This window comes from Diadema antillarum, unplaced genomic scaffold (genome assembly GCF_040938485.1).
Source record: "Diadema antillarum isolate AM-2024a unplaced genomic scaffold, OU_Dant_1.0 scf00000091, whole genome shotgun sequence".
Taxonomy (NCBI): Eukaryota; Metazoa; Echinodermata; class Echinoidea; order Diadematoida; family Diadematidae; genus Diadema; species Diadema antillarum.
Window position 1 is genome coordinate 988,428 of NW_027270980.1, and position 72,089 is coordinate 1,060,516.

The 72,089-nt window shown below is 38.9% G+C and overlaps 2 protein-coding genes across 2 annotated transcripts; one reads left to right on the forward strand and one right to left on the reverse strand.

Moving 5' to 3' along the window:
* Positions 1 to 731: 731 nt before the first annotated feature.
* LOC139718177 (ras-related protein Rab-4B) lies at positions 732 to 10,929 on the reverse strand. The gene is made up of 7 exons (XM_071629657.1): positions 10,860 to 10,929; positions 7,359 to 7,439; positions 6,485 to 6,599; positions 5,463 to 5,525; positions 4,508 to 4,662; positions 3,643 to 3,738; positions 732 to 964 (listed from the first exon to the last, which is right to left on the reverse strand). Exons 1-7 carry the CDS (start codon positions 10,873 to 10,875, stop codon positions 858 to 860), a joined length of 633 nt encoding a protein of 210 aa, XP_071485758.1. The 5' UTR covers positions 10,876 to 10,929; the 3' UTR covers positions 732 to 857.
* A 6,822-nt stretch (positions 10,930 to 17,751) lies between these two features.
* LOC139718213 (uncharacterized) lies at positions 17,752 to 30,434 on the forward strand. Its single transcript, XM_071629691.1, has 4 exons — positions 17,752 to 17,931; positions 22,560 to 22,736; positions 28,355 to 28,492; positions 30,235 to 30,434. The coding sequence occupies exons 1-4, from the start codon at positions 17,841 to 17,843 to the stop codon at positions 30,432 to 30,434; spliced, it is 606 nt and encodes a 201-aa protein (XP_071485792.1). The 5' UTR covers positions 17,752 to 17,840.
* The last annotated feature ends 41,655 nt before the right edge of the window (positions 30,435 to 72,089 follow it).

Genomic DNA, 72,089 nt, shown 5'->3' on the forward strand with positions numbered 1-72,089 from the left:
GAAGGGGGGGGGGGTGCGTTTGCACCAATGCCCCCCCCCCCCCTCCCCCCCCCGGAGAAAGCCCATGATATATCACTTTTTTTTTTTTTAACTGTAAAACATTTATGCAACATATCTATTGATGCTACAGGGGAATGCTCGAATCATGTTGCACATTACATGGAGAATACATGTATCAGTTGAAGTTGTGAGCCAAAGGTAATACAATTACTTAGCTGTTCATGAGCAGTGTTTTGATGGATGAGGCTGTTGTGGGTGAAGATGACCTAAAAACTTCATGCACTCATACATGCACAGGAAGCCACTAGGCTGGTTTATTGTGGAGTGCATGAGGTAGTGAATACCTCTAGTACTAGTTCAGCAGGAGTTTGTTGCTGAATTCACACAGATATTTTACAAATGCACTCCCTGCCTAAAAGAATACAGATGCAGCGGATCCTGTGACATGCACTCCTGTGCCGTTGACTGGTTACTCAGAGTGAATATCACCAATTTCATTTACAGGCCGTGAGAATAACTGCTGTATGCGCCATATATTTCACACATTTGGGGCTGTAAGACAATTTTGAGAGTGGTTAAATCTTGCTCACATGAATTACTGTGACAGAATGAGAAATGAGAATCACCTCTTTTCAAGAAGCAAAGTTTCAGTGAATTCCGAACTTTGAGACAATATGCATACACACACTGCACTGGTGTGGTGTTGAGAGTGGATAGTATATGCCCCCCCCCCCCCCAAAAAAAAAGAGGAAACCCTCATCAAACACCACCACGAAATATATGGCGTATACAGTACTTGAGTTTGTTTTCATTGTTGTTGCCTTTGGCTATCTGCTCCTCTCAGAGAACGTACAGGCTCAGCACGAACATGACTGCGATGTGCGGACAGGCGGTCTTGTGACTTTCCTCAGCGTGGAGTCACCGTACTGGATACCAGATCCCATTCTCTCAGGGTCCAGCTCACCTGAGCAGGGCAAACAAAATATTGTGGTCATAGTTGTTCCATCAGGTCCAATACATTGTGCCATTAATCCCTTACTTTTCTCACCAAATTCTTGTGCAGTTCCTCCCCCCCCCCCCCCCCCAAAAAAAAAAAAAAGCAAACGGAATCGAAATCGGGTTAGAAATGGCGAAGGAGTAGCATTTTGTAGCAAAATGTACAATATAGGTCAAAAAATCAAGGTCAAAGGTCAAAGAAGTCAAAGGTCAAAATTCTGTGTAGAAGTTTTGAAGCCCTCACCTAGTGCCATCACATAAAGCAAACGGAATCGAAATCGGGTTAGAAATGGCGAAGGAGTAGCATTTTGTAGCCAATGTACAATATAGGTCAAAAAATCAAGGTCAAAGGTCAAAGAAGTCAAAGGTCAAAATTCTGTGTAGAAGTTTTGAAGCCCTCACCTAGTGCCATCACATAAAGCAAACGGAATCGAAATCGGGTTAGAAATGGCGAAGGAGTAGCATTTTGTAGCAAAATGTACAATATAGGTCAAAGGTCAAGGTCAAAGGTCACGACTGAAATTCTGTGTAGAAGTTTCAAAGCTCCCATGTAGTGCTATCATATAAAGCAAACAGAATCAAAATCGGCTCATAAATGACAGAAAAATGACACCCTTCCTCTTCTTGTCCAATTGGTGCTTGGTGCTTCGATTTGTTTGAATAGTGAACACAGAGACTCATAGATTAAAAATCTTTTTGTTACCTCTATATAACTGCCCTCAGTGTCTTCAGAAAAATGATGTGAAGTATAGCAAACAAGTCATGACCATATTTCAAATGATTTTCAACGTAATACCCAAAGAAAATTAATGAGGAATCGGCTATAACGAAATAACTGCTATAACGAGATAAATTTTGTGACTTCCAAACAAAGAAAAACATAGTGAATCAAACCTGCTATAGCGAGGTAAAGCAAAATGCCTTCGGTAAAGCTTTACTTCGCCTGTGCTATCATCTTCCGAGATTGTAAAGCTTGATGCGCCAAAAACTGTCTTGTATACACATAATCATTTTCTTCAGTGCACTCCAGCTAGAACTGCATGTTGTACGTGTGGAGTGTGTGTGTGCACGCACACTGATACATGCAGAAAATGTGGTGGGACGGCCATATGTATACATGACATCATCATGACGTTTAGCAAGTGTGAGACAATCTGATGCTGTGAATGGCCTTCTACTTAGGGAATTCCCCGTCTTCACACACAGGCAGTCATAATGTACATACAGAATGTGTCACATACACACACAGCATTGTGCAGACCATATTCAAGCTTTCCACACAACACACACCCATACGATAACCACATACCAATCCATACTAATGAAGCATTCATTTCCTTTGATAGACAATGAACTGTTTAATAGAACAAACTCTTAAGAACTTGAGTACAGCAAAAAAAGAAGAAGAGGGATTTCCTGAATGTTCTAAAACCAATCATTCTAACAATGGTACTCCTATTATATAATAACTACCTTATCTTATGCATTATCTCTTCATTTTGATGATCAAACAGCAATATTGCATGTAACAGATTTCATAACTTGCCAACCACTAAAAAATACTGATTTCTCTGTTATTGTGACCTACAATTGTATTCATCTAATATAAAGAGGTATTGTAAAACCCAAAATTGGGGTATGAAACTTTCACAAATTGGAGCCAACAGCCAATGTTGGGTGCAAATTGAACCTCATGGCCTTTTTAGCAGCATGAAATTTTCCAAACCTTTTAGCAGCATGAAATTTTCCAAACTGCAAAATTGAAAAAATTGTATGTAGACTACATGTACTGGATTGTGTTGACAAAAAACCTTTTGCTTGTGTTTTACTTGCACAAATCGCTGATCATTGTGAAATTCATGAAAGTTTCATCTAAGTGAAAATTTCTGGTTTGACAGTATTTGAATCTACCACATAACACTTGCTCCTGTGTGATGAAAGGCTAATGCAGGAATGCATACTAATTCTGCCCCATGAAATTTTGTACCTTCCCCTCAGATGTCATAAGTTTCTCCAATAAAAATTTTTGCTACATGCACAAGAAAGGTGAGGACATAAAATTCCTGTTAGCACCAAAAATGTTGCAACCAAGTAATTTGAATAATGTCTGTCTTAATCAAAAAGTTGTCATTCACGCTTCATTGTCTTGTGATGAAAGACATAAGACATGCATCACAATTAAGTAGCTTACATACTGGAATCCATGTTAACCTTTTCAGCCCCATCAGCAACATGTTTTGGTATATCAGATGCTAATAGCACTTCAGGCTGACCTTCCCAAGAGGGTTAAACAAACACAGCTGGTAAGTCAAATTTAAAATTTTCTAGGGATTCACATTTACTGCATTGTCGTTAATTTTGAACAAACTTCAACCATTTTTTCTTGAACTATACTTTCCATACAAAAATTGCACAATGTCTTTCATATTCACAGAAAGGATAAGTGATCTCAACAAATAATTTCAGTTGCAACCTCGGTGGATTTGTAGAAACATAAACTTGAAGAAACTTGTGAAATAGCTCTCTACGCTAAGGATGAAATCAATTGCACTGATGCTGCAACACTACTGGGTCGCAAGAGATATCCTCTGGCTCGAGCCAAAGGCAATTTCTATCTGAAGCAATGTTCATAGCGATGTATCTTACCGATTTCAATCTTGTTGAGTATTGACCTAGCACACTTCAGGAAAGCTTCTTCCACATTTTCACCAGTGAGGGCGCTTGTCTCCAAAAACATCATTTCTGTGAAACAATGAGAATTACGGTGATAGCAAAGAAATCCAGCAAAATCAACTCACTGCATCCCATTTGGCCTTCATATCATCACCATCCATTAGGCCTTTTAATTCCTATTGGCTGAAAGGATGTTAGTGACTCCTGCACATCCAATATAAAAACCTACAAACTTTCTGCGCTTTTCTGACCTTACAGTCATAACACTTTGAACGCTGATGTTGGTATTTGTTTTTATTTTCAGCTACGCCATAGTGTATCACTCCATTTGTATTTTACCCATTCTGATGCAGTGTTCTGCAGTGTAGATGTACCTGGTAACCCATGCACAATCCTGATCAATCCACATTCACTGAATACGCGATACTATCACACCGCACTGTAACAGCACAGTCATGAAGAACTTCAGCTCAATCTCGTGGGAAGTTTGAATATACTTCTAGCCTTCAGTGCATATGAAAGTGGCACTAAACATAAGAAAAAGATACAACTGCTACAAAAATACAAGTTGAGAATAACGGCTTCTGTGACATGTCCAAACTGCAAAAAAAGACAATGAATATTGTGGAACAATGTCGCAACAACCAGAGATGGATGGTAGTGTATGTTGTGGGACTGCCTTCTATTTCTAACAAAACTAGGTAAAACATGAAAACTCTACTAGGTAAAACATGGATATTTCATGGTAACATCTGTTTACATTCCATCAATCTATGGGAACACTGAGGAAGTAAATTGCTAGTAACTGTGCCTGCATGCTGCACACAACATCACGCACCATTTTCTTGAGCAAAGCGGCTAGCTTCCAGGAATGTGACTTCTCTGTCTGCGTCCAGGTCTTTCTTGTTGCCGCAGAGGATGATGACGATGTTGGGGCTCGCCAGCGTCCTGGCATCTGTCAGCCATTTTGTGAGTGCGTTGTACGTCTCGCGACTGTATAGGACACAGATAAGGGGTTTTTGTAAATGAGATCGTTGCCATACACATTCACACAGAGTGTGTTTTTATATTCATGAAAGGATACAGTCCAAGTTTAATGGCAAATTGCACAGAAAATTGTATACCTGGTACGCATATGTGTGATGTTGTATCTACGCTCACACAATGCATAACATAGTTACAGCTACTTTTAAGACAACAAAATTAATTTACAGAGCACTGAAAACAAATATTTGTTATATTTTAAAAGTTAGGAAGTCAAAATTGATACTAAAGGCCAATGCATATCAACAAATGGCAATGATATCAAAAGAAAGAAAAGAACTGGCAGACTTACAAAGAATTTATACATTTGTGGTTTGCTTCCACAAAAGTGCTTCAGTTTTTCAAAGTATTTTACAGAATAATGTGTTGAATGAGGCACAACTGACATTACTCTGACTGCATAAACACAGCAGTATATCATTGGTTGAGCATGAGAAGGGCATTAAGTTGCCACTAAACCCATAGTGTTCAAGACCACTTCACGCCCTTCTCATTCTCAACAGATGATATGTCTGAGTGCAATTCCAATTCTTTTATCAGAAATCACTAGTTTTGTCCGGGAAAGCACATTTACCTTGATTTTCATAGAATATGTTAACAGGCGTAAGGATGAGTGTATTGTACATCTGTGTGTGTGTGTGTGTGTGTGTGTGTGTGTGTGTGTGTGTAAACTTTTAATACACACATCAATGGGATGAGGTACATATTGTTTTTCCTATACTGTATAAGGAAACTGAATTTCACTTCACCTCGTGATATCATACACCAGCAGTGCACCAGCAGCTCCTCTGTAATAACTCCTTGTCACTGACCTTCAAAATTGAGCAAAGAAATAAAATATACACATACAGTCAATCCGTGAAAATCAATCTTAGTAAGAGGGAGGAAAACACATCAAATTAGGCGACGTTTAGGACATAGTTCTGTAACAAATATGTTCCCTACACATAAACTGTCATTACTCAACATTCCTAGTAGAAAGTTTTTGACATGATTAACAGTAGCAAAAAGGGCAAATAATCATCATTTAAACTTTCTGTATGACATTATATTATTTCATTTTTCCATACATAGGATTACATTCATATAACATATATATGTCATTTTGGTCGTACAGGCTTTAAGACTAGCAACATATACAAACTCTGTATTTCACCAGAACCTTAAAAGAGACTCTTATTCTACATTTTTAAGATTCAAGTTAGGGAGAAAAATAAGTACCACACATTGACAAAGTAAAAAAAAAAAAAAAAATAGACCCTACAGTTTAATCCATGTGGCGTCTTCGACTGATATGAATGATACAATAGTTTTTACATGTCAGAGCAGTTGAAGGGTAGAAATGAACTATAAAGAGAGTTCCACACATTTTCACTTTTTCCAGCATAATGTAATCGAGTATTTGACTTGGCGCCTTCATAAGGTAGGGGGCAGGGTAATATTACCCTTCACATAATTACGTCAGTTGCAAGTTGAGGCAATATGTAATTCATGACAAAGTCTAACATTGTGGTTTTCTCTTTCTACTTTATATTGCCGTACTATTACAACATCACATATCACTACAGCATTTCCACCCAACAATGATTACAACCTAAGTTCAAAACTTTTGACATCTTATCTAAATCTTTTTGAGCCGAACTGATGTGTTCTACTGATTTTTGCTTGGGGTAAATCTATAATTTATATTCGCCCAGTCATTCAATATTTTGCAGGTCTTTCTACAATGTACTAGCAAAAGTGGTGCACCTTTCACAGGTCTTCCTCATACCTGAACCTTTCCTGGCCTGCTGTGTCCCATATCTGAAGCTTGACTGACTTCCCTCCAGCGTTGATGATCTTGGAGCCGAATTCCACACCTATTGTGTGGTTAGAGTCCTGCTTGACTGCAGACAAGTGGCCACAGGGCATGCACAGAATACAGAGATGGATCAGATGGACTCATGTTAATCACTCCCCATTTTGATAATGGAGAGGAGTCAAAAATCATGCATCAAATTATAAATTATTCAGTGTCCAGCACTTTGCAAAGCAACACACAGCTTTTGATGCAAGGAACATCACACTGACATTTTCATTACTTTTTAATGATCACCTCACACATAGAATAGTATATCATAAAAAAAAAAAAATCAGATCTTCTGATTGCATAATACACACAGGGAAGTTGGTAGTGATCCACAGGCATTGATACGGATAAGTTAACGTCCATTCAATGACAAGAGAAGATAATGTAAGCACAATAGAGCAGAGTATCTGTCTAAAATGAACAATTACATTCAATATGTTGAAAAGGACTACCGTTACAGGGGATTTTTTTTTTTGTGGTGTGGAAATATTTGCATATTTTACGCTGCCAGAAACTAGCATGAAAATAAAAAGCACATCTTTTTTTTCGCTTGAATTATTTACCACTATGCCATATCTTGATTCTGCAGAATTAAAAACACACAAAATTCATTTTACTCAGCAGAGCACAAAAAATTACTTGTGTGAGAATACCCAGTTTAACAGTATATATATCCAGTCATCAGATTATAGGGTAAAATAAAAATGAAAGGCAAGTGATTCTGCAGACCATTAATGAAGATGACATTCAAGTACTTGGAAAGAAAATGTAAAGGCTGTCATCAAAATATACTCACATTTGTTCTCAATGAATTGATGGAGAATGCATGACTTTCCTGTTCCTGCACTGCCAATGACCAGGAACTTAAACAAAAAATCTGTCGGAGATAGATAAATAGATAGTTAGATAAATAGAGGATGCAGATAGATTGAAAGAGAGAACCATAGTTGAATTTACACAAATTTACGACCTCCAATGCAGTGCAAAATTGCACTGATTACCACTGTCTTGTCAATGGTATATTTGTACATGAATGCATGGGTTGAACAACAGTTATAAAACACGATGTTAGGATATGGTGACATCAATGGCATTGCTATAGAGGCAAATATAATATGTACAGTGCACTCCCGTTACAATGAACACGGTTATAACGAAATTTCGTTTTAATGAAGTAAATCTTCTGGTCCCAAAATTATCACCATTAAAGTCTATGGTACAAAATTCGCTTATAACGAACACGGTTATAGCGAAATTTCCGTTATAACGAAATATTTTCCGAGCGCCACAGACAAAGAATAACAAAAGAAATGTGCTCCGTTATAACGAAATGCGAATTGCTTTCGAAAATACGTAGCGGAACAAGCATAATATCGTCTGTTGAGAATGAGAAGGGCGTTAAGTTGTCTCGAACACTATGGGTTTTGTGAGAACTTAACGCCCTTATCATTCTCAACTGACGATATAGCGTCTCTGCATGGGTGAACGCTTCACACCACTGTGTGTTCGCTCCTTGTGTCATGCACAGTTTCTGAGGGGAACTTGCGTTTATTATTGTAATACAGTTATCCCATCACATTTCACATAGCTTTCCAGTGTATGATAAGTATTCAGCAAACAGAATATGATATATGTACGTGGTTTCCTTGTTTTCGTTATATATTGTATTTGTTCGGTTATAACGAAATTTCGTTATAACGAAAGAAAACTGCCGGTCCCGAGCATTTCGTTATAACGGGAGTGCACTGTACCAAGATTTGTTTTAAAGTGCTGGACTAGAGAAACACTGTATCATTGTAACAAAAGTCTCTTAACCCATTCCTGCAATTCTCCAAGTGCCTTCAAGGACCCACAACGAGATTATTTTTGCAGGGGACAGAGAACAGACAGATTGGTACTTCACCCTGTGTGAAAGCAGTCAAGTGGTACATGTACTCCCTTTCCACGGTCAACTACATGTGCCATAGAACAACTGAAATATAGATCGGGCGCAAGGTATGAATAGAGCAGGCGCTGATGGGCTCGCAAACTCTTTTGTTATGGGTATACACAGAAGACGCACCTGAATGGGGTCAGTGAAATCAAACATCTACTGAGCTCAACCTTGTCCTTGATCACTATGTACATCGCTATGTACATCTTCAGATGAGTTTTAAAGCAAAACAACTGCACACTACATCGGAGAAAAGGCAAATAATACTGTGATACACAGTTTTCATACCGAAAAAACCCCAGATATTGATAGAAGAAACTCATCAGTTGACGCAACGGGAACCTCGCCCGTAAGGAATGGGTTAGGATTGCCATGGGATGATGTGCCATGGGAGTGGACCTCCACAAGTCTGGTGGTAAAAGTGTTTTTCTTCATGCTACTTTGAGTCTTCGTACATCGGAAGGATGTAACTTTAACTTCAACCATGTCAACAAAATTTCCTGAGCAGACTTTGCTATAAATAATCATCTGAGTCACTTATTGAACGTGGTCAATTCGCCAATGTACATTTAGGCATAGACACTAGAAACGGTTCTACTTGTAAAATAAGCCCCACCATCGCGTGCATGGTAATACATTGTACCAATTATGGCGGGTTTCTTGTTATACTCGTAAATTCAGCCCCACTGTGTGGCATTCAATGGTACATCAGCACAGCGGTGGGGCTTTCTTCTACAGTATAATTGTGAAAGCAGCCCCACTGAACGATGTTTAGAGTAAAACCACCAGTTTTCGGACACTTACCAAAGCTTTTCTGCAATATTTGTTCAACTCAAATAATACATACAAAATTAGATCTATCACGATGTATGTTAAATATAACTACTTTTTCTCAATGTTGATTTTGTTAAATACATCATAAAATCCCCAAATATCATCACCTTGATAATTCCCCAGGATCCGTCCGGCCTTTCCAGAATTCGGACACGCGCTATGCGAGTTCAATGTCAATGCGTGTACAAGGTCGCTGAAAAGTGCACTCCGCCAAACCTTACTGGCGCAAGGTTGCATTGGGGACATTGCGGCGCCCATTGGTGTCCGAATTCTGGCGAGTCAGCACTTGCATTCAACCCCTTCACATTTAGTCACTGCATCAGCGCGTACGGAGATTTTGTTTTTGTGTTTTTGAGGATACCATCACATTCTGAGCTGAGCTTGCGATAAGCCAAAATCTCGCAAGAATTTCTCAGTTTTTAGCGCTTTTTTTTAGCGACCCTGATTCTTTACACAGGAAGTAATTCTCGCACGCTTTGGAAAAGTTGTGCCGATTCTGCATTTTTGATGGCAAAATTTGGGATTTTATCTTTAGATGTATTTTTGGAGGCGTGTGACTGAGGCACTTTCCTGTTGTGAACAACAGTGCCAGTGTGTGAAATGATGTGATATGCATGTGTTGTGACAATAGAATTTGCTGGCTTGTGATAGAAGAAGTGATACGTGTGTGGATTCTGGAGGCCAGCCGACAACTGGGGGTTTTACTCTATGCATGATTGATACAGTGGCGGGGCTGATTTCCACGGCATAGCATCTTTCGTCCTTCCTTCTTTCCTTTGTTCTTTCTTTTATTTCTTCCTTTTATTCTCGGAAGGACTTCCTAAATGGCCCTTGCCTCGACTAATTTAACTAACCATAGGCTTAGAGATTTAAATAAATTACAGCCCTATCCTAACCCTCACCCTAAAATAGCTAAATTTAACCCTAAATTAAACCTAACCTAGCTACCTAGCTGACCTTGCTTGCCAACGCAACGCAACGCATGGATGCACATGCACCGGCCGTGGCCAGTTTCGCCTACATTTGTTTAATACACTAATGTTGTCGTTAGTAATAGTATGTCGTACAAATTGTGCATCGTGTTACCGTAAAAAGGACTGTAGTCGGTGGTAAATCAATGCGTAGACCGACTTTCTTTAGCATTGCCATTGTATTGCGACAGAGCTAAGTATATTGGTACACTATTGTGCACTAGAATCTACGGAATCTACACTAACCAGTTAACGTTAGAATTCTATAGTCTATCAGTATTTCACTGCGGAAGAAAACAGTCCAGTGATGTACTAGTATTGGTTGCAATATTGCACGTATTGTGCGGGATTCTCGATTGAGTGTATTCTACAGTCTGACTTGTCATGTCACAGTCACATCCGTAGGCGTAGCGTACGTACCATGGTCATGGAAGCTGGAATCGAAGATTTTTGCTATATTGACAACGCCGGGAACCACCTGAAACAAAGTGTTACGACTACATTCTTTCACATAAGTTCAAGCATGTAACATACTGATAGAATTACGACTTCTTCTTACCGTATGATTCCGACATTTTGGTGAAATGTATGACACCAACTCCTCACTATTACTTCCAACCGAGTTGCCTCCACCTCGTCAATAAAATACCGAATGGTTGGCCAAAAAATATAATATACTACAAATTACAGACAATTATAACCTCAAATACATAAAAAAAATATATAAAATAAATAGTAATTATTATTTTACATTTTATAAAAGCTCTTTTATATCAGATTATGCAAATATTTGTGGAAATTTTGATTCAACTTCAAAATTGTTGCCCATCTACCTCCTTATTTCGATCGTGTTTACTTGGTTCGCCCATCACATTTTGTAGTACATCACTTGCCGCATGTATTCTATGGTGTGAGGTAAGCAGCTGACTCCGCGCATGTACCAAGTACTTGTATTGTAATGCGGCAAAACTTCAAAGTTCCTTACGATGAATAAGATTACCTGTTCGTCCGAGTGGCTTCCATTCTCTCGATTTTGCAAGAAAGGCAGCTTTGAGCTTTACTGTCGAAAATATCGGATTAGTTGATTAAGTAAAATATTGACAAATGTATTTATTCATGTACTTATTTATGCATTATTTGAGTGAATGATTAATTAGTTGATTATCAATTAATCAAACAACATATTTATTCATTTATTTATTCATCTATGTATTTATGTATTTATATATGTATTTATGTGTGTATTTATTTATTTATTTATTTAATTATTTATTTATTTATTTATTTATCTATGAATACAATAGTGCGAGAGATCGTTTCTGACCGAAACGTACGCTGTGCCTCGTTGTGGATAGCATGTAGTGAAAGAAATCCGATTTGAGGCGGGCGTTGCTCTCTTCGTTTCCGTTTTAATCGAGCTTTCGGCCTGTCATGGCCTTCATCAGGATCTACCAACTTAGAACATAGATGGCATAATATGCCATGATATGATAAGTGCAATATCGTATAATATGATAACAATAATACCAATCTTGTAGAATATTACCTTTGCACATATCAATCATTACTTCAATGCAAAAATGCAAACTAACGTCATAGATATGTATGGACACTGTATATATATACATATATATTTATTTATACATGTATATATATATATATATATATATATATATATATATATATATATATATATATATAGGGTTGGCCTATTCAGTTGCGCAACTCAGTGTCCATGCTTTACGATTCTACAATCTGATGATAAACATATGAAATAGGAATTTAAAAACTCAAATGATATAGGCTATATTATTTGGAGAGTAAATCAAGCAATGTGTTTAGGACTTATACATGTATCATGTAAATAATTTCCGAATATCAATATCATAACTAAGAGTGAGGAAACCCATATATCAAGCGCAGAAATTCCAAGCTTTGCAATAATTTTTGAAAGTATGGAGGGACGTTCAATTCTAAACCGGAGTGCATTGTACAACATATTGTAGTGGCGATGTATATCTACTTTGTTTTCTTCAGTATTTCGTCCTTCGAAGGGACGGCTAAAGATTAAGTTCATTTTCGATGCGTGATGTACAGCTCTTATAGTTTGGAGTGCATGTTCAGCAAGTGTAAAAACAAAAACAAAAACAATATCTTTGCGAAATTGTTCAGAATATCTTCAAGTTGATGATCAATAACATTACGAATGACTATAATATGAAAGTACGTTTAATTTCTGTCGATAGAAGTGTCTGTCCGTCTACAGTATATGCCTTACTATATACTTCTATACTCTTGAATTTCCTACCAGACTAAGAGCAAACAATGAAAGGGTTAATGCTAGCTGAAAGTCATGTTCACGTTAGAGCTTTTATACGATATATCGCACTGACTTAGGGTAATGTCCCCAAACTTTTTTTTTAATGTCTTGACACCCCGTATCAACTTACTGCCCGTTATGCCATGGGCACATAGGGCAGCAACAAAAGTGCGCAATTTGGCCCTGTCCATGGCCAGGCGCTGTATAGTGTCCACTAGGTGTGGTTCAGGTCCCTCATCTCTCTCTCCACAGTTCTTCTCCATGTGTTTTTGGGTCTCCCCCTCTTCCTCCGCCTTTCTGGAGTCCAGTAGAGTGCTGTCTTGATAATACCCCGTATCATGACGTAGAAAATTCAAGTGGCTCTCCTCAAAAGGCCGTGATCTGGAGATCTCTTGCCACTTCCGCGTTGACACTCAGTCGACTGATCGTGAGCATTGAACACACTGATAATAACAGTAACATCATCTGCGATGTACTTTTGTTGATTTATCATTATTTAGAATTACTGCATGTTGATAAGTCTTGAATAGTTGATACTACGACACCGCGTGTTCTAACCTCTGGAGGCCACTGGGTCACATCTTACATTGCACTCACCGACTGTCACGCGATATGCTATCCCAGAGATGCCATCCCAGAGATGCCGAAGTCATTGAGAGCGTGCAGTTTTACAAAATAAAACACTTTTTTTTTGTGCCTGGACGGGAGTAAACAGAAGTCGCATTATCTACCGTTGAAAATATGAGAGCACAAAGAAAAAAAATCCAAACAAAACAAAATAAAACAAAGAAAGATTCGTTTCTAGCACTACAGTTATGTATGCTTATTTACACTATTAAAAGGGAAGGGTAAATCAAAGACAAGAAGTGGAGATGTGAAAATCAGTGGTTGAAGTGTAGACCAAAGAGAGTCAGATACTTACAGAAATAGACTCAAGGAGACAAAGATAGAGAGAATGACATCAAAATTGATAAGCGAGGTCCAGATCGTGACGGGAGACCGACATAAAACACCACGGGGCTTGAGCAGTGTCGGTCTCGTGGGCCTTTTTTGCTGAGTGTCAAGCTGACAGGCCTTTTTTTTTTTTCGTTATATCGTGCTCATGCGCTGTATGACTTATGGACTTTTTTCTTTCAATGTCGAGTTCGTGGGCCGTAGGCCCTTAGTCTCGTGGGTGTCTGGCTCATTGTATGGGATGACACAGGTACGAACACTCAGAAGATCAGTCCAACAAAGCTGAAAAGACATCAGGTAGTGCTTATTTTGACGAAAAATCGACACTAGGGCCGTTCTGGGTATTATGTTCAAGTTATAGCTGAAAAAAAAATCATCATTCAAATTTGTCAAAAAGCAATGTTGAAAATTGAAGGTTGAAAGAGTTTATGTTGAATAATTTTTTCGAAAAATGCTCTTCTCAGAATAATTTTATTTATATTTTGTTATCCCAAATGTTGGTAAATCCGAAAATGAAAATTATAACGTTCCTTAGTCCGAACCTTAAATCAATTTTGGTCCGCAACCAAACCTTCGGAATAATGGACCTTATTTTATTTTCAGACCAACAAACCATCGGAATTTACGAACGTTTAGAATATAACGCTACAAAATCAATGTTCGGATTAACGAACCCTATTTTATTTCATTTCACTAACGAACATCTAGGTGTTTGGAATTCGTGTGTTAAAAACAAAACAAAACTCTGTAATAACAATAAACATCACCAGTCATAACAGCATGTGGAATCGAGATGCGAACAAATATTGCAATCTGCAAACTCACTGTAAATATTAAATGCTTTGATAATTGCTAACAGGGTAAAGTCTTGATGACACAAAACAATTTGTACAACCGGAACATGTGCCGCCCCAATTCTCCCGGTAAAATAAATTTGATTAAGTGTCACCATCTTCGAACATGTGAGTACCAAAGTTGTCACTGTCAAAACAACGGAATTCCCTTGTTAGCTCTTTTATTAAGTGGATTATGTACACTGACAGATTCGAGAAATCGTTCATACGTAAACCAGGAACATAATTCATTAACCGGAGATACAAAGAGATAATAGCTTTTGAGATCAATGCTCTGTTGGCACATGGGGCTCACATGGGGCTCTATGGTTGGCCCATTCCAAAGAGAAGTCCCGTAAGACAAGAAGAGGAGCTCATTCGCAAAAGAGAAAGGTCACTGAACTTTTATGGCTTGAGGGATAAAAGATGCGTATACCAGGCCTATATCATAAAGTCTATGAGGTATTAGCATGTATCTCCTATGACGTCCAATATGCTTATCAGGTGGATTTTTGTCTGGACTTCAAGAGTGTGACGTCACTTGAGATTAAAGCTTCTCTAGCTTTGTATCTAAAAAAAGCTATCAGTATCGTACTTTTCGATAGAATCGAAATAATTACAGGTTGAATAACAATGTCAGCTAAGATACTTTGTTGCTTCCCTCTCACAAATCTTGGAAAATGACTAGACCATTTTCATATGAAAAGTGAAATCATACAGTGTTTAGTTTTTCTGTGCATCAAACACGACTGAAGGTACGAGGGAATTATAATAATGTCTTATTCAGATAAATATCATATGGATTTAGCACGAGCTATTTATATTTATACAACCGTGCAACCTATCACTTTCTTTCTCTCTCTTTCCATCTGTAGTGTATGTAGGCCCATGCATGTCTGTAAGTGTGTACATGTGCATCCGTCTTTGCCTTTGGCAAATCTTCCTGTGATATATACTGAAAATGATACTAACGTAAACACTCATCATTTTTGCTTTTTTTTTTTGGGTATACAGCTTCTTCTCTTTGTTTCCCTGTATGATCGATAGAGGAATCGATAGTCAACTTCTCTTCAGCTGATATGATCATCCATCGTCTGGCTGCACGCTAGAGTCGGTGGCGAACATATCGACAGTTGATCGGAAGTGCCAATTAGGGCGGCTGCCGTGCCCGCGCAGATTTCCGCCGCAAGTTCGGGGATGCCCGCCAGAAAGTTCTCCCCAAGCGAAACAAAAGGCAAACCGCACTCTATAAAGGGCTTTTTACACTTGTGTTTCTTAACCCCAGACTTTCTCTGACCCAGGACTATCGTTAGTCCCGTACCAATTTATTCAGCTTTTTACACTCGCCAATTAGTCCCGTACTATCTCTTGTCCGGGGCTAAGGAGAAAACTGACCTTTTTACACTCGTATTTCTTAGCCCCGGACTTTCCAAACCACATGAATATTCATAATTACGCTGTGTATTGTACACGTACACGCACGCACCGGCAGCACTTGATTACCTCGTTTCTGATTGGTCAGTGAGGGTCGGACTTCGTCTCCGTCGCTTAGCCCAGGATTATTTTTTCGTTCTGTTTACACTCACTTGCTTGGCACCGCAATTGCGGTGCTAACCCCTGCTATTTTGCAGGGCCAGATAGTACCGTACTATCGGTGGGGCTAGCCCACTTTGGCAAAAACGAGTGTAAACAGAAAGTGGGCTAAGGATAGTCCCGTACCAACGGTGGGGCTAAGGCCCCCCCCCCCTTAGCCCCACCGTTGGTCCGGGGCTAAGCAAAAATTTACAAGTGTAAAAAGCTCTTGGTATTGAGCACAGTGAAACTGAGATGCACACATGGAGAACAGAAGAGAGGGCAAACTCTTTGAAAATTTAAACATTATCAACTCTTTGGAAAGAGAAGAAGAGAAGAGGTACAAAAGCGAAAGTGAAAAAGAAAGTATTTGAATACATATGGAAGAGGACACACATTTATAATAGCTGGACTACAGCTTAATGGCTGCCACTGAAACATTAGATGTGAATCTGCATGTGAGAGAATTATGTTGATATCATGACTAAACATGAAACCTGTGTGTGCCGCACAACAGACAAGCATACTCATTATAATCTAAAATAATGATACCTATATAAATCTGATGGGTGTGTAGTATGTTGTCTTGGACCACGGAAGGAAGGGGAGGGGTATTGGCTAAAAGAAAAAAAAGAAAGATCAATAAAAGCAAACACTTTCACTGAAGACGTTCAGCAATTCAATTCAATTCAATTCAATTTAATTCAATTCAACTTTATTTTAATTTCCATTAAATAAACAGGGAAAATTATATACAATGCATTAACAGAACATATTTGTAACAATTTCAAAAACGTACATTAGCTAAGTACATGTGATCATGAGAATGATGAGTAACAACATGATTGCATTTTTAAGGTATATACATATGCATTGTACAATGATGGGACTGGAAATGGAGGGTCCCACTAAAAAGCCACGGAGAACTTTGTAGGATGACAGAAACAGAATAAGAAATACATGTATATCTCTGCTGTTGGCAGGATGTTTCATAAATCAATGACAAGATATTATCTACAGATGAACGAAATCAATACTCAACACGTAACGTCCGCTACAGAAATAGAATTAGGAAAACGGCGCAAGTGTCGAAGGTTGCTGCTGTCTTACATAACGACGTCACAGCTCATCAGAAAAAGGGGAAGTACACCCCTCCTGTTCCTGCACCGACAGTCCTGCCTGCACGCATACGAATTAGGCACATCGTCTCCAACAGACATGCGTCATCCAGTCGTGTGTGTCACAGCGAAAGTCTCGCCTCTATAGCAGCCTACTATCAGTAGAAGTGAGTGGTTGACAGTGCAGACAAATCGCGAGCGAATCCACAACACGGAAGATGAAAAGCTGATCTCGCTCTCACAAGACGAACACATCGGGTCCTAAACTGTTGATTGGTATTGTGAGTGATTTATGGAATACTGCAAAGGAACTTATTCTCTTATCACTTCAGTAATTCGAGAAAACAAGAGCATATAGCGTTTTACCTTGAATTTGGGATCAGTTTTCCTCGACTTTTATCAAGTTATGAAGACTCTGAGCACCGGATGTGATATTCATTCAATTACGATATGTGTTTTGCGATGAGAAGCAACACTTTTCAGATTACTAATCAGTTTTCTCCTTGTTGGTGGCGCCTCAAGGATTGATTGATATACTCTGTAAAGATCGGTAAACCTGAACGGCAATCCTCAACTTTACTACGTTCTGGAAGCACTGAAGAACATCCACAGCATCGATGTGAAGATAGGACAAACTTCAGCCAACGCTTTCATTTTTCTTTTAAACCCAGAAACTATAGGAACTTTGACTTGATGGTGATCCTTGTCACTGCAGTGCAGAAAGCACACGCTTCTTGTGAAAAATGGGGGCTTGTCTTTCAGGGTTCGGCACGCAGTGGAAAAATACGTCGAAGACCCCAATGAAGGTTCTAGTTGTTGGATTAAACGGTGCCGGTAAGTATGTATAACTACATGTATAATACTCCGTGCTGCCATAACAGTCTCAAAATATAAATAGACGAGCTATTATAAGCATTAAGGTTACATCTGTAGTCGTTGCTTTTTAGGGAGTATAGCATAGAACACAAGGAGCATGTTCATGAGCTCAAGTACTCTCAACACCACAGATTCATTGTTTCCCCTATCCCTGAGTATCTACTCTAAACTGTTTCGCTTGCGATAAAAAAAATAAACGTTGGCATAGTATTGACACGAGATAGAGCATGAAAATTATATCTTCCTCATCATATAACAGGATGAGTGTGTGTCCAGGAATCAAAATAGTTATATTTTCTGAGATGTGTTCAAGTGGAAACACTTCAGCTAATGACATGAGTAAACTGAACTTTATTCTTTGGAATTATTTCCTTTATCAGTGTGTTGCGTTTCTCTCGTTTTGTATATTCTTTATACAGTGAGCATTCAGTGTTGATTATCGCTTGAAAGAGCAACTGTCCAACATTCATAGTCGTGAATAGTGTGATATACGTATAATTACGTATAATTTAGGTCAAGGTTCAGGCGCAATGACATTCATTTCCAGCAAAGATGGACATAAGTACAAGTAACATGCGATCAATTTGAAAATGCTGCATGGCGGCATATCTCAAGAAGTACAAAAACTTGTCACGAGTGTGCCCTTAACATTATAAGATGAGTATTACATTCCATAATACGCAGGATATAATAGTAAATAGAAATACAAAATCGTGGTAAGGACAATTGAGGACAAAGACAGAAACAGAGACATATATAGACAATAACAGAAACAAAGACATGGACATACGGATATTGTCATTGACAGAGGCATCAACTTCGACTTATTATCAATGATAATAGGGACATGGAACCCAACAAACGTATAGGGGGAATGTCAGTGGTATACAGAGAATGGAAAATGGGGGACAGCCATCAGGCAGTAAAGCGATACATGATGCAGCTATATAAGAGTGACAACAAGAAAAAAATTACATAAATTCACAACGCCATACGCTAAGTCGTAAAAGAATATTATAGAATATTAAACAACGTTATGAAATAAGAGGATTCCTTAATCTGGTTTTGAAGTTGTTAAGCGAACTGGCAGCTTTCATGAGGGGTGGCAATTCGTTCCAGAGTTTTGGGCCAGTGAATCTGACTTGATGTTGATATGAAAGCGTCCTGTGACGTGGTATGTGCAGGTGCGAAGATAGAAAGGAACGGGTACTGTATTGACAATGAGAGTGAGTAAATGACAACAGATCATGGAATTGAGTCGACGGAAGGCCATTGACCCATTGGAAGATACCCACTTAGTATACTGCATGAGCTCAGTAACATTAAGAAGTTTCAATTCCTAATAAAGTGGTTTAACATTGTGATCGTGGCTGCCCTCTTGAAATTATTCGAATTACTTTATTTTGTATGAGTATCAAATGTTTTATATTTGAAGTGGATGTGTTTGCCAATGCTAAGGTTACAATACAATAAAAAAAAGAAGGAAGAGTGAGTGTACAATATGATACGATATGATATGACGTTTCTCGGAAAAAATGTGTGAAGTTTGCTTAGAATACTTGTATTGTTAGAAATTCTCCTTTGAACATCATATATATATACTTCCGTGATAGTCTAAAATCCAGATATACTCTAAGAGTTTTTATTACATCAACATGTGGAAGAATAAGATTGAATTTCGTCAAATCAGCTGATCGTGTACACGATCACAAATAACATGATTACATTTGTCAATATTAACAGAGAGATCTATTTGCATTCAACCATTTATTCATTTTAACCAAATCATGATTTACTGCATCACATAATGAGAGTAGATCATAGTCCCACTTTGACAGAGTGAAAAAAAAAACAGTCAAACGAACAGAGTCAGAGCATCAAAGTGGACATGAAAATGAAAAACGTATTAAAGCATACGTTTTTCATAATAATATTTTCCAATTATGACATTAAAGTTTCATATGTTATCTCCAAACCGACATTGTTCACAGCTACAGACCTCCGGCATATGCAAATTAGTTGATGGGATGATATCATACCATATATCTCTCTTCAGTGAAAGTCGTCCAATAGAGGGTGGGGGGGGGGAGGAGGGGGGCATTGACCCTTGACTTATTATTGTATAATTATTGTAAAGACATGCTTGTAGCAATATCTGCAATATCCAACGTCAGAAGGTATACAGTACTCATGTCAATTTCTGCTGCATACATCAATCAAACCTGTCATTGACAGTTTGTTGTTTGTTGATATGGCCAGGCTTATTATGATGAGAATCAAGGGAGCGAAAATTTCTTTATGAATAAGTTTTGGTCTGAATCCCCATATAAATCATCTATCTTCAGAATGATCCCAATAAGTTCTGCAAGTTGAGGTGGGAAGCTGGTTTGCTGATGTCTCTGATACTCTAATGACCACACAAATACCCCTCGCTCCCCCCCCCCTCTCTCTCTACCTCTATTATAAACTCTTATGTATTCAAATTCAAATTCATACTAAAACTTTATTTTCACTTTTTTTCAACAGAGTGTACAAGAAACAATATTAGATATAAACAGGGGTTTAACATCGCGTTTTTATCCGTATCATTTGCTTTCATCATATACTGTGTCGTCGTTCTAGTAAATTATCTGACTGTCTATCTTCCTTTGTCTTTCCTTAGATCACTGCCATATCTCTCTCTCATTTCTGAGTTCAGTCAATTCACTATAATAGTTATATGATACCTGAAATCTATAGGACAGGGCTCGGGGCAATTGCGCTGAAGTTGATGGGGAACCCCGGTGTTGCGTGTTACTTGTGCGTCCACGGACATAACACAGGCGGTGACACGTACGCGTGTCGACATGAATTCCGTTGTCAGCTATCCACATCAGACGATGACACATTTCCGATTATGTTCCACGAGCTTTGGATGACCCAGATGAACGCATCTGGTGTGCTGGAGCGTTTAGCGTGCCTCTCCGAAGTTAAATACCCGTAGTTCACTCTTTCCGATAATGTTGATCACTCAGAGACGTGATGTTTTTGCGCTTAGGGGCGAATTATCTAATTTAGTCCCTGTAATTGGCGGATGAAAGTTGAAGCAAATGTGTTGTGTCCACTGCAGAGGAGACTCTTTGTCCAGTCGTCCTCACACGGAAAATTATACTTACTGGCAGATTTAAAGTCCTACATGTTGTAGCGTCACCATAATTCTCAAATTTTGGTGGCAGTGTCCTGCAGAACAGGAGAGTCTCGCTCCACTCGATAGATATCGCAATCAATTTTCTATATTCCATATATGGTCATGATGTATAACATCTACCCGATGAATGAGGCACTATACGGAAGAGTAGAATATGCCATAAGCATTCAACAATAGAATTAAAACGAATTGAAGAGGAAATGAAACGGCAGTTATATTTCAATTCGCCATTGATATATGCCTGAAGCTGGTTAGTGCTTACAGTTTGACTATACTTGGGATCATGATTTTTATATATATATATGTTATTTTCTTGGGGGTGATTGTATACCACTCAAGACCTCTTCCGATGAATTCAGTACACATTGAAAGATGGATTCTAGATTTATGAGTCTATTACCATAGTTCCTGGCAGAGGTAACGATCTCTTTCATAGACGTCATTCCTCTCTCTCTCTATGCCATCTGGAGTGTTTTATCGCAAGAAATTTATCTTATGTCATACACTATATCCGTACACTTGTCATGATAATAAAAAATGATGTCTGGAACATATTTCTTTCATAAATAGAACTCATCAGTGAAAGTTTGAGGAAAATCGGACAATCGGTGTAAAGTTTTGGTGTTGGAACCGCTGGATGAGGAGACTACTAGAGGTTATGATGTATGTGTGGACAACAATATAAGGATAATAAAAGGGAATTCGACAATCTTTTTTTCATGAAAATTTTCATGAAAATTACACATTCCATCAACTTGATACTGACATTTTACTCTCTTCTTTTTCCTTCTTCATCCTGCTTTGATTGTGCACCATTTGTGTTCTATATATTTTGTATCTATATATTGTAAGTTGAGAAAGTCTTGTATTTACTTTGGGGCCTATTCCCAACAAGCCTGAAAGGCTTTAATTGGTCCCCACAATGAATATGTTTATACTATGACTTGAAATGTAATGATTGTTGTTTTTAATGTGGAAATAAATGAAATGAAATATGAAATACATAATCGTCAAGTGTAGCAATATTATTCCCCCTGCTTTCTGAAAGCGGTTAGACAAGTGCTCCTTCATTTTACTAGAAAAGTGTTGTTTTTTCATTTTGTGGAATTCCCGTTATATGTATTTTTTTTATATTGTTGTCCACACATGACATTATAACCTCTAGTAGTCTCCTAGTCGAGCGGTTCCAACACCAAAACTTTAAAAATTCTCAACTTTTGCATCGATTGTCCGATTTTCCTCAAACGTTCACTGATGTGTTCTACTGATGTTGCAGCTTTCACTCAATCCACATTTCTCTTTGCCCTCACAATAGACCTGCTACGTGCATAGTATATTCAAACTTCAAGCACACTTTCATCTCGCTCCAACTCTTGGTCCTTCTTTGAACTTCGTGCAGGAAAGACGACCATTTTGTATCGACTGATGCTAAAGGAACAGGTATTTACCACGCCCACTCTGGGCTTCAACTCTGAAACGTTCACTCCAGTGCCGGGGCTGACTTTCACCATGCTGGACCTAGGCGACTGGCCCAAACTCCGGCAGCGACACTGGCACAATTACAGGGATGCGGAAGGTGAGTCCAGCGCCTCGGCAACAATGGTACTCTGCAGAGGCATTCAGATCATTATGTTGTATAAAGTCCTGTATATGATATAATTTTATGTCAATTATCTATGACGAAATAGATAGAGTCGTGCCCAATAAGATGAAATGTATGTATTCAATTTTTGTAAAATATTCATATGTTTCTGTTGGAAATAAAAAATAATGAATGAAATGAATGAATGAAAAAGTGTGAGCTTGTGGGGGTTTCCCCGATGTCGCAAGAGCAAACTTCCATGAATACTATATACTTACGAGCACAGGAGATGGACAAAAATAAAACAAGGCAAAGGGAGACAAAACAAGAGAGAGATATATGACACACACTGGCACAATAAGCATGTGGAGTAGTAGGCATCTATCACATTGAGTGTAACAGTTAATCAATACTATAATCAATATAAACCTTTGTATCTTGTTCAGTCGACAAGGACTGATGATACCATTTTGAAAGTGAAACACAGTTTACCGACAGGACATGTCTCCTTTCGAACAACAAAAAAAAAAATGCGGTTACAAAGCATTCATATGGAGTTTTCTCGCTGAATATAAGTCAACAGTTACTCAGTGATATACAGTAAAGTAAATCCTATGCTAAATATTTGTGGTATTTAGCTTAATCTTCATGGTTCACACCATCCCTTCACATGCAGATCTTGACCTATCGGGGTCATCATAGAGACCGTAGCCCGGGGTCACACAGACCATGAGTTCGACATAAAAGGTCCATGAGTCATACAGATAAGAGTCATACAGCCCATGAGTTCGACACTAGCCAAATAAGGTCCATGAGTTCGACTCTAGGTAAAACAGTCCATGAGTTCGACATTACAAGACATTGCTTAGTGTCGAACTCAAGCCTGCGATACCAGTGGGCTGTGTGATTCGTGGTTGTCGGTCTCGTGATGTGCATCTATAGACCGTGACAATTCATCTGTTTTGCCTGATGCAATCAATTACCACTCATACAGTGAGCAAGGTAACTATACTGAAGTTAAACTTGACAGGGAATTTTTGTGTTTTCATCTTTTGATCTTTATTGACTTTGCTTCACTATAGGCTAGGCAGGACACCCATCGTGTTCATGTTGATCCCAATCTATCTTTTTGTATTGAATTCCTACATGCTTATTGGAAGCAATCTCTATGTTGTCGGCAAATGCCTTAAAAAGCGGGAGTATGAACGCGCCAAGAATTTGCACTTGTCCTCTCAGAGATATGCCTCCAAGCTTGCCGGCTATCGACCAGAATGATAACATTAACAACTAAGACAACAACAACAATTATACATCGAATTTAGCAGCTACCTAGGAAGAGACATATTATGAAATTTATATTTTGGCTGGGGGATTCTAAGTGCCTCCCACTCTACTCTTGCTAGTTATAGTATCATGATTGATAATTTCGTTTAGACAATGTGCCCTTCTGTGCGCCGACTGATGTCAGTGGCCTTCTTTTTTCTTGTGGTAAATGTCAATCAGTGTAATATTAATGTCACATTAATTAGATTTTATGATACTCTGTATGACATTAACTAACTACTAGCTTGTTAGTGATGACAGTCCAGGACAGCTCTTGGGGAATGTTATTCAATACACAAATAAAAAGGAAAGGTGTGTGACATGGACATTAGACGCCATAAAATAATTAGGTAGGCCTAAGATCTTCCCGGAAACCCTTTAACCCTATTAGCGCCATCAGATCTACAAAAAGTTGCGGATTTTTGTGACCCACCATGTCGTAAAAATGACATTAGCATCACGCGGACAGTGCTTGTATACTGAACTTAACTTATGTTAACAAAATATTGCTTAATGGTCATCGAGACGAGGCTAACAGGAAAAGGTAATACATAGATTGGAATGGCAGGCGCACCATCAATTACGCATGATTATTCCTAAGCCTATATTTGTGGCTCCATCACAAAGTTCTATATTTGCAAGACAGTAAAAGGAGCTAGATCTTTCTATTCTGCGGGAGAAATGATTCTGACCAAGATAACATTACCACAAAAAAAAAACCCAAAGCAAAGAAAAATAGAGTAAATTTCTTAATGATAGTTACCACAGAAGTGATATCATGTAAAGCATACGGTTATGATATCAACTGAAAAAAAAAGTTACTCCTTCCATGCTTCTTTTTATTCTGTGAAATCGTTTTTTGAGATTAGAAGTGGATCAAACTAATTTTACGAGCCTTAAGAGGCTGTGGTCATCATTGTTAATTATGATCCTGCTGAAAATGACGTAATAGACGAGCAATATGAGATGAACAAGTTTCTCGCTCCGAATTTGGTAATTACTGTAGTATGGTGGTAATTACTGTAGTATGGTGGCTATTGGTATGGCGGTTTGGATGCGATCTGTGCACTTACCCTGATGAAGGCAAACCTCTCCATCTCTCCCTTCCTCCCTCCCCTCACTCCCTCCCTCCCTCTCTCTCTCTCACTCCCTCCCTCCCTCACTCCCCTCCGCCCTCCCTCCGTCACTCCCTCCACCCTCCCTTCCCCCTCCCTCCCTCCCTCCTCCCTCCCTCCCTCACTCCCTCCCTTCCCCCTCCCTCTCTCCCTCCCTCCCTCACTCACTCCCTCCCTCCCTCACTCCCTCCGCCCTCCCTTCCCCCTCCCTCCCTCCCTTCCCCTCCCTCCCTCCCTCACTTCCTCACTCCCTCCGCCCTCCCTTCCCCCTCCCTCCCTCACTCCCTCACTCCCTCCGCCCTCCCTTCCCCCTCCCTCCCTCCCCCTCCCTCACTCCCTCCCTCCCTCACTCCCTCCGCCCTTCCTTCCCCTCCCTCCCTCCCTCCCTCCCTCCCGCACTCCCTCCCTCACTCACTCCCTCCCTCCCTCACTCCCTCCGCCCTCCCTTCCCCCTCCCTCCCTCACTCCCTCACTCCCTCCGCCCTCCCTTCCCCTCCCTCCCTCCCCCTCCCTCACTCCCTCCCTCACTCCCTCCGCCCTCCCTTCCCCCTCCCTCCCTCCCTCACTCCCTCCGCCCTCCCTTTCCCCTCCCTCACTCCCTCCCTCCCTCCCTCCCTCCCTCACTCACTCCCTCCCTCCCTCACTCCCTCCGCCCTCCCTTCTCCCTCCCTTCCCCCTCCCTCCCTCACTCCCTCACTCCCTCCGCCCTCCCTTCCCCCCTCCCTCCCTCCCTCCCTCCCTCCCTCACTCCCTCCCTCCCTCACTCACTCCTTCCCTCCCTCACTCCCTCCGCCCTCCCTCCCTCCCTCGCTCCCTCCCCCTTCTCTCCTTCTCTCTTTGTTTTCTTTGTTCTCTTGATAAATTGAAGATGCCGGTTATCCCTTTTATTTTATGGCGCGTGTATATAACCACGTTGTCTTCAGTTTCGTTCTGCCTGTGGGAACAGTGATAACATCACAGTGTAAATCGATGGATCGCTCATCAACTATAATCAGAAACCAAACGACGGACAGAAGAAAAGCGGCTTTCATATTTCTAGCAGGTGCCAGTGTGCTTGGAAATTCACATTTCCTTTTGCGCTGCCAACACCACTGTAAAACTTTCAAGTATCTCGCAGTTTACACCGAACGTTTGGCACGAAAAGTAACGTGATAGGATTCCCATAATTGTTTGCATTATTGCACACAGATATGATGTTGTTGTATTGGAGAGCTTCCAAGACCAAGTTCAAGTCATTTTCAGAAGTCGTTTTGCGACAGGATGCCGCGAAGTCTTACGTTAATGTTATCATCTTTTATGTGAATAGTTTGTTGAAAGTGAGGATTTAAAAAAACGTCAATGGCTATACAACCCGTTTGTTAATACAATGCAAGGATCAATAAAGCAAATGACAGCATCCCAAATCTCTCTCCATTACTGTATTTCTGTCTGTCTGTCTGTCTGTCTGTCTCTCTCTCTCTCTTTTTTTAAAGTACATTGTAGCTCTGTGCAATCGGTTTTCGACACTGCTTTACTCCTTGTGTTTTTTCTTTTAAACTAATAGCATAGTGATGTTCAAGTGGATGAAGAATTAAGCACATTCGAAAAATCTTACCAGCATTATATCTATGAAATATCAAAGAACAAATATTGCATCGCGAAGACCGTTTTCGAATTAATCTATTCCAACACAGCTGTCTATATAAGGGGGAGACATGTGGGGTAAATCCGGTCATCCACATCTCTACAATGTTGGCAAGCAACAATTATTTTACAACAGAATATCTTTTATGACTTTATTCGTATACAGTATCAAAGACACTGGTTGCGCATATGACCTTTTTTTCTCAGATATTTCGACTACTTCCCACCCCCCTAAAGAAAAAAACCCATACCCCAAACAAACAAACTTATTGAATGATGCCTTTAAAAACGAGATTTGTGCCGAGGCTAAAGTCAATTAGCACTAGCAATCTTGGCACCGTGGTACATGATGACCGTCTCAGTTCGACGGACAGGTGAGTCATCATTCTGTCCCAGGTCATTACACAGGGGCTGTTTATGACGTCATGATTTACAGGAAATGATTAGGGAAATTGAAATGTGTCTCGGGGTCACATAAGGAGTCATTATGTAAAGCTTCAAAATTGTTTCTAGTAATATCACTTATCAACCAGCCTTATAAGTTACCATTGTTATACCTGTATCATTTTTTTTTTATGGAAACAGTTATTCTTGCTTTACAGAGAGAAGTGATTTTCTTTTAAATTGTTTTGTTTATTTCTTTGAATTTGAAGAGTGCCTTACAACTTGAAAGTATCCACTAGATGGTGTTTTGTGTAATTGTGATAAATCATGCATAATTTCCTTGACTTTTCGTTATTTCGATATTTAATGTCATTTGCGGTAAAAGTTTAGTCAAAATTTGGAATGCTACTTCTACATCTGAAATGAAAATAATATCTATTCGTGACCCCGAAGCCGAACCTTATATGCAATGAGGCAGCTCCTTATCGAAATACCTCACGTAGAATTTTACTATTAAATTTGATAGTTTCTACCACCTTGAAAGCTAACTGAGAAGCTAACGTGTCCATTGAGGCCTAGTGACAATGACATTTACGCGGGTGCTGGGTTATGACTCTCTCACACATACTACATAATGTATATGGAAACCCTGAAAGATCATTGCAAAAGTTCTGCAAGAATTTCACGATAAATCGTGCAAATGTTTGAAAATATGTTTTCCAATGATTGTAAAATTCGTGTAAATTCTGTGTGAAAAGAAGTACAGTACTTTGATCTGTCCTTTCGGAGCTTCCATACCTATATATCCAAGGGAGAGAATATATTGTACGGCCTGACTGCAACATTCTCGCTTTATCATGTTTATAGCTTAACTCACCGGGACTCGAACCCGATATAATGAAATTAACAATGATGATGATAATGATGATGATAATGATAATAATGATGATGATAATAACAATAATGATAATAATAACAATAGTACTAATGATATCAAAAATGAAAGGAACTACAATAATGATCATAATGATAAAAGTACTACACGACAATTTCTAGAAATCTTGTTATCATTCTTTTTTGCGTGTTCTAATTGTCCATTATCAATACCATAGATACAGTATTGTAGTATCATATTATATGCTAATATAATTGTTTTCACATTTACAGGTATAGCTTTTGTCGTGGATAGCGCCGACATGTCGTCCCTGGACGATGCCCGAGATTTCCTGTTTAAGATCGTACAGCTACAGGGTCTTCCTCGTGCCGTTCCTGTCGTGGTGTTTGCCAACAAGCAAGAACTCAACGGTAATTCTGGTGATTGACTGATTGAATTCGATGAATGGATTGATTGATTGATTGATTGATTGATTGATTGATTGATTGATTGATTGATTGATTGATTGATTGATTGACTGATTGATTGATTGATTCACTGACTGATCTTGATTTTAAGCAACCTTCAAACAACACAATGTCTACATTTGTATATAGTTTGATATATCTTTAGATGAAAGTAAATACAAAACCAATGTGTCTTGTAACTTTCGTAACTTGTTTCGTAATGCATTAATATATCTTAAAGCAATCAATATCATATATTTCAATTTCAATTTAATTTCATATTTCTCGATGAAAAAGTACATCAAATATAACAAAATTAAATGAAATACATGACATACATAGAATATTGCAAATATGTAAAACAAAATAGTGGTCGATCTGTTAAGTTTGGAATCTGTGAATGAATGCTAAAGAAATATGAAGGAACCTACTTAAAAGCGAGCTTGTTGAGCGTAGGTCAAGAATTTCTTGGAGGAAGTTTTCGTTTATTCTCTGCAAATATTGCGGGTAGTCTTTGATCAAGGTGATGTTGTTTCAAACTGTTCTTGTGCAAAGCGATATTTGATAGACGATCACATGGCAGTGCAAGAGCAGGCTAATATCTATACTAGCTGTAAGAATCTGGCCATTACTTTTGGTCGTACATCGCCGTGAATATATTCACGGCGACGGCGCTGAAGAGGCTATAAAGCTTATTCTTCAGCATGAGATCCATTTTCCCCTGAGGGCTCTGCTATTACAATAATCCAGCATTTCCAAGGGCTCTTTTATGTACCTGACTCAAGACACAGCAGGTAATGTCCAAGGGTGTTCTATTCGAACCCATAAGAAGAAGGCGTTACACTGTCCCGAAGTAGGACAAAGATGGACACGCTATAAAGGAAATGTTCAAATTCGGCTCTGATCGTATAAACTCCCTGTCATTCGTGAGGGTATTTTAAGCCATCTTATGGTCGCCGATGGAGCTTCTCTGGCTCCGAGAGCAACTTCGTGACCAGCAGCAAAGTCATTGGCGCACAAGTAAGCAAAAAGAGAAAAAATAGACCGCAGATTTTGCGAAGATTCATTTTACAATAAAGATTCACATCTTCGTGTAGCCTTCTAGTGTGGTTTGGGTGTCATCATGTGACATTCTTATCTGCCTATAGGCATCGTTTGTACTTCGCTTTTTGTTTTTTACCAAGATCGGGGCCAACTTCGTGGGAAATTGAAAATTCCATATTCGTATGGCCATCACTCTCGTGACAGTGTGACGCCTCCCTTATCGTGTATCTATCATTGCCCAATTTCGAGGCAGTGTGACGCTTTCTTCATAAAATGGAGGTCGTGTGTTTGAGTTAGTCACGACTCACGTGACTCACGCTGGTAAACTAAATTTATATCCCGCGTCATTCCTTCATTGCAAAGAGCAGGTAGCTAGTTCGATAAAGTTGTCTACCTACCTTTACCTATATCCTCACAAGAAAAAACGGGCGAAAGATGCCAAACCCTCGTGGTTCGCCCCATAATAGTCTGCAAACGGTTTCCACCAGGTACATTGTGTCATAAAGCGAAGAAAAAAATTCGAATTCTTCATAAGGATTCATATCTTAATGCTTGATGCTGGGATGAAATACCTCAAGTTAGTGCAACCTCTTGTACTTTTCTCTCTTTCTCTATATTAGTTAACCTTTCTTTATATCATTGTAATGTTCATTATTCCACAGGTGCAATCGATATCTACCAACTTCTCGAAAAGTTGGAACTCCACACCTTGTGCCAGAATCCATGGTTCTTACAGGCCGCCAGCGCCGCCAAGGGGGAAGGTCTCCTGGAAGGTGTCAAAGAACTCGGGCTGATGATTCAACGATATCGACAACGAAATACGCTGAGACGGACGCGCTCCTTGGGCTCACGGCCACACTGAACCAACCATCGTATTCCTTAAAACTGAGCGGGTGTGATACACCGCATTGTAAATAAATGCTCACGAAATTTAAAAAAAAATGGTGAGCTTGTAAATATTTCTGAACTTTTGATAGTGAACTATGTAATCCGTCTCAACCTTATGCTCTTTGAATCTGCGTGGAGTTGGAAACTGTGGACGTCAGTAAGTTGTTCATAATTGATTTCTTACCTAATACTTAATATCTTCCATCGTCTCTCAGTACCTTTGTTAATGGAGATGTCCATGTGTGTAGGAAAAGGGCGGGAGTGTCATTAACCCTTTTGTACCAGGGACTTTAGACAGTGTCTACAATGCTATGTGGTTTTCTTTGCCAATCAATACTCACAGCACACGAAGGGTTACACGCGTTCCTCTCACTCCTCTCATTTTATTGTTCATATACTTTATGTATCATACGGAGTGCACTTTAATATATACATTCAACGGGGATCTTAAAATGGGAGGTTTCGATCACTGCATTATACAATAGAACACGTAACTATGTCTGAAGATATTGCTACAGGGCACTGCTACAGAAACCCTTTTTGTGTAAACTTTGTCCACGGGCTTCCCTGGAAGAATTGTCCCACCCTTGATGAAAAGCATTAGTAAACATGTGGAAGCCGGCATGGTAAGATTTCAAATGTATTACGTATAATCTTCAGTGATAAGTATTGATTGCAATGTTAGTTGTGTAAGTGCAATCTATGTCATTATTACACTACTGTTTTCTAGACTATGTTGTAAAGTGAAAAGTTTAATCGAGTATCAAATGAGTTTCTAATGAAACGGGCATTGTTATTCGGGCAAACAAATAATTCAGTGTAATGTATAAACTAAGGCATCGCCTGAAATACTGAAATAATCGTGTTTAAGGGTGATAGATCATGCTTTCTTTCTTGTGTATGTATGTATGTATATATATATATATGTATATATATACATATATATGTATGTATATGTATATATGTATATATATATACATATATATATGTGTATATATGTATATTCAATTATCAGGCGTTTCCTATAGTCCTTGACTGTATTTGTAGCCGTTTGGAGTTGGCACCATTTAACGTCGCTACAAGATTTTTACATGATGAATCGAGAGCCTATCGGATAATATTTGCATTTGTTAGGTGATGTTCTTGCGAATCAGTATTTATACTTATGCCCTTTAAATCTCTACTCCCAACAGTTTTAGACAGACTTCTTCTAAATTACGGTCTATCATTCTCATTTACAAAGTGGCTTGTACAACACGTACGAGACATACCAAAGAGCAAAGGAACGATAGATTATATTTGATTTAATAATCATGGCTGATATTTTAATTCATTTTCTACAAACCTGACAATGGTCATGTACTTGCACGCTTAACTCTCATATTAATGAGATTCTTGGATAAACATGGGAAAAGAGTGACATACTAGTACTCTAAAAAGGAATAAAAGATACGTTCTCCTAAAGCATGAACGGTTTGCCGTTTGGCATAATGCCCATGCACGCAGCATTTTTCCAATGCATTGTCTTCACTTTCTGGCCATCATAAACATCAGATGTGAAACTGAAGGTACCACAATTTGTAGAATAATGTCAAAGGTATATATATATAGGGAAAGAGCTGTTCTAGCCCTTGTTTTTATTGTTCTGTGAAACTACATCGGTAAATATGAGTACATAGGTCACCTACCAGTATAATGATAATGCAAAGACACATTATGGCAATCAATAGAATAATGTGATTTTGGTCATTCATCAATATTGGCTACTGCAAACTGTACCATCTTTTTAAAAAAAAATCTATATTGTTAGCCCTTTTACGTCATCCGATATTCTGTGTGAAGAACAAAGAAACAAAGACATAAATGAAGGAATTAGATTGAGTAACCCTCGTGTTTTTATACTTGAATAAATCCGCTTACAATATCAAAAATATACACACAGGTAAACCATCACTGCGTAGTAACCTGAGCTTCAGTCTCAGTGTCGGCTTGAGCCTATATACGAATTTTAGTTACGGACGATATAACAACACAGCAAAGTCGAAAATGCAATTTCTCCTATATATGTTTTCAGTATATATCGAATCCACTCGGACTACTACGTATCTTTTCAGTGCAAAGTGATTTATTTTCGTTAATATTTAGCGTCACACTGCTGCTTCTTATCTCGAACATTCGCTAGAGTAAATTCATAAGCATAAAGAATAAAATGACAGAATATGACAAAATACATACGTATACTAGTTGGAGAGTTTCATCAACGAACTGATTAAGATAGCGGTTCTATGTCAAAGATGAATATAAAATTTGAGCCCGTTTACACGTTTTTACTAATCATAAAGACAGTTCTTATGGATTCAAAAGAGATGATGTACCAACAATGTTTGTGTAATAGGCCTAGTGTAAACGGTTTGTCTGCACTATAATAGTTACAAATGAATGTCTCATCAATCTGACCTTTATACAGGGTACGTTGCAGAATCAAAATCCCCGTCACTACAACATAATTACGATACAAGCTTATCAGAGAACGAATGCCATGTTTTTCTTCGCACATCAAAGATACCAGAAGCAGCATTTATCATGATATATATATATATATATATATATATATATATATATATATATATATATTATATATATATAATTGTTTGGGGTTTTTTTAACTTCGAACTCGCCTTCTGAGGCTCATGAGCGGGAAGTGTACCCAGATATGAATGGAATTCATGGTGATTGAAAAACAATAGTCCAAGGTAAGAAAGTCGTGGATTATACACCCAGAAGAGAACATGATTGTCATTTTCTTTTATTTCTATAGTAACGATAGAAATTGTCATTAACCAGAGGTTAAATGATGTTCTGGCTACTTTGAGTTGCGTAAGACTCCCTGAGATACAGTAAAACATCGCAGAATGTTACGAACTTGTTCTTACTGTTGTACAAATCGTCACAAAGTAATTTGTTAGCTGCTGAAAAGGAGCAACAATGGAATACTTTTATTCCACTGTTGATAGTACTGTTGTAGATTTTTCAAGGCAATTAATCTCTGGTCCGTCGACTTTTTGTTTTCTTGCAAAACGTGTGATTATGCAAATACCACTATTCAAGTAATATCAAGATAACGAATAAGAGGTCTCTGTAGCCAACGAGTAAGGAAAGCCAGAATGCAGAATTCGAAGGTGAGGGGGCTGTGGACGTCAAACAGTTAGTAAGAAACAATAGGTGATACGCCTTAGCGTATCACCCATAAAAACAACCAAGCTCCCTCCTACAAATTTCAGATTAGAAAAAAAAAACTCCTACAAATTTGCGGGCTCGTCAAATATTGGTGAATGGCACAACTCCGCTACTGGTTATAGGCCTACAGAGTGCACATGGTCTATAAGCCACTGGAGTTTCGGCCAGTAGAGGAGTAAGTCTGAAATCACGTCATTGCACAACTCGAGGAACAACCTTTGGTCACAGTAACAACAACAACAACAACAACAACAACAACAACAACAACAACAACAACACAAAAACTGACCTAAAACATACAAAATAAACGGACAATAATGAAAAAATTACACATCTTTGTCACTGCATCAAATACCTGTGATTTGATGAACCCACATTTCAGCATGATGTTACCACATCAAGCCGAAAACGCGGCTACAATGCGCCATGCATTCTGGGATGAAAACGTCTATAAGCTAACCATCCTGAATGGGCCGACCTATCCGACGATCTGGGTGTAAACTTAAGATACCATACTTTCAAAGTTTGGAAGAGGTCCTCTTTCATAGTTTATTCGCTCTTTCACCCAGAAGTATTGTGCCATATTGTTTTATGTCCTCTTCTCTCAGAGGAAAAAACAAACAAACAAACATATTGTTTACAGATATATGCATAAGTCGGACTGCATGCCTTCGAAGGATGTACAAAAACACAAAACATTCATCCCATCATACCGAGCATGCTGCCAAAACACAGTATTTACATGAACGATAACCATTACTTCTTGAAACGAAACAATATATGTCAATGAATGTTGTTTCGGTTTTTGCATGTGTCATGATTACTATTATGACACATTGCCATGTTTGCAATCTTCATATTCCTGTTATTGTATTTTTTCTAAACTGAGCTGCCATCGCTGAAAAAACTAGAAATGTCGCTAAGGCGACTGGTATGCCTCCGCCATAATGCACGATTCTCCTAATAGGTCTATAGTACATGCAGACAATGTGTGATTACATTTTCACAAAATTGGCAAAATATTAAAATGACAAGTTTGTCACAAATGTGTTGAATGTTCACCTTCCTTGACCTAGGTTTAATTGGATGAATAGGAGAGCATGTACTTGGGGATTTAAGGACTTTACCTTGACTTTGACCCATTCATTAGTTTATGCATTGAGTAATTTTCAAGGTATGGAGAAAAAGTGCAATTTCTATAATGAAAAGTTCATTGTTACCATTTTCATCTGGCCTTTGACCCTAAAATTCATAGGATAATCACTGTCAGGCACAACATGCATAAATATGTAGTAAGTTTCAAGATAACTTGAGCCATTTCTGAGATATGGAGGAAAAAGTTAGTTCAGCACTTTCCCTTGATCTTTGACCTTTTGACCTTTGAGGCAAAAAAAAGAAAGTTTCCAGAGAATCTCTATTAGGTTATACACGCATACACCAAGTGTAAAAAAAAAAATAATCCTGCTGGCATTGCATAAATATGAGGGAAATAGCAAAATTTTGAAGTGTTGCCCTTGGCCTTTGACCCCTGACCTTTGATCAATAAACCCTAAATTCTCTAGATATTCACTACCAGTCAGTACATGTATATACACTATGTTCCATGAAGATACCTTGAACAATTTCCAAGATACAGAGAAAAAAGTTAAGTTTTGATATTTTTATTTGACCTTTTGACCTTTGACCTCATGACCCCAAACTTTCACCAAAGAATCTTAATTGGGTAATACATGTATACACTAAGTTTCACGAAAATATCTTCAGGCATTGCATATATATGGTGGAAATAGTGAAATTTTACATATTTGACCTTGACCTTTTGACCTTTGACCTTGAGCATGTGCACCCAAAAGTTGATAGGCACAACTTCACCCCCTAATACACATACCTGCCAAGTTTCATGAGGATACCTCAAAAGGTTTTTTAGTTACGCTGTCCACAAAATTCATTACGGACGGAAGGACGGACGGAAGGACGGACGGAAGGACGGACGGACGGAAGGACGGACGGACGGAAGGACGGACGGACGGACGGACGGACAACCCGAAAACATAATGCCTCCGGCACCACTTCGTGGCGGAGGCATAAAAAAACCCCACTAGCTCAACTAGCAGTGGTCGTAGTTTTTGTTATGTTCTTTATGGTTTTCAACTAGCACTAGCAAAAAAAAAAAACCACCACACACACACATACACACACGACGCACACGCACTGTCTCACACACATATGAACTGCATTGAGTCTTGAAATATAAATAAAATGTATAACTATTTCTTTGGCCCCATACTCATGTTACTGTTACATAGTGAAACAAGTCTTTGGAATCCCATAGGGTACTGCATAAAGAGATACGATCGATCGTTTGGTTTTTCGGATTTCACTTAAGTTAAAGCATTTCATCTTTCGTCTGACATCTGATCAGTGACAATCCTCTCTAGTACGTTTCCTGCTTCTCTGCCAGTTCTGTTACCATGGCTACAGTGGTAAACCTTTACTTGAAAACCCACGCGTGTTGGTTCGTCTTTCTGATGAGTGTTGACCGGACGCATGGAATTGCTGTGGGATGAAGAAACACACGAAATGGAATAACTCAAAACTATCCGGGACGGACTGTTGGATGTAGGTGTATACAAAGCAGTTGTCACAGAGCGACGGAAAATGAAAGTATTATAGCGTAATTTGATCTCTCAAATGCACAAAACAACTCAGCGTGAACATGGCGCTTTGCAATACAAGTGAATACAACTGTATCTATTACTGTATAAAAAGACAGAGGGACATAATAAATAAATAAATATATATATATATATATATATATATATATATATATATATATATATATATATTAAGTTCTATTAAGTTGATTCTCCACAAGTCAACCTATGTCAATTTGAATAGAGAGTTGGACTTGATTTAAACGAAAACATCTAGTAATCTAGGTGTTAAACTTGCTTATTCCCTTTTCGCTTTCATACTCTTAAAAACCGCATCGAAGGATGGACATGTGTCCTCATTATGAAGCAATCTACCTTCGAGGCAGAATCGTACCGTGAGTACGGTGTGGAATGATCATTAAATTTTTATGTGTCATGTACAGGTGTATTTACGTCCGCCAGAAATCAAGATACGCGTTTTCCTTCACTGTGTGAAACAAAGACAAACACAGTAACAAAATAGGCATGTTCTCTTATTACTCAAGTTCCAAGTGGCCGAATGAATTTTTCCATAAGCTTTACCCATAGCATACGGGAGCTCGGCTGATCTCAGAGTCTAGTAGGTAACGAATGCAATTTTGTCTCATGAGAAATGATTAGAAGCCACTTAAAGCTATACACCAACTCAGATTGCAAAGACATCAATTTGTAAAAGGAAAATGATCACTTAGGGGAAATGATCTGAAAAACTTACAGCAGACTCTCTTCCAGACGCAACATATGGTCGAGCAAAGTTTTCTTGATGAAATTTGGAGGACTCCGAGCCTAGTCTCCTGCCAACTGCTCCTTCGTTTCGTCTCACGGTAGAAGGGTCCGTATGAGACCGCAGTCCACTGTTCCTCCCACCGACATAATAGCCCGAACGAGTGGTATTGGATCTGCGTTCTTTTCCATCCTCCGTGAACGCCATAACCGACGGGTTCGGGTTAAACCTTGGTCCAAAGTTTTGGAGTTTGGGAGATTTCGAACTATTTAAGACTTTCTCTGACTGGACTCTAACGACGGCGTCCCGAGATCGTTCATTCAACGCCTTTCCACCCGTAAGGCTTAGCTCCATTATGCTTAACATTTCTGTATTTGGATTTGGGTCAAACCTCGGTCCAAACTTACGGCGGTGAGATTTCAAACCGTTTAGGACTTTCTCTGTCTGGTCTCCAAAGAAGGCGTTCCGAGGACGTTCCGTTCCATTTGTACCGCTTAGCTCCATTTTGCGTAGCATTTCTGCATGCCCAATCTGGAGAACGAAAGGAGCAAAGTCATCAACAGAGACACATCCTGACAGAGATTAATTGTTATCTACGTGCAACATACAGTCCAATTACTTCTTCCAGAAACTACGGTAATGCGCGTTTATCCCATCGACTCAACTGCGGGGCAGTTGAGGAACCACTTTCATAGAACACAATCATTGCTTATCACTTGCAAGGAGTGATTCAGAATTAAAAATTAACGTTTTATCAAATCATTATTCAAAAGGGCACTCTGAATTTGTCACTGTTTCGAACTATAAATCTGCAAATCATTTCGTAACACGATGCGCCCATCTACCGGCACCTGACCGCTTCTATTCCCTTTACAGTAAAAGCATACCAATACCAAAGGATCAGAATAACACATGTCCAAGGCCTTTTAATTCTATTTAAAGCTTATCACGGCGAACACCAGTGACAACACCCACCGGCATAAGACCATTATTTGCCCAATACCAGTACATGCATTGTATGCTTTGCCTAATTGTACAGGCTGTGAGATGACTATTCACTGTTGGTAGTCATAGAAGCTTTTGGGTGAAACTCACGACTTCAACTCTCCTCTTCCAACACAAGATGGCGCCTCCCGCGACGATGATGATGATGAACAATATCACTCCACAGATAGCGCCGATGAGCACGCTCTGACTAAACTCTACACACAAAAAGAAATAAAAAGCATGATATATATTAAGGGGTCTTTAGCTCAACTACAATACTGTATTACTGATAAAAGCTTCCAAACAATTTTATGAATGGACCAATATATTCGATTACAGCAATTAACAATGAATATGTTCATTGAAATGAAATCCATTCCTTCATTCAGTTATTCATTCACTCATTCATTCATTCATTCACAAATCCATTCCTTCATTCAGTTATTATTCATTCATTCATTCATTCATTCATTCATTCATTCATTCATTCATTTATTCATTATGCATTATTCCATTACAGAGCCTACTTTTTATTGTTAAGGCCACTGTCCACGTCAAGCTCTTCTCTTACAGGCTGCTTCCTGATTCTTCCCATGCTTACGTGTGAGTTCTTGCGCAATTATTGGTTTTCTTATGGATTAGCATGTTACCTAGATGTTACATTTACGTGAATGCTAGCAATTTTACGCAATGGACTTCTGTCAACTCATTTCTTCACATTTTATGTTTGCATTCTTTGCCTTTTGTTATAAGCAGAAATGCTACACAGAAATCAAATCAAATCAAATCAAATCAAATCAAATCAAATCAAATCACACTAATCTAAAAGCAACTATATTCACTAACTTTGAAATGGAGAAAATTACCGATTATTTTGCTTTTCTTCATCAATAACCCAACATTTACGCTTACCACATATTTTCCCCCGTCCACTGCCGTCTGCCGACATGTCTACGTATGATTCGTAACACTGACACGTGAAAGATCCTTCGGTGTTTGTACACACAGCATTTGGTGAACAGTCGTTCGTTTCGTCACTCGCACACTCATCAGCATCTAAACACAAAATTGGATGAAATCAATCCTTAAAGATTTAAATACTTACTTCCAAAGACACATGCATCAAGTAATAAATTTTGCCACCATGTCCTCTAGGAAGCTTGTGATTTCACTTCCTTAAAGTAACATAGATTCTTCATTTCTTTATTGTTTCATCAAGCCATTGATCCCTTCATCATCCATTAAAAACAACAACAAAAAACAAGTAAATTTGCCATTAATAAAATGGCCTTACTTTTAGATGGAAAGTTTTTTTTTAAAAATAAGATTAAAAAAAATGGGATGTTTCTACATTTTGTTTTTACTGACATCTATGCGAAAATGAGAGTAATCTGTTGAGTCATGCATGGGTGAGCACACATAACAGAAAAATGGTCACTTTTCAAAAGTCACAAATATCGTTTTGACATTTCTTTGATGTATTTGTTTCTGGTGAATGTATAGGTGCTGTTTTTGTTTAATTATCCATCGTTTGATCCCCTTATGCTATTTGAACAGTACATTTTAGCATTTCTTGCGCAATCCCTTTACAGTGAGCTCACTCAACCACAACATGACTCCCTCTTATATTCACACAATAATGTCCCGTTGCATGTTGGTAAGAATATTTGATTACAATTCTTTCAAACAAATTGAAGAGGTTTTGAAGATATACGAGAGTCGAATATATTCATTTACAGCTAGTATTGTGTTCAATTAACAGTTAAGAAAAAGAAAACACATAAAAGTGTGATTATAGTTGTGAGAGGGTCAAAGCCCCTAGGATGGATGATAAAACAACATAAATTACACCAGAAACAAAATGTTTCACAGATACACAACAGTTACTCTTTTGACTTTGAAAAGCGACCATTTTCTCTTTTGTGCGTGCTCGCTCATGCATGACTGAACAGATCATTCTCATTTTCATACAAAAAAAAGTAAATAAGTGTAGAAATGCCTCTGCCGAATCATTTTGTTCAACACCCTTTTCGTTGAAAAGTTACACTATATTGATGAGTGGGTACTTGTTGTCGTTGTTGTTGTTGTTGTTGTGTTTAATGGAATATATTTGACACAAAAAGGACCAAGAAGATGTTTGTTATCGTTCAACCACTGCAAAGACTTATTTGTTTACAAAGTGATGATGGAAAAAACAAGCCAACAATATTTAATTGTCGCAAGTCTGTCTGTCATTACCGGTGATCTTCGTCGCTTCCGGTTCGACTCTAATGGATGCCAAACCGGCGGTCAGAGTCTCATCTCCAAAATTATTTAACACGTCTGCTTCTACAGCCGAGAAACTCGTTGACGTATTGACGAAGCTGTCCAGCACTGCTATCACACTACCCTGACGATACTCGGTGACTGTTACGTCGTTGATAACGGTTGTAGTGGCCAGAATCTGCCGAAAAACCCAAACAAACAAACAAACACATGACACATCATGGGTACTGCTTACTTAAAGGACAAGTTCACCTTCATATACATGTGGATTGAGTGAGGGCAACAATATTAGTAGAACACATTAGTGAAAGTTTGGGGAAAATCTGACAATCCGTTCAAAAGTTATGAATTTTTAAAGTATCTGTGCAATCACTGCTGGAGGAGAAGACTACTACAGTGTATGATGTCACATGCGTACAACCATAATAAGGAAAATAAAAAGAGAATTTCACAAAACTCGACTTTTTGAATAAAGTGCACATTTCTTCGACTTGTTACTGACTTATGTTAGGGGTAATATTATTCCCCCTGACTTCTGAAAGACAGAAGTCAAGTGTTCTTTTATTACGTGAGAAAAGTGAGAATATCTTGAATTTTCTTTATACTTTCTTTATATGGTTGTACTCATATGACATCACAAGCTATAGTAGTCTTCTCGTCCAGCCGTGACTTAGCAGAAACTTCAAAAATTCATAACTTTCGAACGGATTGTCCGATTTTCCTCAAACTCTCATTGTTGTGTTCTACTAATATTGCTGCATTCACTCAACCCACATGTCTATGAAGGTGAACTTGTCCTTTAAAACTGAAAAAGCAACATATAAAAGAAGCATCGATATGGAATATTATTCACTTCGACGGTAAGATATTGGACCTGAGTGCATGTTTCATCAATGCTTAACTGATTCGGTCAGAGCAACACGGTGACTGTCTTTTTTTCCCTTATCGACAAATGCGTTTATCATGTAAAGGCTTGCGAAATATTTCTAACACTTTTGAGATTAAGATTAAAGACGCTAATGCGGCTTTCAAACATGTAAAGATTATTTCATGGATCTGCGCGTGTTTGCGAGATCGTCGATTCGTCACATTTGACATCATCGTTTAGAAATTTTCCATTGTTTGGAGAGCCGAATTGAGTGTGCGTGTGTGTGTCTGTGGGAGGGGGGGGGTGTACAACCCCAGTGTCCCCTCCAGTTCAACGAACATAATTATGACTAAAAATACAGATTATTCATTTTACTATGAAAAGGGATGATAAAAATACGATTAAGATCTTGATCCTTGCTCTTTCTTACCACTCCAATAATTGTTTCGGTGAGATTTGTGTACAGTTCTGAAGATTCATTTGCCAGTTCCAGCGTGTAATCAATGTCAACGCCGTTGGCAGCTAATATCGTCAATTCAATGCTGTAGCGAGTTTGAGCTATATAGCAAACACAAACAAATGTTTAACGATAATTATGTGGAATAGATTTGGAGATTTCAACACCTAACAATTATCTTTGAACACTCCGTGAATATGACATACTCATTAGACCTGCTAAAATAAATGTATCTGTAAACTCTGCAGACTTATATGAATGGTTCCCCTATTATGTAAAGTTCATTTTGTAATTTCATTACTATTGTTAATATTATTTGATTTGAAGATGTATGTCACTTATGAAATTTGTGGAAGAGCAAATAAAATGATATGAATGAATGAATGAAAGGAAAGAAAAACTATACAGTGCTGTACGAATAATAAACATACTGATACTGCAAAGAATTACTCGTATGAGAACGGGACAATTTGCCCTCCACAGGTCATTGTGCTTTATTACATTCAAGTACATGTATTATACAATACAAAAAAGTGAAAACAAAACTCTCTGCAAATCATTTTTATGTTTGAGGTTGAGGGTTCGTTCAAAGTTGAAGAATCAATTGTGTCGTCATCTAGTTTGAATCAAGCAAACATATTATAGACAATATACTTATGGTTTGATGCTGTATCATTTTATGTTATTTGTTTCTTCATTGTTAATACTCTAAAAGGCAAACAAAAATCTTTAAAAAATATAAAAATAAAGATCTTCGCTGTCCACGAGTCATTTTTGGTTTGGTTTCAGAATTTTAACAGCCTTTAATTGATGAGATACAAGTGATTCTTGGCACCACAATTTAAGATACTATAGTTTCCTGTTCCTTACTCAAATGGCGCTTTTTGAAAATATCTTCCTGATATTTTTTTTTTCTTTTTTCACAAATTTCAAGAATGTGACAGGTTCTTTCTAGTCTTTCTCCAGTATAAGATCACCAGTTAAGTGTCGCGATGTAAATATTAACGGTAAGATCCCCTACGATTTGAAGACGTGCCAAGGCGGTAAAATAGTGATCCGAGAAAAGGCCAAAAACAAGTTATTGCAAAAAAAAAAAAAAAAATCAGTTATGATAACGTTAAGGGATACTGATAGACTCACCAATGCACGTTTCCTGCCTTCGAATAAAATTAGGGCGACACTGGCAACTTGAAGAAACACATTCCTCAGAGACTACGCAGTCCATATCAGATTCACAAGAAGCACGAGCTATAAGAACATACAGATACAAAAGGAAACAAATGTAATGAAAAACGGCAGGAGGGTATTAGTTGTTCAGTGTGAAAATTGTTTAATTCTACACTGAAAATGCATTTAATCATGAAGTTGCGCTAAAACAAGATAATGATGGAAATGTGCAATTAATGTTTTTGTTGGATTTCCTTATTTAAGTGACCAGCTACGAGTAATAAACCAGTCAGTTTATTACACTCTGAAAACGGGCATAATGTTTCATACGTCAAATGTATTTTAGACTAGTATGAATATGTTACAAGTGGGATTCTATATTAGCAGTCAAATGTGGCAAAAAATCAGCAAACGATGAGAGAATGAGAAAGATATCTCATACAAACCTGATTCGCACGTTCTTCCTTCATATCCCGATGGACAGCGACAGATGTATATATTTGAGAAATCAATACACGTTCCTCCATTCAGACAAGGGTTAGGATCACATATTGACCCCTCTGAAAGAGAGCACAGGTCAAGGTATTCACTTATCGAGCAGGCAGCAATACTCTTTCCTGAATGAATGACACTGATTCACACGAACTGATTATTTATTTTTAAAAAATCTACGTCAAACTTTGTAGTCAGATACCTTCATTGCTTTGAGTGCAGATATGACAAATGGTACACGGCAATTAGAGCATTTCTGAGCGATTCTTTAATTATCTATACACAATATTCCAGCCTAATTTCCAGTAACATCAAGGCATAATCGAATCGCAGTATTGGAAGCAGCGCAAGAACTATTTTGATAAGCAATAGTAGGTTAGTCCATTCTAGAGAGCTGATTATGAGTTATTGCATTGTTTTAACCTCATAAAATGTAAAGATACTTTTACCCTGAAAGTCGAGACCTGACCATATTTTAACATTTCCTAAAAATGAATGACTTATTATGATGGAAAAGGCAAAGTAGTTAGGTATTGAATGAGTTTGGAACCCAATTCCAAAACACCATCAATGACATTTACCGGCCACTGTGACTATGAATTCACAAGTCTGATTATTTCCAGATCCGTCGACTGCCACGTACGACACGCTCGTGTTGCCGAGCGGGTAATCCCCACCGTTCTCTCCAGGTGCTAAGATAGCAATCGTCACATTATTGGAATTGTCGGTCGCCGTCGGGGCTTCCCACGTTGCCACTGCCTCGGAGGAGCCGAATTGGGCTGTGACGGCCAGGGAGCCGGGGCATCCCTCGATGACCGGTCTCTCTTCGTCTGTAGGTTGAAGAATGGTATTTTTTGAGGTGTCGTGTTTTATAAGGTTATAGTTGTGTGGTTTATAACCATGAGAAGAATAGCGTACTTCAAAGTCACACATCGTTTGGACATCGTTCATGTATGTAATAACATCTAAATCTTGCCATCTGGTGAAAAAAAAGTATAAGTACATTTCCACCCCATGAAGTAGAAATTGAATTGAAAAGAATGGTGCAGGCTTCATACAAAATCGGACCTTAAGTAATGAAGCTTTGGAATCTAAATTGCACATGTTTTGGTGAAATAGTAAACCATGTAGGCTTATACGCAAAATTGATGGTGATTATGTCATGGAGCTTTGTCTCCATACAATGACATGGCCTGACCAGTCTGACCAGTCTTCAGTGGTCTTAGACCTATATACACTCACCTTCACACAGTTTCTTTTTTATTGACATGACATACAAGCGAGTAGCTTCTATCTTTTGTGTCTCAATGGTCCATCAATGATAATTTTTCTCTGTTAAAAGGGTACACAGATTTGATGAAGGCCAATCGAACGGAAGATACTGCAATGCGACAAATGAGAATGCCACGTGTAAGAGTTATTCGCCCTGCACTTTTCATATCAAACGGGTTAATGATAACAACAACCTGTGGATGATTTTGAAATTTTGAAACCGACTATTACCGCAGGGCATCACACTGAGTTCTTTGCCTGAAACTGCGTGTTATCTTCCAAATATGACAAGATCGGCATTCACATGTATGACACTTTCAAACACTTGGAACACAAACAAACAAACGCATTTTATATGAACGTTGAAACAGTATATGGAAGGCTGGGCTGGGTAAAACTGTGAGGGCGCTCCATGGGTTTAGACGCCCTCTTGGAAAGTGAGTTGTGACAAACCTTTGATATGCACGTAGAAGGAGCACTGAGCAGAATTTTCAGAAGGATCTTCCACTCGATAGGTGACTGTGGTCGACCCGATGCTAAAATTTCCCCCACTGACGGTGGGTCCCAGCAAGGAGACTGTCACGTTCCCTGAATTATCGGTTGCTGAGGGCTCATTCCATGAGATCTCCCTTGAAGGAAGGCCAGGTTTAGTGGTCGCCGTCGTCGAATTCGGGCATGTGATCATTGGGTTTTCGTTATCTACAATGCACACAGTAATATAATTGATAACACTTAACACTTTAGTAACTGAAGATTCAGTACATAATGGCCTATTGTCACCTGCAAGGTACAGCAATATTACTCTCATTTCGGCAACTTCCTAAATTATGCAAAATAGATCACTGCATGTTTATTTTTGTCTATTATAAGTTATGCTTATTTGAAATCCTTTTTATGACTTTACCAAGAGACTAGTGTGTCACAGAAATAATTCTGACACACTTTTGTTGATCTTTGACTTATTTCAAATTATGTAATTATATATTCTATATGGAAGAAATACAAATAGTAAAGCATAAAACAATAAAAAAAAAGAAGAGGACGGGCGGCTTCGGGCGGTTTAGGATGTAAACTGACGGGCGGTTTCGAGCGGTTCAGTTACTAATGGGGTATCATTCATGCAAGACTACTATTGAAATGAATTTGGATAGTTCTAATATGTACCGGTAGATTTCTAATAAATCTTCCATAATATAGTCTGTGCTTTAAGGTAGACATGGGTGATCACCTTTAGACTAGTGGCACATGAGACATGGAACTTGGCACGCTCATACCTATAACACGCACAGAGATAATGCACTCGTCGCTGTTTCCTGCCGCGTCGGTTCCCCGATAGGTCACGTTGGTCTTTCCGATACTGAATCGTCCACCGTTGACTTCAGGACCCACAAGGGAAACATCCGCAGACCCCGAATTGTCCGCTACGGTTGGCTCAGTCCAAGTGACTACCGCTGTTGGAAGTCCAGAATCCGTGTAAACCATCGCTGGACCTATACACGTGATAACTGGATTTTCTTTGTCTGGGAAATTGAAAATAGAGTCACACATTTTAATCAAATACATGTATATTGACTACACTTTAACATGAAGAACCTCTACAATTTCAGTTTCTAAATGATAATGATGTAGCCTTGTTTCATATATCGATGTTAATGAACACTGCAATCCGTTTCATAAAACGTACTTTGAAGATAACTTTGTAATTCGTCTTTAGTAAAGTTGGAAATACTATTAATAATTCATAATCTACCAAGTGACACTAAGGTTAACGGCACATACTATTTTAATGTGTCATAGTTAAACAAGATTTGTAGCTGTGTATGGGGCACCATATCGCATAGTCTCTTTTGTTACGAAATTAGTCATTTCGTCGACAAAATAACTGATTTCGTAACGAAAGAGACCATACGACACTTGGCGCCCCATAGCTGTGCATAGGAATGACATTATAGTAAAGGTACAAGAACGGTCGTGTGTGAGTGCGTTTGTGTGAATTTTTCTGAGTGTATGTATGTATGTATGTATGTATTTTTCTGTGAGTGTGTGTGTCCGTCATACATTCATACGTGCAATTACCATCCAGTGAAGAGTGTGTCCTTGGCTTCCGTTGCACAAACAAAAGAAAACTGTGGGTAAGTAGAAATTACCGACCACTAGCATGACTTGGTTACCCAAAGCTTGATATTTGCTTACCAATTATAGTAACGACAAATGAACAGTTGTTCCTGTTCCCTGCGTCATCCTGTGCTGTGTACCATACTCTGCTTATCCCTATGGGAAATATGTCTGCAGTGGTCCCATTGGTATCACGAATGACGTTTACATTGCCAGAATTATCGGAGGCTTCCGGAAGGGTCCAGTTCACCAGGCCGGTGGACATACCAGGGGTTGTGGTCGTGGAAATGTTATCAGGGCAAGAAATGGTTGGCTCTTCCATATCTGCGAAAAAAAGAAATCAAACGACACAGGCCTAGACTAGAAATCACACTATGGATACTCGATTCTCATTCATCGTATATCTACTTGGCTTGATGTCAGTCAGTATTCTTCTCTAATTGGTTAGTAGTGGCCTTAACGAATCTGACTTTGACACCGTCGTGTTGTCGAAATATAGTCACTTGGCTGCTTGGGGAACGGTAACTCTTTATGAATGTAGGCCACGTATTATCTTCTCTAAATATTTTGGGAAAGTTGGACAAGCTGCATGAGATTGAACTATTACGTCTCGTACAAAATGAATCTCTCTTGCAAGACGCCCTTTGCATTTGGAGGGGGCGAGGTCGGAGTTGATTCGTTATTGGAACGGAAGATATCATATCAACACTTCATAATTATATGATTAGGGCCCGATCATCCTATACGTAACAGCGGAGCCATTCAGGATAATTAGAGCCAATAAGATACAAAAATAATTAGATAGAGTTAGATAACAGAGGGAAAATGTTACTGTTGGCAACAGAGAAACAACAGCAGGTGTCATAAGTTGGATTTGCTTGTCGTATGATTAAAGTGAACACAGAGGAAGGAAATACGTATATTTCATACCTACTTAAAACGATTGACGACAAAAGATACGAGGTTTTCTCGCACGCAATCACTTACTTACCTGTGACGTAGACTGTAAACGAACACGTCATACGATTTCCTGCGTTATCCTGCGCATCGTACGAGAGTTCCGTGGTGCCGATTGAAAAATTCCCGCCATTGATTCCTGGTCCCAGGAACGTGACAAAGGCACTCCCAGAATTATCCCGAGCCGAGGGTTCCATCCAAAACACGGACGCAGTGGCCAAACCGTGTGATGTTGGGACAGACTGCGACTCGGGGCAAATGAAAGAGGGCGCTTCACCATCTATGGAATCAATTCAGACAATAACAACCATAGACTACACTTCAGAAAATAATGCATGATTTGCGTGAAAACTAGAAGGAATGATGATGATGATAATAATAATAATAATGATAATAATAACAATTATGATAATAATAATAATGATAATAATAATAAGGTCTTATTTAACGGGCCACGCCATTATCATTACCCTAGCATGCCAGGTACCCATTTATACACCTAGGTGGAGAGGGACATCAAGAGCAAAACATCTTGTCCAAAGACGCAAGTACTGGGCGGGGTTCGAACTCGTGTCCTCCGATAGGGAGTCGGGAGTCTTATCCATTATGCCACAGCGCCCTCCAGAAAGATCTGTAATATTTTCAACCATGGATAGCGTGTGTCGAAAGCTGTTGTTATATCGCTGCATTGCGATTCCTATACTGCAAAACTGTCTCGTAGCAGTTTACTAAGTGTCTCCATTGCAAACTTCCCTGCGGGTAATACTGATGAAACTCCAGCTAACATTTCTTTTGATTTGTTATATTGCTCGTCCCTCGGTGGAGATGGGGAAATGATGACAAGCAATCACTAAATTTTCAACTCCCTTGATCCCATAATCTTCAGAGATTTCCCAGACTCTCAAGAATCAGAAAAGTGAGATGAAAACACTCTCTACATTAACCTCAACATATCACAAAAGTAGTAGCGAGTTGGCACAGTATCAGTGACACGCAGAATTTGGCAAATTGTGAATTTGGACATGTTCAAATGATTACCGGTTATAAGTATTTCAAAAGAACACGACTGCCTATTTCCTGCAGCATCCATGGCTGTGTACTGGACCGTGGTGGAACCGATGGTAAAGTTGGTGCCGTTGGTGGCTGGTCCTTCCAGTGTGACCATCACTTCTCCGGAGTTATCCCAAACGAGTGGCATGGACCACGTAACTTCAGCGCTTCCTAAGCCGGGGTCGTTTGTCCCAACATAATCTTCTGGACAAATGATGTTTGGCCTCTCATTATCTGCCAAATTGAAGTTAAAAAAAAGTTTATTTCAAAACATATTCATTCAAATCAGTTCTCGGATTGTGGGATTTCAGTTCGACAAAGGGAAATACCTTATGTGATACAGAACTCCCCCCCCCCCAAAAAAAAAAACAAGAAAAAAAACCAACAACAACAACACACAACAACATATATATATATGTATGTATAATATAGAGACTGTGACTTTACATGCATGCACTATGCAATACACCTTGACCATTGATAAGTGAAGTAAACGTGCACATTTTATTTTGAAGGAGAGAAGCAGATAATTATTGTCCCATGAAATTATACATTCATGCAATATGAACTCATTGAACCAACTACAAAAGACTATGAATAAAGTTCGGCATCACAATAAAATATTGTGGCGAAATGAATATCAGAAAGGTGTTTGTAACGAGGTTACTAAATTGAACGCATAGGCAGGCTGCTTGTTGGCAATGGAAGAGTTAAACTCGGAACTTGTGCATATTGTCACTAATTTCGCATCAGCTCTCAAAGAATACTTTTCAGTCTGCCAAAGAAAGTTCAAATACAGTTTGTTTTAACACATTCTTTAAGAAATGTGCAGATTATATCATCACACAGTCGAGAAAAAATATGTGGAGGCTTTTTTAACAATTCGAACTAAAATAACATTCTTGAGCGTGGTTACGACTAGTTTACTAAGTGTGCCAGAACAATGTGTAATTGAAAATCACAGACCACTGGGTTCCCGAATGGTTTTATTGCTTACCATTTATAATGACGGCAAATGAACAGTTGTTCGTGTTTCCTGCATCATCCAGTGCTGTGTACCAAACTCTGCTAATCCCTATGGGAAATACGTCTGAAATAGTCCCATTGGTATCACGAATGACGTTCACGTTGCCAGAATTATCGGAGGCTTCCGGAAGGGTCCAGTTCATCTGTCCGGTGGACATACCAGGGGTTGTGGTCGTGGAAATGTCATCTGGGCATGAAATGGTTGGCTCTTCCATGTCTGCGGCAAAATGAAAGCGACGACATGTAATAGAAATCACACTAGGGAAACTCGATTCTCATTCATTATCTATCTACGTTGATTGATGTCGGTCAATGCTATCCTCTGATTGGTCAATGGTGGCCTCAACGAGTCCATCCCTGAACTACAGCACGCCATGGCGTCAAGATGGCGCCACAGCGCGCCGCATGTATAGGGCACACTGAGTCTTTCGGAATGATTTCCACAAAATTATTCTCTGAATATTTCTCGAAAAGTTAATGGATTCGAATTCAAATATTATATCTCGTGCGTAGGGACCTACACCAACAGATGTCACCTCCTCTTTGGCAAAGCACCTTCATGAGTTAGTATGGGGCGGGGGCAGTGTTGGATCAAGAATTGAACAAGAAATATCATATCAAAACATAATAAGATTATATTAGAGTCATGTCATCCCGCATGTAACAACGGCGCGGCAGAGGCATTCGGGATAAACTAAGTTAGTTAAACACGATTCATGTCCAACTTTACAAGTTGTACAATTACAATCTATACCCAACTTTACAAGAACATCGAATCTTACAAGAATACTTTTTGTTTTCGCAGTCACTTACCTGTGACGTTGATCGTAAAAGCACACGTCATGCGATTCCCTGCATTATCCTGCGCATCGTACGAGAGCTCCGTGGTGCCGATTAAAAAAGTCCCACCATTACTTCCTGGTCCCATGAACGTAACCGAAGCATTTCCAGAGTTATCCCGAGCCATGGGCTCCATCCAAGACACTGACGCAGTGGCCAAGCCCGGCGATGTTGGGACAGACTGCGATTCAGGGCAGATAATAGAGGGCGCTTCACCATCTATGTAATCAATTTAGACAGTGACAGCTTTACTGTACACTACGTTTATGAAAAGAATGCATAAATATACGTGAAATGAAAGGGATGATCTTCATGTACCCAATAATGAATAGCTTGTGTCAATAGCTGGTGTCGAATCGCTCCATTGCGATTCCTAATTTTGTTTCGCCTGACGTCGTGATATCAAAATTTTCATACATGGAGTCAATTTCAATTCAATTCAATTCAATCATAGTTTATTTCCAATCAACGAAAATAAAAAACATAGTACAATGTATACATGTCATTAACTGATATTGTTCAAACGCTTGCAAAAGATTCATGTAATATACGAGACAAATTATAGAACAACATATATGTACAATAATAAAGAGGAACACTGTACAAATACTACGTGGGCGAGCGGAAAATAAATTCGATCATGGAAAATAGTGATCCACTAAAAAGCAAAGCTTGTCGGACGTGGATCGCTAGATAAATAATGAGTGAATGATATACTATTCTATAACAATATACATGTAGTTATTTTGAGATACACAGGTCGGGAAAAAAAAATATAGAATACCAATGCTATAGTGCCCGGACACTGTTCATTGAACCACATGTACCGGGAAAATAAGACAAGGACAATACATTCGTACACACATTCAATTACCCACACGCATATACACTGTTGGACGCGAGACAGTACCGAGAGGAGAGAAGACGGTAACAATACAAGTCTACGAAGAACAATAGACAGGAAAGGAAAAGGAGAGAAGAAAGAAGAGAGGTCTGCACACAGAACACGCCAAGTGCTGCGACATCAGGACAGGTGAAAGCTCAAGCATAAATTATAGCAATTTAAATTATCTAAGATTATAAGTAGAAAGTAAATGTTTTCTGAGTTTATATTTAAATGTGACAAATTTGGGGGAATCTTTTAAACTATTATCTAAATTATTCCAAAGTCTGGGTCCAGTATAAAGAAATGTATTTTGGGCATGTGCGGTTCTCATTAACGGAAGATGGAATTCGTCGGATCGTCGCGTGGGATAGTTATGAACATGACTGTTTCGATGAAATAAATCGTGGAATATTTTAGGTAAAAAGGTACTGTTGTAATTAAACATAAACTGACCAAGTTGAAACACATACAAATCATTTACTTTTAATATTTTATGGTCAGAAAACAAAGCATCTGTATGTTCTCGGGTATGTAAATTAAAAACAATTCTAAGCGCTTTCTTTTGCAATAAAAGAAGTTTATCAAGTAACATCTGATATGTATTACCCCAAGCAAGAATCCCGTAGTTTAAATAAGGGAGTATCAAACTAGAATAAAGAGTTAATAATGCAGATGAAGGAAGATAATATTTTAATCTATTCATTACGCCAATGTTACGTGAAATAATTTTACATATGTTATCAATATGATTCCTCCATGAAAGCTTGTTATCAACGCAAACACCAAGAAATTCAAAAGAAGAAACTTCTTCTAAGGGAGTAGTATCAAATGTTATATTGCCTGGGAGGCTATCTAAAGAATTACTAAAAAGCATAACTTTTGTTTTTTGAATATTTAATGACAATTTGTTTGCGTATATCCATTGTATGACCTTTATCAATTCTTCATTGACTGTTCTTATTAAGATATTTGGGTCAGGGTGGGAAAAAAAAAGATTAGAGTCATCCGCGAATAATATGAATGATAGTTTCTCCGAGGATCTATGAAAATCATTAATATAAATAATGAATAACAATGGGCCTAATAAACTCCCTTGTGGAACACCACATGCAATTGTTTTACTTTGAGAGTCAAAGCCGTTGACATGTACAAATTGGGATCTTTCTGATAGGTAACTCGTGAACCACTCCAAGGCCTTTCCACGTATTCCATAATGAGACAGTTTGGCGAGAAGTATTCCGTGGTTAATCGTGTCAAAGGCCTTGGAGAAGTCCAAGAAGATACCTATTGTGTGTGAAAGTGTGTCGAGTGCGTGTGTGACTTTGTCGATGAGGGCAAGTAGTGCGTGTGTTGTGCTGTGATTTTCCCTGAATCCAAATTGAAAGTTTGAAAATATGTCGCAGGTTTTAAGAAAACGTACTGTCCTGGTGTAGACTATTCTTTCAAGAATCTTAGAAATAGAAGATGATAAAGATATGGGTCTATAGTTATTGACATCATCCTTCTCCCCTTTCTTATAAATAGGAATTACTTTCGCAATTTTCATGCTATTTGGCACATGGCCAGTTGCAAGCGATGAGTTGATAATATGTACTAAGGGATCCACTATTTGAGGAATTATGTTTTTTATCAAATAGTTGTCAATTCCGTCGTGGCCAGGACTTTTACCTTCTTTCAAATTGGCAACAATCTTTATTATTTCTTCTTTATATGTTGGGTCAAAAAATATAGTTTTAGAGTTAGGTGTATCTAAAAAATCACTAAAAGATTTACTAGAAAGAGGAATATTTTGAGAAAGATTTTTTCCAATTGAAGAAAAGAAGTCATTAAAAATTTCAGCCATGCCAGCGGGAGTGTTGCTGGAGGCATTGCCCCACCGAACTTCAGAAATATTAGATGAATTGTTAGGTGTATTCATAGCATTCTTTAATGTTTTCCATGTGTTTTTAATGTCATTTTTATATTTGCTTATCTGATTAACATAAAAAAATTTCTTCTGCGTACGCAATAATTTGATGAGTGTGTTTTTGTATGAAACATATTTTTTCTTATTTTTTTCAGTGGGATTACATCTATATTTATAAAACAAATTATTTTTCCTATTTATAGATCGTAATATAGACTGGGTTATCCACGGGAGTCTTGGAATTTGCTTATATCTATTTTTTATGTTACGCAGGGGAATATGGTTATCGATTTCGGAGGTAAGAGTAGATATGAAATAATCATAAGACAAATTGACATCGGTAGTGTTGTATACAGAAGACCAATCGAGTTCTTTTAAACTGTTTTGGAGACTTGTAAGATTATCTGCAGTAATCTTACGACGCTTATGATAATTATTTTGTTTATTCAGTTTAATTGGAACCTGAGCAAATATAGGAAAATGGTCAGTGATGTCTGAGAGGACGATACCAGACTCAGGAAGTGGAAGAACATTACAAAAAATGTTATCTATGAGGGTAGCCGATTGGCTGGTGACACGGGTAGGCTTGGAAATTAATGGTAAAAACGAAGCAGACATTAATGTTTCTATAAATTCTTTTGAACTGTTTTGGGAGTTACATTTCATGAGATCGATATTAAAATCGCCCATCAGAAATGTATCTTTAATAGATATCATGGGATTTTGTACTAAATCCTGCAAAACTGTCAAAAAATCATTCAAATTCGACCGAGGGGGCCTGTAAATTACACCAATCATAATGTTTTCTCCATGTGGATTTATCAATTCAATAAAAAGGGATTCGAGTACATCGCTCATAACACTAATCTCCTCATGTATAATATATTTAAATTTTTTCGAGATGTACAAACCAACTCCTCCACCAACTCTCTCATTTCTATTTCTAAATACAAATTCGAATCCGGGTAAAGAAAATAAATGACTGATATTAGAGTTCAACCATGTTTCTGTTAGCCCTATGATGGAGCAAGATTTATGATCTGGGTGTTCTAAGAGTCCTTGACGGATTTTGAGATGCCCTCATATCCTAGAGTAATTCACAAATTTTACAAGCTATGCTTTTCTTGTGAATTCCTTTTTTCCATATAGTCGCAAAATAAGATTGTATTGCTTACTTGTTTATTTATCTAAAAACCAAAGTTGATATTATCATAATATTGTATCCGTGTGTAACTCCAACATACCCGTGTTACACGTGCTTTGTTGAAACTTATGTGATTCAAACTTCCTTCAAATGACATGTACTCATGTAAGCGTTTCGTATATTGCTTTGTATTACTTTACTCGTATATGGAAATAAAATCATTTGAATAAATGAATGAATTGCAAACTAACAACATTATTGTCTCGTGCTATAGTTGGTAAATGGCTTCTCTGGAAACTGCCAGTAGCCCTGGAGACAGGTGAAACCCCAGACCTGCAATTTACTTATTCCTCATTATATTCCACATACTAAGAATCTTGCTATAGGATTGGTCAAGAGCTGATCACGTGATAAAGCGCAGTTTTGCCCATCACATCACCTGAGAAGAACTAGGTCACTTGATAGTACACAGTGCATTGCACTTTCCCTTCAGTGTCGCGCGGTGCGCGCAGCAAATTCATTGTTTTGTCATCTATAAAGACAGCTGTTTGTTTTGCTGATCTCTGGCAGCCCATGCAGTCTTAACGCGAGATGAGTACGCGCGAAATAAAAGTGCGTTGCACTGTGGACTATCATTTAACTAGGTCGCTTGATAGTACACAGTGCAACGAACTTTCACTTCAGTGCCGTGCACTTTCACTTCAGTGCCGTCCACGGTGCGCGCAGCAAATTCATTGTTTTGTCATCTACGCGCACACGTATCCTAAGCCCTAAGCTTACCTAAAGACAGCTAAAACGGTTTCAGATGTGGAATAAAATGGGAATTTCTAGGACAGTAGATGTGGAGTATAAAGCAAATAATCAACTTTTAGTTTCAGGCAATGAGACAAACTATCACTTCCTCGGCGATCTGAATGTGTACGCTATCTTTCCTCAGCTGCGCTTCGGAAAGATAGCTACATCCAGATCGCCTCGGAAGTGATAGTTTGTCCCATCACCTTCACCAACGTTGATTATTTGCTTAATATCCCCAAAGGAGGAATGGTACGTTGTTCAATCTGTCAACCTTATATAGATCCCTAGATCTCCACGGACTTTCCGCACTCTAGTAAATCAGAAACATCACCTACATTAACCTCAGCATGTCACAAAGGATAGTAACTGTTGGCAAAGTATCAGTGCCATGTTGGATAAGGCAAAATGTGAGTTTGGACATATTCAAATGATTACCGGTTATAAGTATTTCAAAAGAACACGACTGCGTATTTCCTGCAGCATCCATGGCTGTGTACTGGACCGTGGTGGAACCGATGGTAAAGTTGGTGCCGTTGGTGGCTGGTCCTTCCAGTGTGACCGTCACTTCTCCGGAGTTATCCCAAACGCGCGGCATGGACCACGTAACTTCAGCGCTTCCTAAGCCGGGATCGTTTGTGGCGACACTATCTTCTGGACAGATGATGTTGGGCTCCTCATTATCTGTCAAATTGCAGTAAAAAGGTTTATTTCAAAGCGCTCTGATTCAACGTTCAAGTCAGTTGTCGTATTGTGGGATTTCAGTCCGACAAAGGGAAATAATCACTCTGATACAGGACCCCCCCCCCCCGAAAAAAAAGCAAAAAACCAAAACACATATATTGTGTATTATATAGAATGCGTTGTGACTTTACATGCATGCAGTATGCGATGCACCATGACCATTAATAAGTGAAGTACAACATGCACATTATTTTGAAAGAGAGAAGCAGATACTTATTGTCCCATGAAATTATACATTCATGCAATACAAACTCATTGAACCAACTACAAAAGATTATGCATCACAACAGCGTATTTCTGACGAAATGAATATCAGAAAGGTGTTTGTAACGAGGTTACTTGAGCGCATAGGCAAGATGCTTGTTGGCAATGAAAGAGTTTAACTCGGAACTTGTGTAATATTGTCACTGATTTCGCATCGGTTCTCAAAGAATACTTTTCAGTCTGCCAAAGAAACGTCGATTACAGTTTGTTTTAACACATTCTTTAAGAAATGTGCTTGTTATTTTTCATCACACAGTCGAGAAAAAAAATATGTAGAGGCTTTTTTAACAATTCGAACTAAATAACATTCTTTACCGTGGTTACGACTAGTTCACTAAGTGCTCTATATACCGTGTTCACAAGAAGAATGTGTAAATGGAAATCACTGACCACTAGGTTCCCGAATGGTTTTATTGCTTACCATTTATAGTGACTATAAATGAACAGTTGTTCGTGTTTCCTGCGTCATCCAGTGCTGTGTACCATACTCTGCTAATCCCTACGGGAAATACGTCTGTAGTGGTCCCATTGGTATCACGGTGGACGTTCACGTTGCCAGAATTATCGGACGCCTCCGGAAGGGTCCAGTTCACCAGGCCAGTGGACATACCAGGGGTTGTTGTCGTGGAAATGTCATCTGGGCATGAAATGGTTGGCTCTTCCATGTCTGCGGCAAAATGAAAGCGACGACATACAATAGAAATAACACTATGGAAACTCGATTCTCATTCATTGTCTATCTAAGTTGATTAATGTCGGTCAATGCTGTCCTCTGCTTGGTCAATGCCGACCTCAAAGAGTCCATCCCTGAACTGCAACACGCCATGGTGTCAAGATGGCGCCACAGCGCGTTGCGTGTATAGGGCACACTGACTCTTTCGGAATGTCCATCTCGTGCCTCCAGACCTACACCAACAGATGTCTCCTCCTCTTTGGCAAAGCAACTTCATGCGTTAGTATGGGGCGAAGAAGAAATAACATACCAAAACATAATATATAAGTCATGTCATCCCCCACGTAACAGCAGCGCAGCGGAGGCATTCGGGATAAACTAGAGTAAGTTAAACACGATTCATATCCAACTTTACAAGTTGTACAATTACAGTCTATACCTTACTTTACAAGAACATCGAATGTTACAAGAATATATTTCTTTTACAGGCACTTACTTACCTGTGACGTGGACTGTAAACGAACAATTCATGCGATTCCCTGCGTTATCCTGCGCATTGTACGAGAGCTCCGTGGTGCCGATTGAAAAATTTCCGTTATTGCTTCCTGGTCCCATGAAGGTAACCGAAGCATTTCCAGAGTTATCCCGAGCCATGGGCTCCATCCAAGACACTGACGCAGTGGCCAAGCCATGAGACGTTGGGACAGACTGAGACTCAGGGCAAATAATAGAGGGCGCTTCACCATCTATGGAATCAATTCAGACAGTGACAGCTTTACTGTACACTATGTTTATGAAAAGAATGCATAAATCTACGTGAAATGAAAGGGATGATCTTCATGTACCCAATTATGAATAGCTTGTGTCAATAGCTGGTGTCGAATCGCTCCATTGCGATTCCTAATTTTGTTTCGCCTGACGTCATGATAATAAAATTTTCATACATGGAGTCCTTGACGGATCTTGAGATGCCCTCATATCCCAGAGTAATTCACAAATTTTCCAAGTATGCTTTTCTTGTGAATTCCTCTTTTCCATATAGTTGCAAAATAGGATTGTATTGCTTGCTTGTTTATTTATCTGAAAACCAAAGTTGATATTATCATAATATTGTATCCATGTTTTGTTGAAACTCGTGTGATTCAATGTTCCTTGAAAATGACATGTACTCATGTAAGCGTTTTGTATATTGCTTTGTATTACTTTACTCATATATGGAAATAAAATCATTTGAATAAATGAATGAATTGCAAACTGATAACATTATTGTCTCGTGCTATAGTTGGTAAATGGCTTCTCTGGAAACTGCCAGTAGCCCTGGAGACAGGTAAAACCCCAGACCTGCAATTTACTTATTCCTCAATATCCCCAAAGGAGGAATGGTACGTTGTTCAATCTGTCAACCTTATATAGATCCCTAGATCTCCACGGACTTTCCGCACTCTAGTAAATCAGAAACATCACCTACATTAACCTCAGCATGTCACAAAGGATAGTAACTGTTGGCAAAGTATCAGTGCCATGTTGGATAAGGCAAAATATGAGTTTGGACATATTCAAATGATTACCGGTTATAAGTATTTCAAAAGAACACGACTGCGTATTTCCTGCAGCATCCACGGCTGTGTACTGGACCGTGGTGGAACCGATGGTAAAGTTGGTGCCGTTGGTGGCTGGTCCTTCCAGCGTGACGGTCACTTGTCCGGAGTTATCCCAAACGCGCGGCATGGACCACGTAACTTCAGCGCTTCCTAAGCCGGGGTCGTTCGTCGCGACATAATCTTCTGGACAAATGACGTTTGGCCTCTCAGTATCTGTTAGATTTAAGGAAGAAAAAAACAACAACTAGATATCTATTTCAAAGCGTTCTGATTCCAATCAGTTTTCAAAATTATCTCAATATTATGTTTCGGTATATAATAACGATGCACTGTGACTTCACATGCATGCAGTATGCGATAGACGGTGACCTCACACAAGTGAAGCAAAGCATGAACATAACATCACTTTGAATGAGAGAAGGAGAAACTGTCACTTGAAAATAATCATACTCACTGAACACATTAATTAACAGCAACCGTTTACATAAAGTTCGGCATTACACGAAGGAATTCGGACGAAATGAAGATGGGAAATGCAAAGTTAAGTGAGCTCGAAGATAGTTGCTCTTTGACAACGAACGTCACTGGTTCAATTATGTCATTAATTTCACGGTTTTCCCCGCTATTCCATCCTCAGTCTGTCAAAGAAATGACAAATGGACTTTGCTATAACACATCTTCCAAGACATGTGCTTTTTAATTGAGCATATTCAAGACATGATAAATCATCTAGCTGCATGTGCTTGCTTGTTTTTTTACTATTAAATTTTCAAATTATATAATACAAAATAAATCAAATTATTATTGGAAGTTATTACAATTTACAAAGAGTTTCACTTTGAGGTCCAAGTATACAATATAGTGTTTATACAATGCTCATTGACTCTTTGGGACCGAGCCCTCTCGTAGGTATACCTCTATTAGGTATCAAAACAGCTGTTCTCTTTTTCTAATGAATAACCGAAGATGATGCCTTGTTCTGACGTCTTCACTATCACTAAAAACATAAGATTTTTTTTTTGCCCAGAAAACAGCAAGAGCTAATTCAAGAATACCTGTGAAAATAGCAGTTCGCATTTTTTTTTTGTACTGGATTCTCCACATTAGCAATTGCCTCTTTTCCTTTCCAGTCTTTTAGACATTTTCGTCGTCTTTTCATTATACTTAACGACTATATGCATAAATACACTTCATAATCATTAATGTTCCACCGAAAATAGATCTATTTTGTCAGATTCCCCTCATGATCGCAAAATTACCTTGAAAACCGGGTGTAGGACTCTCAATACTTTGTAAAGTTAATGAAACCACCTGTTGGTAACACATCCCCCCCCCAAAAAAAAAAAGAACACACAAAAACACACACACAAAAAAAACACACCACACTTCCAAGCACAACTTCCCCAAATAATGTCTTTGGGAGGGTAAGGGGAGTTACAACAAAGTTGAAAAGCTGGAGCGATGCGACTATCAACCCATCAACTACGACGTATGACTCCACGACCTTTTAGTATTACAGCAGTCAAAGACACTGTTGGCTTTTCAATGCTTTTTTTCATCCCCTTTCTCAAACGTTGTTGCACAACAACAGCAAGAATCACGAGAAAAGACACGCTTCCGTTTAATGAAGTAACTGCATGATGTCATCTCGACATATATGAACTTAGACAACCAAAGCTAATATATCAGGGTGAAATTATGTCTTTTAGTCCTGCATATCACCTGAACAAGAGCAATATAAAGTGTGAGTAGAAATCGCTGATAATCTAGGTTCCCCAAAGCTTGATAATTGCTTACCGTTTATAGTGACCATAAATGAACAGTTAATCGTGTTTCCTGCGTCATCCATTGCTGTGTACCAAACTCTGCTAATCCCTATGGGAAATATGTCTGAAAGGATCCCGTTGGTATCACGAATGACGTTTACATTGCCAGAATTATCAGAGGCTTCGGGAAGGGTCCAGTTCACCTGGCCGGTGGACATACCAGGGGTTGTGGTCGTGGAAATGTCATCTGGGCAAGAAATGGTTGGATTTTCCACGTCTGCAACAAAATGAAAGAGACGACATGCAATAGAATCACACTATGTCCATTCGATTGTCATTCGTCGTCTATCTACGTGGCATGATGTTAGTCAGTGCTGTTCTGTGATTGGTTAATGCTGCCATCAACGATTCTAATTCTAAACTGTGTAACGGGTATCAAAATGGATTCGCTTGGGGGATTGAGACGAGTATTTAGGAATGTATTCTACGAAATACATTTCCCTGAAGTTTCATGAAAATAGAACGAATTCGGATCACAAAAACATTATCTCGTACCTCCATGCCAAGTCCCCGAAGATGATGAAGGTGATTTAAGTACCCCTGTGGCAAAACAACTTTTGCATTAGGAAGGGGGAGAGGGTGACGTTGGCTGGGGATTGGAAATAGAAATTGTGTCAACACGTCATACTTAGGGCCCTGTAATCAAGCACGTAACAGCGCAGCGGAGTTATTCAGGATATTAAACTTAGAACCAATCATACACAAATACAATAAGGGGAAGTAATCACCCTTAATCACTGGCTGAAACATTATTTTGTATGTAATCTGCGGTTTATGGAAGACTTGGATGACTGTCTGACAGTAGATCCTGGATAGGATGCTGGATGGAATATAGTGAAGCCTTAAGACACATTTGAACAGAGAAACAAAAGGCGAAAACATAGCTGCACCAAGCTGACATAGAAAAAACGCGTAGGCCTATATTTCATACCTGTATGCATCCAGCTTTAGAAGACTACCATTTTTTTTTTCGTCGTCACTTACCTGTGACGTGGACTGTAAACGAACAATTCATGCGATTTCCTGCGTTATCCTGCGCATCGTACGAGAGCTCCGTGGTGCCGATTGAAAAATTCCCACCATTGCTTCCTGGTCCCATGAACGTAACCGAAGCATTTCCAGAGTTATCCCGAGCCATGGGCTTCATCCAAGACACTGACGCAGTGGCCAAGCCATGTGATGTTGGGACAGACTGCGACTCAGGGCAGATAATAGAGGGCGCTTCACCATCTATCGAATCAATTTAGACAGTGACAATGATTATTACAGTAGATTACACTTATGAAAAGAATGCATGATTTACGTATATAACCAAACGGATGATCTGTATTGTATCCAACCATGGATAACCTATCTGTCAGCAGCTGTTTTCATATCTCTACAATGCGATTCTTAACTGTAAACCGATAACATCGTCTTGCACCAGATGTGTCTAATAGGGAAACCGCCCTGCCATGCCTGCGCATTAGATCGATGAAACTCCCCGGCAAACCTTTCTTTTTATTTGTCATCATGTCATATCACAATGATGCGTTTATCCCTTGTTTGGGCGGGGAAGTGGCTACGTTCAAAAGTATCAACGACACGCAGAATACGGCAAAAACGTGAGTTTGGACATGTTCAAATGATTACCGGTTATAAGTATTTCAAAAGAACACGACTGCGTATTTCCTGCTACATCCGTGGCTGTATACTGGACCGTGGTGGAACCGATGGTAAAGTTGGTGCCGTTGGTGGCTGGTCCTTCCAGTGTGACCGTCACTTCTCCGGAGTTATCCCAAACGAGTGGCATGGACCACGTAACTTCAGCGCTTCCTAAGCCGGGGTCGTTTGTGGCGACATAATCTTCTGGACAAATGATGTTTGGCCTCTCAATATCTGTTAAATTGAAGAGAATGGAGAAAATTAATTTCAAAGCGCTGGGATTCCAATGTATTTTCATGTCGTGTGATTTTAGTTTGATCACGGGAAATCATGCATGTAATCATGGTAATTCAGTGCAACAAAGTGGTGTTACCATAGTACATTCACGCAGTAAAGAACATGAGGCGACCACTCACAAATTTAGTAAAACATGAAACATGGATCTTTAATTTCAAAGGATATAGTATGATAACTCTGAAGTGATCATATTGCATAAACTCGCTGAACGATAACTGCTGTAAGTTGTGATTCATCTATATAGGTAACGTCCAATTAATCAAATCAGACGAGCTGATGAAACGTCCAGGACCAGACGTGAAACCGTTCTCGGAATTACAACAGTGAACGCCCAGACGTAGTGATTTAATTTTGTGTTTCATTTGAACGCATCGAAGCATAACAGAAGATGAATAACATCTTAGGCATGTACCGAGAGTTTGCGTGTACGGAGGTATTCCTGACGAAATAAATGTCAGAAAGGTGTCTGAGAAACTACTTGACACTAGTTTGAACAATTTTAATCACATTGTCCTACAGTTATGCCTCTTGAGTTAAGCTATGAAAAAAATAGGGTTAAAGACAACCGATGAATGTCTCAATGTCAGTAATGAATTAAGGAAATGTTTTTTTTTTCATACATATATTTAGATATTACCTTTGTAGAATTTGGTTCACATTTCCTATCATCGCTCCACCATCACGAATTGTTGTAGCCTTCTTATTGAGCGATGAGTGCACATGGATTTTGATTAACGCTTTCAGAATTCATTTTTTTTAAACACATCGCCTGAGTTTTCTCAAACTGCGGTGATATGTTCTCTACTCCCTCTGTATTCACCATGAATCCACCATGTTTGGAGTAAGGCCCTCTTGAAAGGAACACTCTAGACAACTCAGCAATGGGCATCAAACCTTGATTACCTATGCAGTTAGGTTCGCTTCTGTCCCACGTCGCGTTTGACAGACACAAAAGTGTGTTGTTCTGGCTGAGTTGGTAGCCGCTATTGCAAGTGAAAGTTGCCTCGCCCCCTTCGCTAAACCGACTGACGATTAGGTTTCCATTGGTCGGTGTCGTCAAAGGCGGGCACACCACTGAAATGACAGGCATAAGTTTTCATTGATTTAGATACAGACCATGCAGATGATGACTGAAAATGAAACAATGAGCCGCAGGAATTATCTGGAATGCTTCTGGGGGAGGTTTCTTTTTCTTTTCTTTTCTTTTTTTGGTCCTGAGACAAAGCTGAAGGATAATAATCTGAAGGATAATAATCTTCCTTAAAAAGTACTTCAAATCCTAAGCTTGTAACACTTTGTAAAACAAACGTTATCATAATTTGTTATGCTAGTAAGTCAAAGTTCTTTCGGACCAACACGTATAAAAGCCCACTGGCATTCAACTTGAATTTTCCATGCCGACCATTTTGTTGCATCACTACCAAACCTGTAGTAAAACAGCATGCATACAGCGAAGCTTTCGTACTTTGTACGCGATGGGTGCCGAAAGTTCATATTATGGATATGCGTCACGAATGATATCCGTTTTAACGTTATTTAGATTACCACAAACTATCTCCTTGCAAGATATATATCGTTTTATCGCTTAGTATCATTTTGTAATTGTTATGAAAACCAAATTTCCAGGTGGGTCCTTACTTTTTACATATTGACATTCTTACACGTGATTCCAAGAACCATTCCAAGAACACTGATAAACATGATTTTATTTACACTTCTTTCACATGAAATTACACCAGGTAGCAATTTTGACTTAAAGGGATCACACTGTTTTGGTTGAGACCTAATTTCAGGTTTCTGAAATTTTTTTTTGGTGAGATAATGAGAAACCTCTTATGAAATATGAAAGAGCATGTAATTCTATAAGGAATTAAACGTTTATTTGATAAAAATTGGTTTTGAAATGGCTGAGATATCCAAAAAAGAGCGATTCTAATAAAGTGTGGGACCCACACTTTATCACGAAAGCTTTGTTTTACTTTGTTTTTGGATGTTTCAGTCATTCCAAACCCGATTTTCACCAAATAAACTTTGAATTCCTCTTAAAATGGTATGCTCTGTACTGTATCATAAGTGTTTTCTTGGTATCTCGCAAAAAGTTAAAAGCCCAGTTCTCATCTCCACCAATACTGTACTATCCCTGTAACTCATAAAAGAACTGTACTTTTCGTGACCAGGAACTCACCTAATATGACGCTGTTCGCTGCTTCTTCAAATTCTTGGAAAGTTTGGAGCGAGTTCTGGGCAAAGGCCTGACTGCCCGTAGTCTGGAAGTCAAAGGTGCAAAACGAGTTCCCCTGACACACTTCCTCCACAACATTCTGCTCCACACTTGGGTTCATCGTCGGCTGAAAGACTGGAGTGAAGGCTAGATCGTTGGTAAGACTGTGGTTCGAACCGTCCGGGTAATAAAACAGTGTGTCTTCCTCCGAGACGTTCCCTGCGGCCAAACCATATAGAGGAGACTTTGGCACATGACATCGAACCTGAACAATGAATCTCATCATTATCTTCACTATATAGGGATGAATAGCGAGCTTTTATAGATCTGCGAAGCGAACGTACGCTAAGACGACACAAATTAGACAAAAAACAAACAAAACAAAGCAAAACAAAAAACTGCGTTCTATGTATGCGCGAGAGCTGGGGCCTGTTTCATGAAGATTGAGCGTTAGATTGATCATACGACTGATGCGATTCAAGAAAGTTGCGCTCCATCTGCTATTAAATCTGTCCTTTAAATCAAGCGTATCTTTATGAAACAGACTTACGATCAGAATCGATCTTCCTCTCGATTCACTGAATTACGCTCAATAACTCTTTATGAAGCAGGCCCCTGTTCTTGTTGTCGAACCTGGCAGGAAGTGCGTCGTGAACATATCTAGCGTCGTAGATCTGCAGCTCGCGAATGTATCGTTGACGGGACAGTATGTATTTGGATTTCAAAGTCATATGAGAAAACATACACCGTGAATGTACGGCCTCTATTGATATAATTTCATGGAGATGGAGCAATAGATGCCAAATGACGGGGACAGCTCAATGATGAAGGCGTAGAAAAATAAAAAATGCAACACTATACGATGGTTAAAATGGTATTGATATTTATGAAAGAGAAGCGCAACTCTTGATTTTGAATGAAGGGCTATTGAACAAAATACGTATCACGTCCAAATTCCTTAACCCTCGTCTTAAGGCTTTGACAATACACGCACATACCAATCAAGGGAAAAGCTACAGACCTACTCTGGCATACCAAAGTCTCTGGTAAGTTTCATTCATTAGTCAGGGTAAAAATGATCACTACTCCAGTACACCTGTATGACAGGCATCTGCATCGAACACACAATAAGGAAACGCTTCAGGCACAAGACCGACAATACACTTATAGAGCAAAACAGGACACACACACACAAAAAAAAAAAAACCAGCAACACAGTAACAATCAAACAAGCACACATGTCAGACGTCAGACAGACAGTGAGAAGTAAATTGGTCCCAAGCTCGTTACTCACACGACAATCCGAACTCAGAGTGTATCTCCTCCGCAGTCAGATTGGGCGATAAAACTCGCCCGTCGGAAGTTGCAAAATCGTCGTCGGGATTGCCGTTCCACGACCCCATCAGGCCCCGCGTGTTGTTTCGAAAGAACAGAGGCGTCATTAGCAGGATGCTCAGCGCACCCTCCGCAGCCTTCAGCTGCAACGTGACGCCGGCGTTGAATACTATTTGGACGCCATTGTCAGATATATTGCGGCCGGTTAGCGACACTCCTGAAGATGCGTAGAATTACGGATGTAATGTGAATAACAATAATAATGATGATCAAAAGAGGAAGCAGGATGATGATGATGATGATGATAATGATGATGATGATGATGATTTTCTTTGTGTTGATTTTTGTTTGGGGGAACCCACTCCTACAAGCATCTGCTTCTATGTAGGTTCCCTCCAAACACAATTTTATTTATCCGTCATGTATGTACCCTTTAGAATGATTTAAATTGATTTTGTGCTATGGAAATGCTTTTGTATATACTGAACTTATAACTTATGATTTTTATGTCACTTTACATTGTCATTGATGGATGCTGTAAACACAACACTGTATGATTTGTGTGGAAACCTGATAAAATGAAATGAGTGAAATGATGATGGTAATAATAATGACAGTAACAATAGTAATAATAATAATAATCATGATCATAATCAATGTAAAAATGATAAGCCTTTCTACTCCTTTAATCTAGTTTTAATTTCTTCTACTTCATTTGGAAGATATGATCTTTGTAGTTTTCAAAGTGTGTGTGTGTGTGTGGTTTTTTTTTTTTTTGCAACACCCTCTCGACTTTGCTGACGAAATGAAGCGCATCGCCGTTTTGAAATGAACGCAATGTGAGAACAGGAGAGAAATGAAGTGAAACACGATGCAATTAAAAGAAAATAATTGAAATAGAATTGAGTGAAAAAAATTTACCTAACAGACAATCAATTAGCACCATGGAGTGGTCACTCACCATTGTAAATCTGCTGCTCTGCTTGTTCAAAGTCAACCTTCTCGAAGTCATTGCCATCACTAGGTCGAACATAGACATCCATGGACTGCGTACCAACCAATTCTACGTGTATCACATCACTTCCTATGCACTGTGCTGCTATTGCAACGAAGACAGTTGCTTGAGTGTCTGCAGTTAAAAAAAAAACACAACAATCAAACCAATAAACAAAAAGACAAAATAAGTCTACAACAGAGCTACCAATATGGACCTGATATGATCACAGATTTGAGGCAAATACACTAAAAATGCTATATTTACATAATTATTTACACTTTGTTGTGTACGGATGGGTTATGTGCTAGCCCTTTTTCATTTTCAGTTCAATACTGAAAGCACAAAGATACATTTGCTGAGTTACAGCTTCACCATGTTCACCGTACAAGATAACAAAACAGTGATATTTCATGAATGATATATGTTATGTGTATGCATTTGCCATCATACCGTCACTGTACATTGATAGGAAAGGAGAAAAGAAGGAAAAACTGGCGTTACCCCCAATCAAACCCTTTAATAGACTTGGATTTTCAGACAAGAATCTTAGAACTCCTTTAACCCCCACCACCTCTGAAAAAGATACATTTTTCATTGAATGAAGGAGTAAAACAGATAGCTAATCGGAGATCAGTCCCATACAGCACTAAAAAAAAAAAGAGAGAGATTTCGGAAGTCACCTACAATATTTTTACATCAGACCAGTCTTGGAATATGCTGCCACAGCATGTGATCCACACACCTAGAAAAATGTCAACAGGGTCGAGATGATTCAGCGAAGAATTGCACAATTACGTCACTGGTGAATTTACCTGAGAAAGGCCTCGTTCGGCTCTGCAGTGTAAACACTCCATCCAGGGTCTGAAGCAAGAGAAATTCACCGTGTCCATTAAAGGTGTATGTCTTCATGTCCAAAGTGGTGATGTGGGGGTCGCCATTCCCTAGTGCTAATGAGCAAAGAAGATAGTAATTGATCAATTGACAAATTAATGAATATATGAGAACACTACAGTATATAACGGGTGTCAATGCTTGTCACCCTGCATATCTTGGGTGAATTTCTTTTTTGTTTTTAAGCCAAAGTTATTTGGACTTTTTAAAAGAAGTGCGTGCATAATTCCTTAAACGATGAACTCTGCTGTTACATTAAACGACAGATGCATAATTTTGGCTCCATTCCATTCAAATTGGAGTACATCTATATGAGAGTGAGTAAAATCACAAATTTCCTGCACCGGTAGATTGATAAAACTTACTTCTCATTTCTATCTGATTTATACGAAATTCTCACTCTTCAGTTCTAAATGTTTACTTCACTTAAATTTCATGACAGATAACTCCGACAAGGCAGTGGAGTTTCCCTTTATAGGAGCTAAAGAAAAGGGCTATAATCACCCATGGATGGTGGCTCATAGTTGTCGCAGACTTGGGAAGGTCTGCGCTCAATGTAGCTCGCACAGCCGGTGGACCGCTCCGATGATTCGGACAGCGATTCTTGATACGTGCAGCAGTACGACAAAGGGAGGACGTCGGCGATGAAGTGTGACAGGAAAGGTACCTACACGGACAGGACGTCAGAGGGAATCAAGCAGTTTCAAAAACAGTGCAAAGTTTCCTTTTAAAAAGATGACAACAAGACTCGAGAAGCTGAATGTGCAGGTTACTGATAAGGTACTGTGATTTCTCGATTTAAGAGCACATAAGAAAATGACAAACGAAGTGACAACTTACCTATCCACCTGCCTTTACATTTATCAAAATTTGAAAAGTGAAAACGCAAATTAAACGAATATGATTGAAGTTCCCTCCACATTGTCCACTCCACAGTAGTTGTAAATGCCTATAGCTTTGATTGTTTATTACTAAGTTGGTGTAGTTATCTCGTGGCGAAGTGGCTTGAGTTTTCAAGGCATCAACTCGTTCGTTTTACGGACTCTACCAGTGAATTTGCCTTGAGATCTCCATGAAAAAAAATCACTTTTCCCATGATAATAACATTCGACTTGGGCCAATTACCTTTCCTGGAGACCGGAAAGGGGAAACACCATCTTGATGAACGAGATAGGAGAGGCCACCGCTCGGCTTCCATCCCTGCTGAAGTGCAGCGTTCATGATGTTGCCATCCTTGTCGTAGCAGCATTCTTGCCCTCCGTTCTCCGCGCTGTACGAGGACAGTGCCGAAATACTTCATTCATTCATTCATTCGTTCATTCATTCATTCTTTCGTTCGTTCATTCATTCATTCCTATCAATTTTAGTTAAAATAAAGACGGAGTTTCCTCCAAACACATACGGAGATTCAGCAAAGGCAGAAAGGTCAGTGAAACATTTAAAAAAATGTTCAGGAAAATCGGACTTTCTTTCAAAAGATATGTTATCTTAAAAGTTTGGTTTATTCCTTGGACCGTCTTGTCTAGACGGGAGCAATTTATGATGTCACAAGAGTAAATCGATATAAAGAGAACCTCAGAACACTTCCCACAAATATTTACGTTTTTTAAAAGAAAGTACAAAATATCCTTCATCTGTCATTAAGACAATATCTGTCATATCATTAATATCTATCATATTATCAATATCTATTATATTATTAGATAAAATATTATTCCATTATCTATGACTTCTTGAAAAGCTAGGGCTTTCGATGGTCTACATTATGATTTCTTTCTTTCTTCTTTGTGTGTGTGTGTGTGTGTGTGTGTGTGTGTGTGTAAAATTCCATCTAAATATTCTTGAATACATCGTTCTACTTTCACGTTGTGTGTCCCTGATCCATTACTATTAGCTAGATCCCTATCATATAACACGTTTTGGGCATTACGTAATCTCGGAAGAATATCTCTAGAAACTACCAGTGACATTTTAAATGCATGTATGCTATTCAGACACGTGCTTGTATTTTGGCTGACATTAATGTTCAATCTTTTGCACGACATAATTATCTCTGCCTTTTTTTACAACTGCCATTTTTGTCATATCGGCACTTCCATCTCTGACATTTCAATACCGCGGCTGACGTTTTTCCTCTTGCATTGTTACCTGTGACATTGTTACACTTGGCATTTTGACCTCTGATGTTCTACTTCTGACTTGTATGCCTCTGACTGTGTATGTAAAGTGAGGAATGCACAATCTGTGACGTATTGTAAAGGACGGATGGGGTGTATTTGAAGTGGATGTATATCTATTCAATTCAGTACTATTCAAAAACATGAAAAAGTCGATAAAACACTGAAACTAACTAATTGTCCAATCACCTCGGGATGCTGGCTACGACGCAATGAATTGCTCCGGCTTTGGATGTGCAGTTCTCTCCAGTGTCCGAGTCAAGGGAGCAGCTTTGAAGGGGCCTGAAACTCCCCATGTCCAACCTTGCCTGGGAGAGGCTGCATGGACACGACTGTCTCGCCTCCATGAATCTAATCTCGTCGGACCCGCCTTGAGCAGAGACCCACTCGTTACACCAGGCCACAGGGTCAGTACCCCGCAGCCACTGCAGGACGTGAACCTCACCCCACAGCGTTGCGCGTCCTCTAAGCCTGCCAAACAAGGTGTTTCATTGTGTTAGTCTTTCACGAAAATCTTGAAAATACACATACAACGTTTCCTTTCATTTGTATTTTATACTGATTTCAAATAACATTAACTCTCCTGACGACAACACCGAAGTTTAAGGTCGATCTTTATCAAGGATCAACAATCTTCAAGACAATTAATGCACTTTTTTTTAGAACAATTGGTTCTTTTTGTTCTTTTTAGGTAAAAGTCGAGTCAGCTTATCTTGAGAATGCCATATTCATGATATACATCATGTTAATCAGAAAATTGAACAGGTGTTACCGCTTTGTCGAGATTGATCAATTACACGCATATTACAACATATGGCAGGATGAAGAAAATGTTTTATCCCATGCAATTGTCATGGGATTCCGTTTGTAAAAAAAAGAGGAAATGTTAAAAAATTAAGTAATATCAAGATACGCCATATCTTGATATAGGTGTGAATGACATCCTTTCTAATATCAAAGCGAGAACATGACTATATCAATAGACGTAATTTTGAAGATGACTTTCAGGGAAATCAAAGTAAGATAGTGCAGCATTTAGATCAAAATCAGGGAGATACTCCAAGCAAAGGAACAATGCAATGTAGCTTGAGTATCGCTATACCCACCCATCGGTAGTTGCGTTTTCACTCTTTCTTTCAAGAACGCCGATAATGCCCACATGGTAGTCTACTGTGATGTTGCTGGGATTAGGTACGAGCACGTGGCCTGCATCGTGCTCCGCATCCTCAACCAACACGATTTGCTCCTCGAACGTGATCAGTCCGTTGTCGATGTCTTCCTTGTAGCCGAAGAGCACGACGTCGACGTCGGATACGTTTTGAAGAACGCTGACATCCCACGAGACGTTGAATGCTTGGGAGAACTTGATGTTACTGCTCGTCGCCTCTGAGATCACGCTGGGCATGACAACTCCTACATTTTCTGGGGTAATTGAGTATCACGTATATATAGTGGTTAAGCAGGGACGAAGAAGCTATCAATCTGGTACACACTCCCACCAAACATTCACCAGTAAACTAATTTATCCAATGAAACAAGATAAACAATCCCCTAATTCTCAATAGTGTATTTGATAGTATGGACCATCTATTGTATATGTAACATCTTTGTATCATATTGAATAATGAGCTCTAATGTTTATGTTTGCGCAGGCTTATTATGTGTACATATATTTACACAATACTATGATTGTATTACATGCACATATTGCGTGTATGTATAGCACGTAATTCTCAATACTCACCCAGTGTGAACATAGCTCGAAAGCTGACACTCGTCCCACCGTCGAAAGATACCGCCAACGGTATCCGACCGGTTTTAAAGAACGTCGGCGTCACGCAAACAGCGTCGGAATCTGACAGGCGCCTCCCCCTGACGGTTTGATTGTCGAACGTACAGGATATCACTGAGGTGGCGTTCAGGACAGCGTTTCGAACGAAAACTTGCGTTCCGCCCAGCATGGTGCCACGCAACGGAGATACTGACAGTTCTCCTGCGAAAAGATAACGAGTAACAGCTGAAGTTGTTGTGCAGGTTATTTGCATCTTCAGTGCCATCTATCAACCAGTAAAGTTTCACAT

What these genes read in the sequence shown, in the direction of transcription:
- LOC139718213 (XM_071629691.1), top strand. Translation starts at nt 17,841, where the DNA reads ATGGGGGCTTGTCTTTCAGGGTTCGGCACGCAGTGGAAAAATACGTCG. An exon ending in TGTTGGATTAAACGGTGCCG is followed by an intron (nt 17,932 to 22,559) that starts GTAAGTATGTAT and finishes AACTTCGTGCAG; the next exon opens with GAAAGACGACCATTTTGTAT. An exon ending in CAACAAGCAAGAACTCAACG is followed by an intron (nt 28,493 to 30,234) that starts GTAATTCTGGTG and finishes ATTATTCCACAG; the next exon opens with GTGCAATCGATATCTACCAA.
- LOC139718177 (XM_071629657.1), bottom strand. An exon ending in TCAATTCATTGAGAACAAAT is followed by an intron (nt 6,600 to 7,358) that starts GTGAGTATATTT and finishes ACTTGTCTGCAG; the next exon opens with TCAAGCAGGACTCTAACCAC. An exon ending in CTGGTGTATGATATCACGAG is followed by an intron (nt 4,663 to 5,462) that starts GTGAAGTGAAAT and finishes TGTCCTATACAG; the next exon opens with TCGCGAGACGTACAACGCAC.